General features: G+C 42.3%; 2 protein-coding genes across 3 annotated transcripts; both read left to right on the forward strand.

Annotated features, from left to right (window-relative positions):
• The first annotated feature begins 13,006 nt into the window (after positions 1 to 13,006).
• Positions 13,007 to 39,742, forward strand: LOC150040688 (uncharacterized). 2 transcript variants are annotated; one of them, XM_090327206.1, is made up of 9 exons: positions 13,007 to 13,088; positions 23,449 to 23,546; positions 26,777 to 26,912; positions 27,342 to 27,456; positions 27,798 to 27,896; positions 34,848 to 34,885; positions 37,043 to 37,181; positions 37,776 to 38,710; positions 39,149 to 39,742. In XM_090327206.1, exons 3-8 carry the CDS (start codon positions 26,844 to 26,846, stop codon positions 38,705 to 38,707), a joined length of 1,392 nt encoding a protein of 463 aa, XP_090183332.1. In that variant the 5' UTR covers positions 13,007 to 13,088; positions 23,449 to 23,546; positions 26,777 to 26,843; the 3' UTR covers positions 38,708 to 38,710; positions 39,149 to 39,742. The 2 variants fall into 2 exon arrangements, with proteins under 2 accessions (XP_090183332.1, XP_090183333.1); XM_090327207.1 differs by having other exon boundaries at positions 39,155 to 39,742.
• A 4,003-nt stretch (positions 39,743 to 43,745) lies between these two features.
• On the forward strand, positions 43,746 to 48,519 carry LOC150040689 (uncharacterized). Its single transcript, XM_090326609.1, has 5 exons — positions 43,746 to 43,786; positions 44,465 to 44,580; positions 46,841 to 46,971; positions 47,069 to 47,172; positions 48,159 to 48,519. Exons 1-5 carry the CDS (start codon positions 43,776 to 43,778, stop codon positions 48,421 to 48,423), a joined length of 627 nt encoding a protein of 208 aa, XP_090182735.1. The 5' UTR covers positions 43,746 to 43,775; the 3' UTR covers positions 48,424 to 48,519.
• Positions 48,520 to 71,857: the final 23,338 nt, after the last annotated feature.

A 71,857-nucleotide genomic window follows, 5' to 3' on the forward strand; every position in this document is an offset into this window, starting at 1 on the left:
ATCAAGGCACTTAGTTCAAGCACCAAGACTGGTACCCACACACACAAAAACAAGTTTGGAGATGGTTTGGAATGTAGGTATTAGAAGAATTATTGGCCAGCATGAATAAGGCTCTGGATTTTACCATCAGTGCCACAAAAATAATATAAAATCAAGATAGGGTCTTTTTGCCAGGTGTGGTGGCTCATACCTGTAATCCTAGCTACTCAGGTGGCTGAGATCTGAGGATCAAAGCCAGCCGGGCACAAAAGGACTCGAGGCTCTTCAATTAACCTCTAGAAAACAGAAAGTGGGGCTTGGCTCAAGGGTAGGGTGGTAATCTTGAGCTGAAGAGCTCAGGGACAATGCCCAGGCCAAGTACAAGCCCCATGACCCACAAAAAAGAGAGCATCTATTTCTTTTCTATTTTTAATTAACAAACATCAATAGCACAGGGAAGAAATTTTTTTTGCCAGTCATGGGGCTTGAACTTAGGGCCTAAGCACTGTCCTTGGACTTTTTTCGAAGCTAGAGCTCTACTACTTGAGCCATATCACTACTTCCACCTTTTTTCTATGTATGTGGTACAGAGGAATCGAACCTGAGTCTTCGTGCATGCTAGGCAAGCACTCTACCACTAGGCCAAACTCCCTGCCCCAGAAATGTTTAAGTTACCCAGTTTATAGTATTTCATTTATGGTAGCCTTAGCAAATACCCACATAAAGTATAAAAGCATAACTCAAAACACTGAATACTTTCATATTGACTATATCTTGAATAATATTTTGGATGTATTTTATTGAATTAAGTACAGAATTAAAATTGTTTGTGAATAGTTCAAGTAAAGTAAAGCACCATCCTTGAGAACAAAAGCCAAGCAATAGCCTGAGGCTCTGAGTTCAAGCCCCAGGACTGCCCCAAATAGTGAATTTAACTTCTATCATCTTGCTCTTCAAAAGTGACTAGCTGAGCTAGGTGCCAGGGGCTTTCTTCCAGTAATCCTAGCTATTCAGGAGGCTAAGATCTGAGAATCACTATTCAAAGACATCCTGGGCAGGAAAGTATATGAAATGTTTGTATCTAATTAGCCACCAAAAAAATCTCCAAGTGATGTTGTAGTTCAAGTGGTAGAGTGCAAGCACTCTTGAGCACACAAACTCAGTGTTCAAGCTTTAGAAGCAGTGCGCGCACACGCACACACACACATACACACACACACACGTGGCTACATGAACACGGTAGCTCACTTAGCAATCAAGAAGCTAAGATATCAAAATTGAGGTTCAGAGCCAGACTGGCTATACACATTTGTGAGTCTCTGATCTCGAAATAACTAGAAAAAAAAGACAGAAGTGTTAGGCTTTGACCAACTATGAGAAAAGAAAAGCTGCAAAATGCCCTGAGTTCAAGCCCAAGTACCAGCACAAAAGTGCAAAGTGGCTACTAGAAAATATTTACATATGTTTCAATTCAGTAGGGAATGGTGACCTACATCCTTAGCTTATAATAAGTGGCCACATGTTATCATTTGAAACTGGAAGGTCTCCTTCCTGTGGAAGAGAGGCCTGACAGAATCTTGTAGAGACAGGGCCTAATAGATGGAACTTAGAAAAGTCTGTGTGATTCTTTGCTTTAAATAATCCAAAAAAAGGACTGAAGTAGAGCTGTGGCTCAAGTGGTACACTGATAGCCTTGAGCAAATGAAGCTCAGGAATAACATTTAGGCCTGATTACAAAACCCAACATAAGCGCGCACACGCACACACACATACACCAAAACGTAAAAAATAGGCAAAAAAGAAGTTTATGAAAAACCCTAAAATGTAAAAATAGGCAAAACAGAAGTTTATTAAAATGTGGTTAAAGGAAAACCGCAGCAAGCTAGACTGTTATTACACCATGTACTGTTCCTGCTGAGCTGATATACAGTGGGGGAAGTTAGGACTGGGGATTTTGTTGATTGGCTATCTCTTTTCTGTCTGCTGATTGGTTGTTTTCTCCCTTCGCACATGGCTTGAATTAGGATTGATGGAACACCTTACCTGATTTTCTTTACTTTCACATTGCATCAAGGTCTGGATACTTTCCTGAACTCCAGTCTCCTTAGTGAGCGGAAGAGGTGAGTGGACTCCTCCAAGAGGTCCATCTCTTCAGGAATAAAAGGGCAATTTATATTTCTGCTCTATCAAGACTCTGAAGATGACTATCCTACCCAAACCAGGGGTCTCAGAGTGAACCTTGCTTCCTGTAGCTTTACACAAAGAAGGCAACCTCCTAAGATACTAGATTGGGGAAGCGCTGTGGAGATGAGAACATGCACCTTCTAGTGAAAGATCATGAGAAGACAGACGACCTGCTTCTTTGCTGGTAACCACATGTATAAGACAAGACAAAAGAGGAAGTCATATAGGAAAGCTGTTTTCTCAATTAAGGGAGGAGACACATCCACTCTCTTTCCCTCTGGCCAAGTGTCTCCTTAGCCAAAGAACTAATGAAAAAATTGGTCTGTATACTTATAAATCACATAACTGACAATGAATGGCAAGCCCGGCCTAAAGTGACAATCAAAAGCCATAGTGAGGACTGGGACATGGCTTTCTGCCAACACCATTCCATACATCATGGAAAAGGGACATCAACCCACAAAAAGAATTTGTGCCACAGTTCAGTACAACTATAGAGGTTTGGAGTTGGGGAATTCTATGGCTTTGGAGACCTGCTCATCTAACCTGATGTCTCAGAGCCTCCCGCCCAGGCATACTATCAACTGACTCAAATTGTTCATTTAGCCACAAGACAGAGTAGCAACAACTGTGGGGAAACACATAGGGAATCCACATGGGAGGGGAGAGGTTAGTTCAGAAATAGGCATAAGCTGGGTCCACAGGGCCCACTAATGTAACCCACGAATTCTCATTTCCCAAGATAGATGCCCTTCAACAACTCACTCTATATGAACCATGGTTCCATTTTGGTTCCAGTTTTAAGATGATATCCAGTTTTACAACAGAAAATCTGCTGGTCTTAGATATTCAGGAGGGGAAGAACCAGCAATTGCAGGGGTCTGTCAAGAAACATGGATCCTTACCATACAAAAAGAGATGCTGCCTAGAGTGGTAGTGCATGCTTATAATTTCATCTATTTAAGAGGCAGGAATGTGAACTTCCCAGTTCAAGTCCAGCCTGAGTAAAGGTTTTGTGAAACCTTATCTAAAAAACAAAGTTACAATTAAAATGCAAATGAACTTGGCCATGGCTCAAGTAGTAAGTACAGTGCTGGCCTGGCAAGTTTGAAGCCATGATTTCAAACCTCAGTAGCATAGAAATTAATTAGAGAGGAATTAAAATTAATTTAAAAATTAATTAGAAATGGATAAATAACTAAAGAAAGAAATGTACGAACATCTCTCTAAGAAAAAGATAAACATGTAAAAACAAAACCACAAAATATTCCAATAGGTAAAAAATCTTTATTATATATGGTAAATTGTACTTGTTTGTATTTTGCCATGCAATAGTGTTGGGGATTAAACCCAGGACCTTGTGAATGCTAGGCGATAGCTTTCAAATCTGAAAATGGGGATTGGATGGATTGGTCCACAGGGAATCTGCCTTAACCTAGGGAAACAAGGTGGCTATAAGTTTCCAACATCACATCTGTGTGAAGTGTCACTGAACTGCGTTCAGCTGCTGCCACTCATTTTTTGCGGGTCATGGAGCTTGAACTTGTCCTAGGCATTGTCCCTGAGCTCTTCAGCCCAGGGCTACCACCCTACCCTTGAACCAAGCCCCACTTCCTGTTTTGTAGAGGTTAACTAGAAATACGAGTCTCAAGTCCTTTCTTTGCCCAGGCTGGATTTAAACCTTGATTCTCAGATCTCAGCCTCCTAAATAGCTAGGATTATAAGCGTGAAACACCGTGCCCGGCCGCCACTCTTCTTTTTTTGCCAGTTCTGGGCCTTGAACTCAGAGCCTGAGTACTGTCCTTGGATTTTCTCAAGGCTAGAGCTCTACTACTTGAGCTACAGCACCACTTCTGGCTTTTTTCTATGTATGTGGTACCAAGGAATTGAACCCGGGTCTTTGTGCATGCTAGGCAAGCACTCTACCAGTAGGCCAAACTCCTGGCAAAGCTGCTGCCACTCTTCCTGTGTGAAGTCCACTGTCACATCTTCAAATGCTTCTGTTCCTGTAATAACAAGTTTCTTTACAATCTCTTCGTATTCCCCTGTAATATATGCATCACTCTCACTAATGGCACAATCCTGCTATTAGTGTGAACGATGTAATGGAATAATTTAGAGATGATAAAATTGGGAAATGTATTATACCATCAAAGTGTCATTTTCAGTAATGTGGGGGTAAAAGAACATTCAAAACTGAAGATCTGCCAAGTATGGGTTACTCACACCTGTAATCCTAGCTATTCAGGAGGCAGAGATCATAAGATCACTCTTCAAAGCCATTCTGGGCAGGAAAATCTGTGAGAATCATGATTAACCACCAAAAGCAGACATGAAGCTCTGGCTCAAGTGGTAGCACCCAAGCCACGCTGAAAAACCAAAGAAAAGAAAGCTCAGGCACATCAGCACCTAGGCCCTGAGTTGCAGTCTGAGGACTGGCATACACAAACACAAAACTGAAGCACTATAAGGAAAAATGTGATACTGGAATTCTTACATTGTACAAAAGAAGTTTAGGATAAAAGAAAAAATTAGACACAGGGAAAGATAGCATAAAGCTCAGGGACACCAACCTGGCACTGAGTTCAAACCCCAGGACCACCAAAAAAATTGTTTTAAAAAAGGATAGAGGGCTGGGAGTTTGGCCTGGTGGTAGAGTGCTTGCCTAGCATGCACGAAGACCCGGGTTTGATTCCTAGGTACCACATATATAGGAAAAGCCAAAAGTGGTACTGTGGCTCAAGTGGTAGAGCTCTAGCCTTAAGAAAGCTGAAGGACAGTACTCTGGCCCTGAGTTCAAGGCCCAGGACTGGCAAAAAAGGTATATATGAGCATCATTAAAGATTTATATCTTGCCAGATGCTGGTGGCTCACACCAGTAGTCCTAGTTACTGAGGATCACAGTTAAAAGCCAGCCCAGGCACAAATGCCCATGATATTCTTATTTTGAAGCCCATGATATTCTTATCTCCAATTAACCACCAGAAAACTGGTAGTAGTGCTGTGGCTCAAACTGGTAAAGCACTAGCCTTGGGCTGAAGAGTCTGTGCCCATGCCCTGAGTTCAAGCCCCACGACTGACAAAAAAAAAGGACTCATGTCTTTATTCCTAGCTACTCTAGAGACTGATATCTGAGGATCATGGTTTGAAGTTAACCCAAGCAGAAAAGTCCATTAGACTCTTATCTCTAATTAACCAGCAAATAGCTAGAAGTACAATTGTGACTCAAGTGGTAAAATCCCCGTCTTGAGCATAAATATCTCCTGGACAAGCCTGGCACCTTGGCTTATGTCTATAATCCTAGCTACTCAGAAGGCTGAGATCTGAGGATCGAAGTTCAAAGCCAGCCTGGGCACTAAAGTCCTAAAGTGGGTGAGACTCTTACCTCTAATCAACCACCAGAAAACCAGAAGTGTTGCTGTGGTTCCAGGGGTAGGATGGTAGCCTTGAGCTGAAGAGCTCAGGGACAGATCCCAGACCCAGAGTTCAAGCCCCATGACCGCCAAAAAGAAAAACAAAAAACCCCAACAACTCCGGGACAGCCCCCAGGCCTTGAGTTCAAGACCCAGGACTGACACTAAAGCCAAGAATTTAGTGAGATACCATCTATACCACAGGTTATTTGACATGAACCTGTAATACCAGCTATGCAGGAGGCTAATAAGATCAACAGGATCATGTTTGAAGACAAGCCAGGGGGAAAGTTACCAAACGTTACTTTCAACACATAAAGTGGTATATAGTGGCACATGCCTTCCCCCCAGCTCCATGGGAAGTGAAAATAGAAGGACTGTAATCCAGTCCAGCCTGGGGCAGCATAGGACTCTGTGTGATAGAAACATGAAGGGATGGACGCAAGGCTCTAGTGGTACAGTTTTTGCCTAGGAAGCATGAGGCCCTGAGTACCACCAAAAAGAAAAGAAATAACACATACTCATATGACAAAAAGGGATACATTGGTAGATCAGACTATTTTATATACTCTATGGCAACATATATCATAAACTCAGAATATGTATCTGACTGGGGCTGACAACATATAGATCAAGATTTCTTGTATATAGATCAAATATAGATATAAATATGAATCACATATGAATAAATATAGATCAAAATTTGATAAGCACTGGGAGCTAATGAAGAGGTGAAAGAACAGTGGTTGGGTGGGAAAGCTCAGTGGTAGAGTACTTATGTGGCATGAGCAAGGCCCTAAGTTCCCTAGTTCACAGGAAGAGAGAGAGAAAGAGACAGAGAGAGAGAGAGAGATAGAGACAGAGACAGACACAGAGAGACAGAGAGAGACAGACAGAGAGACAGAGACAGAGAGAGACAAAGAGAGACAGAGACAGAGAGTCAGAGAGACAGAGAGACAGAGACAGAGAGAGACAGAAACAGACAGACAGAGACAGAGAGAGACAGAGAGAGACAGACAGAGTCGGAGAAGAGAGGAAAGAAAGAATATATAAGGACTTCAAAATTTGAAGGAGGGACAATTAATGTGGTAATACACATCAAAATGTAAATTATATACATCTGTCTAACAATTTAAATCCTAGAAATTATTCCATACAATCACCCATATAAGTGAAATACAATTGTTTATTATAGAAAAAGAGGGAAACAGTATCCCAGTAGATTGAATGAATCCATAATATCATAGTCTCCACAACAGAAGGTTAATTTGGAACTATTAGAAAATCACAAAAAATGAGGGAACTGGAGGCATGGTTCAAGTGGTAGAGAACCAACCTTGAGTATAAAAGTCAAGTGAGAATTTTAGGCCCTGAGTTTAATCCCCAGTACTAGCATACACACACACACACACACACACACACACACACACACACACACACACACGCACACACACACATAGGCACAGACACGCCCACATACACATGGTGGCTCATGCCTGCCTCTAAATGTAACTACTCAGGAGACTGAGATCTGAGGATTAAAGTTGGAAGCCAGCCCAGGCAGAAACGCCAAAAGGTGAGTTGTGGCTCAAGTGATGGAACGCCAGCCTTGAATGGAACAAGCCCCAGTACCAGAGTAACAACCATGGGGGAAAAAAGCAACAAGGAGGCTCTCCATGGATTGAGAAGTAACAATAGTGTTCACTGAAGCTATCCTTGGGCCTAGATGTACTCAGTGATAGAGAGCTTGCCTCCTATGTGCAGAGCCCTGGATTGCATCCCCAGCACAACAAAACTGGCATTCATTCATTCATTCATTAAGTAGTTACTGAAAACCTGCTGAACACAGGCACTATTCTAGGATCTGAATATACAACTAGAAAGATAACTGACAAAAATATCTTCCCTCGGGGCCGGGAGTTTGGCCTAGTGGTTAAAGTGCTTGCCTAGCATGCATGAAGACCCGGGTTCAATTCCTTGGTACCACATACATAGAAAAAAGCCGGAAGTGGTGCTGAGGCTCAAGTGGTAGAGCTCTAGCCTTGAGAAAGTCCAAGGACAGTGCTCAAGCCCTGAGCCGAAGCCCAGGACTGGCAAAAAAAAATATCTTCCCTCAAGAAGCTTCTATTATAGTGAGGGGAAATGGACAAAGTTGAAAGAAATGACCCACTGGCAAGAAGAAATTAAGATGCACACTTTAAAATTTCTATCAACACTGGACACTGGTGGCTCATACTTGTAATCTTAGCTACTATGGAGGTTAAGATCTGAGAATTATGATTCAAAGCCAGACTGGTCAGGAAAGTCTATGAGACTCTTCAGTTAACCACCAGAAAACCAGAACTGCAGTTGTGGCTTAAAGTGGCAGAGTGCTAGCCTTGAGAAAGCAAAGAAACAAACTCAGGAACACACCTAGGGCCTGATTTCAAGCCCCACGATTGACAAAATAAAATTTAAAAACATCTTTCATTTGTCTATGGAAATCTAGAAAGCAATTAAGCAAAATACAAAGAAGGAAAATGAACTTATAGCAGGCAGTAGTGGCTCAGCCCTCTAATCCTAGCTTCTCCGGAGGTTAGGAGAAGGAACACAATTCAAGGGCAGCTTGGGCACAAAAGTTTGAAAGACTCTGGGCATGTAGCTGGTCTGTGATCTACCTTCTTTATACTTCACTTTATTGGTGGGGGTACAGGTATGCATCCCATATTCAGCTTTCTTTTGTGGAGATGGAGTCTCCTGGAATTTTCTGCCTGAATTAGCCTAGTACCTCAAACCATTCCAATCTTAGCCATATAAGTAGCTTAGGATGACAAGCTTGTACCATTGTGCCTGTCTGTGGGTTGAAAAGCTGGTCTTCAGCTTGAACTTTTCTGCCTTAGCTGGCCTCAAATACGGATCCTGTTCTTAGATTCCCAATTAACTAGGATTACTGACTGAGCTACTAGTACATGGCTTATATAAGTCCATTTTTATAAACATTTCCATTTGACAGAGATTTTACTTAAGTATTGCTATATAGATAAATAAAACAGCATTATGGAAATAAAGTCAATGATATGAAAACAAAGCTGCAAAACAAAGAAGAGTCAGTCACAAGTATATGCTCCTAATTGTTTAGTAAACAGCCATGAATATCATGCATTCATTACGTTATTTTCTGGTTTGGATGGTTGTAGGTTCTGTTGATGCTGTTGTTTGTTTGCTGGTAGTAGAGCTTGAACTGCTGTTACTTGACTTTTTCACTCATGACTCGTGCTCCACCACTTGAGCCATGCCTCCACTTTCAGCTTTTTACTGGCAATTTGGAGATGAGAGTCTTTTGGATTTGTCTGCCCAGACTGGCTTCCAACTGTGATCCTCACATTTCAGCATCCTAAGTAGCTAAGATTAGAGGTGTGAGCCACCTAGCACCTAGAAGTTACTTCTTTGCTTTTGTTTTTGAGACAGAATGGTACTCATACACAAAATTGGCCCTCAAATCCTGCCTAATCTTCCAGTCTCAGTCTACTGAAGACAGAGATTACAGATATGTAACACTATACCAGGCTTAGGTCACACATACTTATTTATTTATGCCATGACTGCCTGGGGTAGGCAGGCATTTTTGACCTCCCTGAACATATCTTTGACAAAATATACGTACTTAAAGAGACTTGGACACATATCTCACCTAACACTCAACCTGGTATCTGTGCCCTTCTGCATACCTATAGTTCCTTTAGAGTGGCATGGCCCACCCCCTGTCTGTCACTCACTGTACATTTGGTCTCCTATTGGTTCCTTGGACATCCACCCTTACCTGTCACTCACAGTGTGAAATTTCTACCTACCTCATTTAAACTGGAGTTGTAGCCCAAGAGATAAAGCAACAACCTTGAGTGAAAAAACTAAAGAACAGTATTCAGGCCCTGAATTCAAGCCCCAGTATCATCAAACATACAGAAAGAGAAGCAAGAAAAAGAAAGAGAAGGATTAAAGGAATGAAAAATAAAAGAAGGAAGAAAGAGAGGGGTGGGCTGGGTGTGTGGCCTAGTGGTAGAGTGCTTGGCTAGCATGCACAAAGCCCTGGGTTTGATTCCTTGGTACCACATACACAGAAAAACCTGGAAGTGGTGCTGTTGCTCAAGTGGTAGAGCACTAGCCTTGAACAAAGCTCAGGGACAGTGACCAGGACCTGAGTTCAAGTCCCAGGTATGGGAGAAAGAGAGAGAGAGAGAGAGAGAGAGAGAGAGAGACAGAGAGAGAGAGAGAGAGAGAGAGAGAGAGAGAGAGAGAGAGAGAGAGAGAGAGAGAGAGACAGAGAGAGAGACAGAGAGACAGAGTGAGACAGAGACAGAGAGGCAGAGAGACAGACAGAGACAGAGAGACAGAGAGACAGAGAGAGGAGAGAGAGAACAAGAAATAAGGAAGGAGAAAGCGAGAGGCAAACAAAATGAACAGATGGAGCCTTTTGCAGCCCCATCAAGATTTTTGGAAACACAGTCAAGGCTTGTGGGCTGAGGAGGGTAGAGCACTTGCCTGGCATGTCTAAAGCCCTAGGTGCTATTTTTCCCCAGCACAAGGAGGTGGGGGATGCTGGATGAGAAGTAATCCTGGAACACGATTAGAAAGTTCACAAAGGATCTGTTCTCTGCAAAACAGGAGGCTCTGATGTTGCTAAATTCCTGTTTGAAGGTCATACCGGTAGAAATGAGAGACATTCATACATTCATAGCCCAGTAGCACTGATGTGGAAGAGTGGCCTGGTTCCAAGGTCATTCTAGAGTCTTTGAATGGACTGTTAACTTAGACTGAAATCTGAATAACAGACAACAGTAATGAAATGATGGTGCAGTTAGCAATGTCCCACAGTTTACAACTTTTATCAGTGGGGCAAAAATGGTAAGAGAGCTAATTAAGGCCTGACTTCAAGGTGAAAACAAATGGGCATTCATGATTTTAAAAAAATCTCAAGCCAGTAATCTAAGCTATTTAAGAGCCAGAGATGGGGAACAGAAGTTCCAGGCCAGCCTTACCATAAAAATTTCCCACCAATGGTTGAGCATGCCTCTTATCCCAGTTATGGGGGAAGAACAATGGTTGGATGCAGTGAACCAATCCTGTCCTCTCCAGCAATGCCAGACCCAAAGAAACATAGACTCCATAGTTTCCCTCATTTGTAATAATTGGTATATGTCTAGGATAGTCCTAGCAAAGAATCACAATAGCTCAATAGCTACATACATATGACCATATAAGATGATGCTAAGCAAAATGAATTCCAAGATATGAAAACAGAGATTTTTCTTAACTGTTGTTTTTAATGTACTGTGTGTAGTTTTCTTTTTTCTTTCATTCCCCCCTTTCGTCTATCCCCTGCTGTCACTGTATTTTATTTTGTATCCTGTATCTTGTACATATGTTTATCTGAATTGGAGAAGGGAATGGGCATAACAAAATGGTGAGACAAAGGACAAAGGGCAAACTAAGGTGACAGTGATACTCACAAGGCATAGATAATATGTTAGACAATATGTTGGAAATGAACTTTACAACTTGGGGGGAAGGGGAGCGGGGAGGAGGCAAAGTGGGAGAAAAAGTAAGGAGTGGGTAACAATGCTCTACAAGAAATATACTTACAACCTTAAGCCAGGCACTGTGGCTCAAGTCTGTAATCCTAGCTACTCAGGAGGCTGAGATCTGAGGATCAAGGTTCAAAGCCAGCCTGGGCAGAAAAGTACCTGAGATTCTTATCTCCAGCTGATCTCTAGAAAACAGGAAGTTAGGCTTGGCTCAAAGGTAGGGCAGTAGCCTTGAGCTGAATAGCTCAGGGACAGTGTCCAGGCCTAGTTCAAGAAATATACTTACTATTTAATGTATGTAATTGTCACCCCTCTGTACATCACCTTGACAATAAAAGTAATTTTTTGCCAGTCCTGGGATTGAGCTCAGGGTCTGAGCACTGCCCTTGGATTTTCTCAAGGTTAGAGGTCTACCATTTGAGCCTGAGCACCACTTCCGGATTTTCTTTCTATGTATGTGGTACCGAGGAATCGAACCTGGGACTTTGTGCATGCTAGGCAAGTGCTTTACTACTAGGCCAAACTCCAAACCCCTAAAAGTAAATTTTTAAACAGAAGCACAAGTAGGAGGGGAGGATTGCTGCATAGGTTGGCCTGGGCATAAAGTCAGACTGTATCTTGAAAATAACCAATGCAAAAAAGGGTCTAGAGTATGTCTACAATGGGATTAGGAAGTAGGAAGCAAGATCTTGTGTTCTAGGCCTAGTAATGGAAACCCTACCCAACCCAATCCAACAAACAATCACAAAAAGGTTGCATAGAGCCAGTGGCCCATGCCTATAATCCTAGCTATTCTGGGGGCTGAGGTCTGAAGATTGTGACTCAAAGCCAGCCTGGGCACAAAAGTCTGTGAAACTCTTATCTTCACTTAACTACCAGAAAATCGGAAGTGGTTCTGTGGCTCAACATAATAGGGTGCTAGCCTTGAGCTGAATTTTGGGGCTGATGCACACAGGAGGAAGAGTACAAATGGCAACAAAATGAGAACAAACATGATATTCTGCAAGCATAATCAAGAGAGACAGGATAACATAGACAGGATAAATCAAGGAAAATGAAGCATGGGAAACAGTGGTAAGGAATTCAGAGACAAACAGTGTATTTCTGAGTGATACAACTAAAAGTACATAAGCACTATTTTTGCTTTAAGGCTTATACTTGCCTTTCTTTCTTGGTAAGAAAGAAATAAAAATTCAAGAGAGCATCTATCTCCCTGTGACCCTTCCTGCTTGTCCAAACAATTAATGTGCTCTAGAATCTGTGCAAAGAAAAAAGTCTGGGAAAATGACTCCTCATAACACAAAGCCAACCCAGGGAGGAAAGTCAGTGATACTTTTATTTCTACTGGATCACTGAAAAGTTAACAGTGGAATGGTAGTTCAAGTGGTAGAATGCTAGCCTTGAGCAACAAAAGCTCAGGAACAGCACTCAAGCCCTGAGTTCAAGTTCTAAAGCCTACACACACACACACACACACACACACACACACACACACACACACACACACTGTGTGTAACCAGTATAACATAACAGAAAGAGTGATTAAATAAACTAGGTATAGGAACAAAAGGGAACACTAATCTTAGGGTGAATTTGAGCCAAACCCCAACCTACTTTTCCTCTCATAAATCCCTGTGATGTTAGAACACTCACTGTACTTGCTATCAGATGTGCCTGCCCCCTTCTCTGTGTGTACTGTCTCTCTATCTTTTCTTCCCTTTACTGATAAACTTCCTTGGTCTCTACTTTGGTGAGTCCTCAAATCTTTTTTTTTTTTTTGCAGCAACGTCAAGCAGTCAGAATCCAAGGCCTCCTCCCCTTTGGACAACTCCTCCCTGGAACATCACTGCCCACTGATCAAGTAACAATTCTTCGGTGACTTTGCTGTGGCCAGAATTGGCTGTTCTAATAGTAGTTGTTTGGGGATTCATCTGGAATCAACATCATCCAGGTACAAATTTTATTTTCCTTTGTCTCTTTGTTCCTTTTCTCTGTGCTAATGTCAGTTCTTGGTCTCAGTTTTTTTTTCCCTTTGCGTGTTGAAGCTACATGGGAACTTCCTATCTTCCTTCTGAGAAAGAAACCAAACCCCTGCACTCCAAGGGCCTGTGATAAAGTAAATAGGCACTAGGATTTCCTGACCATCTCTTCAAGCCTTACTGCTTTCCTAGCTAAGGTTTTGGTTTTGATCACTGCTACTTATATATGCAAGTAAACCCCTGTCATCACACACAAAACCAGTTTCACCCTGACTGCTGCCTCAAAGTGCCAGTCCTGGGGCTTGAGCTCAGAGTCCAGGCACTGTCCCTGAGCTGTTATAATCCCATTTTCAGCTACACTGGTGCTTAATTCGAGGTAGGAATCCCACAAACTTTCTTCCCTGGGCTGGTCTTGTACCTTAAATCTTCAGACCTTAGCCTCCTGAGTAGCTAGCGCCCCTAGCGCCTGGCCAAAACGTTTTTCTTAAAGAGATAGATGAGTACCTAGGAAACCTCCAAGGTGCTTGGAGCGATGTCCAAATCTGAGCAGATTTGCCAAGACTTAGTGACTAAAAGACATATTTCAATATAAAACTTCAATGGAAAAAAGGAGTATTCTAAACTTTTGTCTTGTCCCTATACACAGGAGATGGGAAGAAAGGTGTCCTGTTCTTATTGGTTTCAGGCAAGGGTGTGATGCTGGCTGACTCTCAGGTCTTCATAGGCCATCCAGGCACACTCAGAGTCAGAGATAGAGAGTTCTACTTTATTTACTGGGAGGAAGACTGGCAGCTTCCTTCTCTATGATTCCATTCACTCCATTTATGGGTTATGTAGCTTTTTTTGTCCAACTCTCTCTGGTCTAGTCCCCTCCCTAACCAGCATCTAACACATTTTCATTCAGCTGCATTATCTTTCTTTTCTATGATTCATGTACTTCCCTTGTACCCTTTGTTTTAAATTTTGTTTTAGAAGTAAAATTATAACTTGCTGGAATTATTAGAAAATATTTTTGCATTGGAACTATCTAAGCTGGAAAAATGACATACACACAGACTTTTTGAATATGAAATTATTCAGTTAACATAAAGTTTTCCATTTTTGATGTATCTACATTTCTTTCTTTCATCTACGTTTCTTTCTTTCTAGCTTGTTGTAAGAGAGTTCCGTTGTTCAAGGTCATTTTAAAGTTTTGTTATCTTACATAGCCTTCATTGAATGCAACATTCTGTAAATCTTAGAGTCTAAAAGCAAAGAAGACAATGAAAAAGTCTTTTTTAAAAGAGCAGCAGTTCACGAAAACCAGAAGATCTCATAGGGTAGAAAGCCCTCCCCAGCTGCGTTCTGGAGGAAAAATGAACAGAATTGGTTGTCAGTAAAGACTATACAGAGTAGCCATTACTATATATAATATATATATATACACCCTCAAAGATTAAAAATTAAGAATAACTGGGAGAAAGAAACACAATCATCCCTTAAGGTTAACTTCTAAGGCTTCTGCATTCATTCAATCTTCTCCAGTGTAATTTTAAAAGGCTAAATGTGACATTTTAACCAAGACTAATTTCTTACTACTGTTAAAGACACACTTGTCCACCAGTGTGTGGGACCAGTGTGTGGCTCACACCAATAATCCTAACTGCTCAGGAGGCTGAGATCTGAGGATCACAGTTTGAAGCCACCCTGGACATGAAAGTCTGTAGGATTCTTATCTCCAATTAACCACCAGAAAACCGGAAGTGGCACTGTGGCTCAAGTGGTAGAGTGCTAGCCTTGAGCTGAAGAGCTCAGAGACAGCGCCCAGGCCCAGAGTTCAAGCCCCATGACCAACACCTGGGTGATGGGAATACCACTTCAATAGGACACAGAAATTGTTGGAAGTGCCAATGGTGTCTATCCTAGACAGACTAGCATGACTAAGGCATGGACTATCCTGTTTAAGTGGTCAGGTGGGTCTCTGTGCCATTCTTTTTTTTTTTTTTGTCGGTTGAGCCACAGCACTACTTCCAGTTTTGTGGTGGTTATTTGGAGATCAGAGTCTCTCAGAATTTCATGTCCAGGCTGGCTTTAAACTGTGATCCTCATATCTCAGATCTCCTTAGTAACTAGGATTATAGGCCATGAGCCATTGGCACACAGCAAAAGGTGTCATTTTTAAACTCAAACAGACCGAATGGCTGCATAATTAAGGAATACAAAGAAATTCTAAAGTTTGGTTATTTAAACAAATGCTCTTAATCCATTTCACTCTGTCTCAAGTATAATTAGGATCCAACTTTATTTCACAATATATTTGAGAGTATTAACAGTTCTTTTTTTAGTGTTATACAGGACTACTAAAAATTAGTTTACTTGGAATGAAAGTAATTGTGTACAAATTAATTTAAGTAGAAATTTAAAGTGAAAGAGGAAGAAGGATGAAAAGGGACATTATATATATATATATATATATATATATATATATATATATATATTAAAAAGAAAATTAGGGCCAGGAGTTTGGCCTAGTGATAGAGTGCTTGCCTAGCATGCACGAAGACCTGGGTTCTATTCCTTGGTACCATATACATAGAAAAAAGCCAGAAGTGGTGCTGTCACTCAAGTGGTAGAGCTCTAGCCTTGAGAAAGTCCAAGGACAGTGCTCAGGACCTGATTACAAGCCCCAGGACTGGAAAAAAAAATAAAAAGAAAATTAAGACTGATACTGGTGGCTCACTCCTGTAATCCTAGCTACTCAAGAGGCTGAAATCTGAGGATTGCCATGAAGCTAGCTGGGGCAGGAAAGTCCATGAAACTCTTATCTCCAATAAACTACTCAGAAAAGTAAAAGCTGGAAGTGGAACTGTGGCTCAAGGTGCAGCGTGTTATCTCTGAGCACATACTGACTCTGGGACAGTGCCCAGACCCTGAGTTCAAGCTCCAGGACCAGAAAGAAGTAAAGATAAAGAAAAGAAAATTAATACGAGGCACTGGTGGGTCATATCTATTATTTAACTAATCAGAAGGCTAAGAGACAAGAATCAAGGTTCAAAACTAGCCAGGAAAATCATGAGATTCTTGTTTCCAATTAACCACCAGAAAACTAGAAGTAGAGATGTGAATCACTAATTCTGAGTGATAAAAGCTTGGTGACAGTTCCCAGACTTTGAGTTTGAGCTCTATGACAAAAAATAATGAAGAAAGAAAGAAAAGAAAGTTAACCCAGACACCAGTTTTCATACTTGTAATCCTAGCTATTCAGAGACTGAGATCAGAGGGTTGCAGTTCAAAGGCAGCCCAGGCAGGAAAGCCCATGAGACGCTTATCAACAATCAACGTCCAAAAACCCAGAAGCAGAGCTGTGGCTCAAGTGGTACAGTGCTAATCTTCAACAAAATAGCTCAAGGACAGAACTCAGGCTCTTGACTTCAAGCCTCATTGTGGCACACAGAAAAGGTAAAATAAAAAGTCTCAATAAATAAGCTGGGCACTGGTGGCTTATGCCTGTATTCCTAGCTACTCAGGAGGATCTGAGGATCACAGTACAAAGCCAGATGCAACAGTCCATGAGACTCATCTCTAATTAAATACCAGAAAACCTAAAGCCCCATGACAGAGAAAAATATCAATAGATAACATATGATACAATCAACCTTTTATGAAAATGAAAGCAAGCCAAACCCCAAATTAGTAGATGGAAAGAAATTATAATGGTACTGGTAGATATTAATGAAACTGAGGCAAAGGAAAATACAAATAACAAAATGATGGAAACATAAAAGTTACAAAAAGAATAAATACAATAATATCTTTCAACAGGTAAGATGGACAAACCTATAGCCTAACAAAAAACAAGAGAAAAGAATCAGATGAAAAGGGGAATGTTATGACAGATACTAATGAAATTCAGATGTTCATCACAGACTATTTTGGAAACTTATATTCCAATAAACTAGAAATATAGAAGAAATGGAGGAGTTTCCAGACGCATCACATATAACAGAATTGAACACAAAAGCTACAAAACACATAAATATAACAAGAAATGGGATAGAAACAATTATGAAAAGTCTCCCAAAAATGCAAGCCCATAACTGGAAGCTTCACTGTTGAATTCTACCCCATCTTAAAGAACAACTAACACCAATACTCCTCAACTTGTTTTATAAAATTGAAAGGGAAGGAACACCAACAATCTCATCTATGACACAAGCACTATCTTGACCCCAAACAAATAAAGATACAAAGAAAGAAAAAAGAAATAGAAAAGCAAGCAAGCTGGGCACTGGTGGTTAATAGCTATAACCCTACTTAGAAAGATGTGATATGAGTACAAAACCTAAAGGGAAGGGACCAGGCCATGAGTTCAAGCACCAGGACCAGAAAAATATCTGCCATCAGGTACCAGTGGCTCATGCCTGTAATCCTAGCTACTTAGGTGGCTGAGATCTGAGGATCCAAGTTCAAAGCCAGCTGGAGTAGGAAAGTCCTGGAAGCAGTAACCTAAAATTAATCATCAAAGCAAAACAAAACAAAAAAGACCAGAAATTGAGCCGTGGCTCAAATGGTAGAAAGCTAGCTTTGAGAAAAAGAAAATGTTAGGGATAGCACCAAATGCCTGATTTCAAGCCCCAAGACTGCCACACACACACACACACACACGGAGAGAGAAATTAAAATTAAAAGCCAAACTATGTAAGGATGATCAACACAGATGCGAAATGTTTCAACAAAATACTGTAAACCATATATTTTGCATCTTAGATGTAGATAAAAATCCTTCATCATATTGAACATATCCAAACAAATGAAATGTACCTGAAAATAATAAAGGCTATAAGAGCTGGTTCATATTTATAGGCTTAGCTAATCAAGAGGCTGTGATCTAGGAGGCCAGCCTGGCATAAAAGCCCAAAACAGCCATCTCTAGAACAACCAGAAAAAAAAGCATTGCTGGAGGCACAGCTCAAGTGGCAGAGTGGCAACCATAAGCAATAAAGCCAAGAAACCTTTGGACCTTGAGTTCAAACTCCAGTACGGACCAAAAAAGAAAAAAAAAATCAGTGCTACAGAAATGACAACACCTCCTTGGTTATCTCATATTGGTATAGTATCTCACTTTGTTATTTGATATATTGATTTTATTTGTATTTGGATATTTGAAATTTGATAGGGAAGGGGGGAAAACCAAGATGGGTGGGGGGTGTGGGGGGGGAGGGAAATGGGTACCAAGACATGTGAAAGGGTATCAATGTATGTGAATTAATGCACCTTCTATCTGGCAAATATCATGTAACCCTTTTACTAATTACAATAAAAAAAAGAAAAAAAAAGAAATGACAACACCTGACTTCAAGTTATACCTCAGAACCATAGCATCAAAAGCAGCATGGTATTGGCACAAAACAGGTACCTAGACCAGTTAAATAGATACGAGGACCCACAAATAACCCCACAGCTATTGTAGTCTGAAAAGATAGTCTAATAAATGATACTATGGAAAATCAATGTCTATATGTGAAAGATTGAAACTAGACCCCTATCTCTCACCATGAACAAAAGTCAACACAAAATGGATCAAAAACCTTAATGTAAGACCTAAAACTACTAGGAAAATACAGAGAAAACACTTCAAGATAAAGGAAGAGGCAAGGACTTTCAAACAGGACTCCAGTAGTTCAAAAAAAGGTGCAAAAATTTCCATACAGGATTATATTACGTTGACAAGCTTCTTGGGCTCTGGATGAAGCTTAGTGGTAGAATACCTCCCTAGTTCAAGGACCTGGTTTTAAGTTGGGTACTGGTGGCTCACACCTTTAATTCTAGATACTCAGGAGGCTGAGATCTGAGGTTGTGGTTCAAAGCAATCCTGGGCCCAAAAGTCCATGAGACTTATCACCAATAACCACTAGAAAATTGGAAGTTGTGCTTGGGTCAAAGTGGTAGAGGACTAGCCTTGAGCTGAAGAGCTCAGGGACAGCTACCAGGCCCACAGTTCAAACCTCACTACCGACAAAAAAAAACCCAAACAAATCCCAACACGGCAAAATAAATAAATAAATACATTTGCAATCAAAGGAAACAATAATCAGAATAAAAAGATAACCTAAAGAATGGATGAAAATCCAGATTTAAAATCCAGAGTATATTAAAAAAAACTCAAAAGTGATACACAGAGAGTGAGACTGTTTGGAACATATTGTCATATGGGGAAATAGAACAATGACATCTCCTTCATAACTAATATAAGTTATAAAAATAAAATTAAATAAAAACCAAACTTTAAACACCTAAAGGAAAAAATAACCTGGAACAGGAGTTTGGCCTAGTTGTAGAGTGCGTGCCTAGTATGCACGAAGCTCTGGGTTCAGTTCCTTGGTACCACATACACAGAAACAGCCAGAGGTGGTGCTGTGGCTCAAGTGGCAGAGCGCTAACCTTGAGAAAGCTCAAGAACAGTGCCCAGGTCCTGAATTCAAGCCCCAGGGCTAGCAAAAAAAAAAAAAACAAAAAACAAAAAAAAAAAAAACAAAAAAAAAGAAAGAAAAAAAATGGGAAAAGTAATTGGATAGTTTCAGAAGTACAAAGGGTCAATACACCTTTAACTTCAAAAGAAATGCAAATCAAAGCATTCTTGATATTCTATCTCCCCCCCAATCAAATGGCTATTATCAAGAAAATAAACAAGAACTAATGTTGTCAAAGATATGGTAAGAGGAGTACCCTTGCACATTATTGGTGCAAATGTAAACTTGTGCAACCACTATAAAAATCTGTGGTTCACCCTTATAATTTTAGCTACATAAGAGGCCAAGATATGAAGATCAGGGTTATAAGTCAGCCTCAGCAGGGAAGCCCATGAGATTTTTATCTCCAATAAACTACCAAAAAAACAACAGTGAAGCTTTGACTCTAGAGTGCTACATTTGAGCAATAAATACTCAGGGACAGCACCCAGGCCCTGAACTCTAGCACCTGGATCAGAAAAAAAAAGTAAAAACAGAACTATCATAAGTGTTGCCTTTATTACCTTGCAGCATCTATTAGAAAACTTTAAATTAGCATACAATATAGGTACTTATACATTTGTATTTATCATAGCACAATTCAGCCAAGTTATAGAATAGCCTAGGTGCCCATCAACTGATAGTGACATTAAAAAATAGGATATATGCACAGTAAAGTATTAGCCATAAAGAATAAAATTAAGCTGTTTGTGGAAAATTGAATGGATCATGTTAAGAGAAATAATAAAACATCAGACTGACAAACACTACATTATATCTATCTCTCTATCTAAACTAAAAGTAAAGAAATCTAAAACAGGGGTCAGTGGCTCACACCTGTAATCCTAGATATTCAGGAGGCTGAGATCTGAGGATGGAGGTTTCAAGCAAGCCTGGTCAGGAAAGACTTGGAATCAATTCCCTATCCCCCTTTCTCTATTGGTCTTGGGACTTGAACTCAGGACTTGGGTGCTGTCCCCAAGCTGTTTTGCACAAGGCTACTACTTTGAGTCGCAGCACCACTTTCAGTTTTCTGGTGGATAACTGGAGGTAAGAGTCTCATGGACTTTTCTGCCCAGGCTGGCTATTTACCACAATCCTTAGATCTCAGCCTCCTGAAATCTAGGATAATGGGCATGAACCACCACTTCCCAGTGGAACTGTGGTTCAAGTGGTAGAGCACAAGCCTTGAGCAAAATCATTTAGGGCCTGAATTCAAGCCTCAGGCCCAGCACCAAAAAAAAAAAAAAGACATGAACATAAAAGACATCAAAGGAAACACTACTAGTGTAAGGGAGAACAGTGAAAGATGTGAAGAGAAAAGAGAGGAGGTGAGGATTGAAGTATATTGTGTATACATACAAAAAGGTCATAATAAAACACACTTTTAAAAACTGGAGGTTGGTGGCCTGTGGCTCATGCCTGAAATCCTAGCTACGCAGGAGGCTGAGATCTAAAGATCGCAGTTGAAAGCCAGCCTGGGCACTAAAGTCCATGAGAGTCGTGTCTCCAAGTGGTAGCTCAAATGGTATCGTGCTAGCCTTGAGCTGAAGAGCTCAGGGACAGTGCCCAGGCCGAGTTCAGGCCCCATGAAAGACAAAAAAAAAACTGGAAAAAAAGAAAAGACGAGGAAGATAAGGAATTAATATTAATAGAGGCAGTGATTATGATCAAAGTATATTAAATGTGTAAGTGAAAATAGTAAAGATATATCTCACATTGTCTAATCATTAATTCCTAATTTAAAATCTAGCGAACTACGAGAAATTTTGTATTGCGAAAGCAAACAGAGGGGAAAACAACAGAGGGGGGAAAAAAAGCACTATTTCAAAAACCTAGAATCCAGCGGTCTTACTTACCTTGCTGACGTTCCCGAACGAACTCGGAGGAATCCGGTGCCTCACTGTGGGACAGGCCCGTGCCTCATTGTGGATTAGGACAGGCTGCTCTGAGTTCCCAGACTGGTGACCCAGGACAGCATGGGGGAGCACGTGTTCCAGCTCCAGGCATTTAGAAGGATCAGCCATAGTGAGATTGGCAGGGCACGCACTTATCCTCCTCTCCAACAAGTGGCTGTGTGGCCAATAGCCAGGCAGTTGTGCATGAGCACTGCAGGAACTACTTTACTAGCATAACATGAGTAGAGATCACTGCGAGAGAGAGAGAGAGAGAGATAGAGAGAGAGAGAGAGAGAGAGAGAGAGAGATAGAGAGAGAGAGAGAGAGACAGAGACAGAGACAGAGACAGAGACAGAGACAGAGAGAGACACAGAGAGAGAGAGAGACAGAGAGAGAGACAGAGAGAGACAGAGAGAGACAGAGAGACAGAAACAGACACAGACAGAGACAGAGACAAAGAGAGACAGAGGAAAAAATAAAGAGTCAACAGAAAGGGAGGAAAGAAGCCGCAGTGAGAGGGAGTGGGGTGTAAGAGCGGAGCAGTTGGTGCTCTGTCTCCAGACTCTATACAATGATCTTCACAGGGAATAGGATGGATGCCTGCTAGGATACCCCCACGGTGTGACAGTGACCAATGTCAGGGCTGTGCTTGTGGGTACAATAGGGCTTAGATGGTGGCTAGAGATGTATTAGTTGATAGCTTTAGTCCGGAGATTTCAATTTTTCTATGCGAAATTTTAGGTATTGAGTGAAGGACAGATGAAAATACACTTCTGGGGCTGGGAATGTCGTAGGGTAGAGTACTTGCCCAGCATGTATGAGGCCCTGAATTTCATCTTTGATATTGAAAAAAGGGAAGAAAAGAAGAAAATGGGGATAAAGAAAAAGAAATTACAAATCCTTGATTGAAGGCAAGCTTATTGGTAAAATAGAAAAAGCCACATGGCTGGTTTTGTAGCTTACTTTCTTAGCATGCCCAAGGCCCCGGTTTCAGTATTCAGAACTGCAAAACAAACAAACAAAACGTAATGAAAATAAAAATAAAAATTGGGCAAAAAAAGTTGAATAGAAGGTATGGTGCTCTATCACTTGGACCATACCTCCAACCCTGTCTTTTGCTGTTATTTTAGAGCTGCAGTCCTTTTCTACCTGTATTGGCCTCAAACCACTATTTTCTGGGTCCCAACTCCCTGAGTAGCTAGGTTTGCAAGCGCAAGCCACCAGTACCCAGTTTAAACGAAAATAATTTATTTGTATCAACTTTTTAGAGGTTCATAGGTTATTAAAGAGGCCCCAGGAAAGATCACTTCCTCTTACTTTGTGGGGGAGGGGGGCCGGTTTTGGGGCATGAACTGAGGGTCTGTGCGCCATCTCTGAGCCTTTTTGTGCTCAAGACGAGCCCTCTACCACTTGAGCCACAGTGCCACTTCTGGCCTTTTCTTTGTAGTTTATTGGAAATGAGAGTCTCATGGACTTTCCGGATGGGGTTGATTTCAAACTGTGAACCTCAGATTTCAGCATCCGGAGTAGCTGGGATTACCGGCATGAGCCACCGTGGCCGAACAGGATTGAGGTTTGAATCCAGAAGTGGAACGGTGGCTCGAGTAGTAGAGCACTAGTGTTGAACAAAAAAAGCTCAGTGTTAGCGCTCAGGCCATGAGTTCAAGCCATGGAACCGGCACCAAAAAACCCCCACGAAAAACCAAAAACCCAAACCCGAAAAAACACTAATAAATGCCCGCTAGTGGGTAGAAAAAGATGGAGGCTGAATGCAAAGGGAAAATCGGAACATGCGTACTAGCAACCATCATAAAAATATTCGCGCCTAGACTTTTCAACTCCCTCCCACGCGCCTTGAGAACGACCTATCTCGAGTTGCGAGACATAAATCTACACGCCTCTCACTAGTCCCACCCACTTTTATGAGCTCTGATTGGCAATTGCAGGTACACTATTGCCTTGATTGGCTGGTCATCGCTGGGAGTGGAGTTTCAACACTCGTTCTCTCCACAGATCACACATTCGCGATATCGGCAACACTGAGGTAAGTTCGCGCTCAGGGACGGGGGACAGGGCGGTCGAACGAATGCGGAGTGCTGGGGGGGTGAATATCAGCTAGTGGGGTGGTGGCGGCACATAGCCCCCGTAGAACACATTATCTGCGTGTGTGTGCTTTTTTTCTTTTTTTCTTTTCGTTTACTGTACCTTCCAAAATGCTTAAGAGTTTTAGAACTGAAATTTGGTTTAAGGTTTTTCAGGTTAATCCTCGTACAGGCAAAAAAACCCCCAAAAACCTCAAACCAAAACAACGACAACGACAAAAAAACTTATACCTTCTATGTAATACTGCTTTTAAAAAAATAAACTCAGCACTGACCCCCCCCCCCCGCCCGGCACATACACTCAAAGGGGGGAAGGGGTAAGTTAAAAAGTACACGTTCACGGGTGCTATGTGTGGGCTGGGCCAATTGGAAGACTCTTGAGAGCGGGCATTCCCACTCTCCCCAGAACGTGTAGCAAAACAATGTAACAAAATGTGGTCTCAAAAAGCGAGGGGGTGGGAAGTGAAAGTACGCAGGCGCTAATACAGCTACTTGAATTGCAGCTTCTCAATATACCCGATAAACATAAATTTTCACAATTTTAGTGCCAATTACGTTTTTTTTTAATTTTTAAAAAGTTAAAAATAGCTAGGCACTGATGGCTCACGCTTGTAATCTTGGTTGCTCAGAAGGCTGAGATCTAAGAATAGCGGTTTGCAAAGTTAGCCTAGGCAGGAAATTCCGTGAGACTCTTTATCTCCAATGAACCAACCAAAAAAGCAAAGCCAGACATTGCGCCGTGACTCAAATGGTAGAGCGCTAGCCTTGAGCACAAAGAGGCCCACGGCCAGCTCTCAAGCCCCGAGTTCAAGCTCCGGACTGCACCTCCCCCCCTTCCCGTGGAGCTCGCCCCCCCCCACCGCCGCAAAAATCATTAAAAATAGCCTGATGCAAGCAAATCTTGCCTGTAACCCTAGCTATTCAGGAGTCTGAGTCTGAACATCACTATTTGAAGCCAGCCCCGGTCAGGAAAGTGTGTAAGGCTTTTGTCCCCCCCCCTCCCCCCCCCGCTAAAAGAGCTGGCACTGAAGCTGTGGCTCAAAGTGGTAGAACTGTAGCCTTAAGAAAAACAGCCCAGGGACAGATCCAGTCCGAGTTCAAAACTCAGGACCCACACACAAAGAAAAGGTTAAAAAGTTAAAAGGGGAAAAATCATAAAATGAAAAACTTTTTTATTTGTCTGGTAGGAATTGATTCTTTTTTTTTTCTTTAGAAAGGTAACTTTTTTTGCTGGGAATGTGGCTTAGTGGTAGAATGCTTGCCTAACATGCATGAGGCCCTGAATTCAATTCCTCAATACCGCACAAACAAAAACAATAATGAAAGAATGGTAACTTTTCTTGTACTGGGTCTGGGACTTGTACTCAGAGCCTGGAAGCTGCCCTTGAGCTTTTTTTGCGCAAAGCTAGAGCTCTACCACTCCACAGCTCCTTCTCTGGCTTTTTTGGATGGCTAATTGGAGATAAGAGTCTCAGACTTTTCTGTCTGGGCTGCTTTCAAACTACAATCTTCAAATTTTAGTCTCCTGAGTAGCTAGGGTGACAGGCCTGAAACTTCAACCTCCAGGTAGAAAAATAAATTTTAACCTCCAAAAAATATAGTGTTCACTTCCTCGGTACCACAACTATAATTTTCTTGTTTGTTCTTTTGAAGTAGGATTTCCTTTATGTATTCTGATTCTCCTGCCTCAGCCATATTTTTTCAAAATTATTAGCAAGTAATTGTACAAATTTTAAAAAGTACTTTATGAATCCAATACATCTGAATAAATGTCATCCCCTTCAACATTCCCCTCCTTGGATCTACCCATTCCCTTATATTTCTGAATTTTAGAGTACATACATTGAATTCTTGATGGCATTCTGTCCCTCTTTCTTCCTTCATTTATCTACCCCTGTCCCATGGCCTGCCTCCTTTGCATGTACACATTCCCTGGTGCTCAGCTTCTTTTAAAAGATAGCTATGAATTATCACACTGTCCTCCCAACAAGCATTTTTTTTCCTTTTTTATTTTTAATTGATATATTGTACTTATGCATATTTATGGGGCAGGGTGTGAAAAATCAGCATGTATATGCAGTGTGTATTGATTGAATTGGGATAGTAAATATTTTCTATTCTCAAACATTTATCATGTTTTCGGGAGGCTCTGAACTTATTTATTTATTTATTCATTTATTGCCAGTCCTAGGGCTTAAACTCAGGGCCTGAGCACTATTCTTGGGCTTCCTCAAGGCTAGAACCATACCACTTGAGCCACAGCACCACTTTCATCTTTTCTATGTATGTGGTACCGAGGAATCAAACCAGGGTCATGGTGCATTCTAAGCAAGCACTCTACCACTAGGCCAAACTCCTGGCACCAGTATGTATGTATGTATGTATGTATGTATGTATGTATATATATGTATGTATGTATATATGTATGTATGTATGTATATATATGTATGTATGTATGTATGTATTTGTGGTACTAGAGGTTAGGCCCAGAGCCTCACATTCTTCTAATTCTTTGTTGTTGTTGTTGTTTTTGCCAGTCCTGGGGCTTGAAGTCAGGGTCTGTGCACTGTCCAGGGAATGGAACCCAGGGCTTGTACATGCTAGGTGAGCACATTAACATTAGGCCACGTTCCTGGTCCCTGTTTTAATTTTTTTGCCAGTACTGAGGGTTGAAATCAGTACCTGAACACTGTCCCTGGGCTTTCCTCGAGGCTAGTGCTTTACCACTTGAGCCTCAGCACCACTTCCAGCTTTTCTATGTATGTGGTACCAAGGAGTTGAACCCAGGTCTTCATGCATGCTAGGCAAGCACCCTACCACTAGGCCACACTCCTGGCCCTACTTCTTTAGTTTCACGATAAACTCCAAAGAAACTACTAACAACAGTAGCTAACCTACTCAGAGACTCAAGGCTACTTGACTTCTACCCACAGAAAACCTGCTATTCCTAACCACCAGCGCAGACACTCCTTACTTACCCTTGCTCTCACCACACACACACACACACACACACACACACACACACACACACACACGCGCGCGCGCGCGCGCGCACGCACACACACACTTTCTCAGAGACAGATACCAGGGTAGAGAAAAGTACAACCAAATTCCAGGTGACTGGTTGAGTGTTGCTTCTCCTCCATGATTTACCCCCTTCCTCCCTTATCAGGACCTTCAGCCTTGCGGCTGTTGTGGATCACGGTGTGCTCCTTTGAGATCACAATATTTCCAGTGCCATGAACAGTGACAGGCCCTTTTCAAAGATTCCCAAGGAAGATACTCAGAAACCACGGGAGAAACACCAGGTGAGGTGATCTGAGGCGTTGCAGAGGAGTGGTCAGGAGACAGGGCATAACAACTAGGTTTCTCAGAAGATGCGAAGGGAGGCACCAGGGAACAAGGAATGGGTTTCAGAAGTAGTTACAGAGCCTTAGGACATTTCCAAACTGTCCACCCAGATTCCCTGGTGGAACGTCTGTGACCTTGTGCTAAACTCAGTGACTTCCAGTCAATTTTGATGAGGCCTGACATGTTCCAGCTGAAACAAAGAGTTTCAGAACAGTCTAGAAGGTGGGAGGAGGGCAAGCTAGTGGTACAGCCCTGTAAGCCCTCTTGGCCATCATATTACCCCCAAAAGGACCATTCCCATTTCCCTTATGTAGCAGAAAAAGTAACTGGGATGAGTGATGTGTATGTTTAGCCAAGTAGACAATTAACTTTACATTCTTTTCTAGGCCTTTGAGGACATTTCCAAATATTTCTCCAAGGAGGAGTGGGAAAAGCTGAGCTATTCAGAGAAAATCTCCTACGTATACATGAAAAGAAACTATACCACCATGTCTAGCCTAGGTAAGTAGTTCTGGGTATAGACAAGCTTGGAAATACATTAGCAAACTCTTAGACATTTTCCATGCCGTGACTTTTTCAACTGTAGCATGTTCTGACTCACCCCCAAATATACACTCTTTACCTTTGTGCAAAGAGAAATACACCCTGATCTTCTATATTATGTGCAAAGCTAAGGGAAAGAACTGACCACCATAGGGTTCAGAACTGTGGTCTGCACATTTTTCTCCTGCTGGCCTTTGTTCTTATGAGACTCCTTGTCCATGAAGCATTCCGAAAGCACCAATTCTTCATTGTTCCTCTCAGATTGCCTGTGTCAAAGGAACATGCTTACTTCTTTCTAGGTTTCAGTGCCACCCTTCCACCTTTCATGGAACCTAGAAACAAGGCAGAAGAATCACTGGATACTGATTCTGATGAAGGCTGCAGCCATGATAACATGGGTGAGTGGATAGAAAGACTGTAATGGGTCTAATTGAGTCCAAATGCTTATTTGGCTCCAACTGCCTGGTCAAGGGTCTCAAGCACCTCCTCTCTCCCTTATATCCCAGACTAATTGAAAAAGAGTTAATACATGCAAAATGAGAATGTGCAGTGTGGTGGAAAAGCAAATACATAAGCTGGGTACTGGTGGCTAACATCTGTATTCCTAGTTACTCATGGAGCTGTGACAACCTTGAGGGGGAAAAGTTAAGGGACAGTGCCTAGGCCTTGAATTTAAGCTCCAGTACAGAAACAAAACAAATAAGTAAATGCATAAAAAGCTGAGTGAGAATAAAACCCATCAAATTCAGGAGAGGGACTAAAGTATAAAGGAATGGAAGGCAGGGATGGGCAAAGGCTGTACAAATGGCTTTGGCTTGGTCTTGTGATATTTTTTTCGTTAAAATGTTTTTGATGATACTAAAATTAGAATTTAGGGCTTTCATGCGTTCTAGGCAGGCACTCTACCAGTTATGTCACACCCTAGCCCCGTTTACATTTAAGTATACATGCGTGTGTGTGTGTGTGTGTGTGTGTGTGTTTGTGTGTGCACGCGTGTTGCCAGTCTTGGGGCTTGAACTCTGGGCCTGAGAACTGTACCTAAGCTCCTTTTAGCTCAAAGATAGCACTCTGTCACTTGAGCCACAGTGCCACTTCCAGATTTTTCTATGATTAAGTAGAGTCTCGTGCACTTTCCTGCCTTGACTAACTTTGAATTTGGATTCTCAGATCTTAGCTTCCTAAGTAGGTAGGATTATAGACATGAACCACCAATGCCCAGCTTTTTCAGTTAATTAATTAATTTATTTGCCAGTCCCAGAGCTTAAACTGGGGCCCTGAGGACTGTCCTTGAACTTTCTCAAGAGTATTGCTCTACCACTTGAGACATAGCACCACTTCTGGCTTTTTCTGTGTAAGTGATACAAAGGAATCAGACTCAGGTCTTCATTCATGCTAGCCAGGCACCCTACCACTAGACCACACTCCCTGCCCTTTTAGTTTATTTTTAAGATAGGGTCTCATACTTGTTTTTTTTTTCATTCCAGTACTGGGGCTTGAACTCAGGGTCTGGGAGCTGTCCTTTAGCTTTCCTTTTTCTTTTTCTTTTTTTCAAAGGTGGCATTCTGCCAATTGAGCCACAAGTCTGCTTCTGGATTTTTGTTGTTGTTGTTGTTGTTGTTAGATATGTGTCTCACAGTTTCTTTCCCAGGTAGGCACTGAATTTTGAAACCTCAGATCTCAGCTTCTTGAAGAGATAGGGTTACAGCTTCAGTTTCATACTTTTTGCTTGCACTGCTTAGACTAACCTTCTCCTACTTCTACCTCTCAAAATTGCTGGAGTTACAGGCACACACTACTATGTCCAGCTTTTTTTTTAAAACAAAACTGAGATGATAGGGTTTCATTATTATTATTATTATTATTATTATTATTATTATTATTATTATTTATTGCTCAGGCTGACCCTGAATCACAACTCTCCCAGCTCTACAGGCCTAGGGCACTATGTCTAGCTCTGTTTTTTTAAAAATATTTTGACTGATAAAATCCTATATGAAGCATTTGTAGGATAATATTCAGATCCCATTGAACTCAGTATAATTCCCCATAATTTTCTGTACATTTTAAATGTTGTGGGTGTTTGGGGTGAGGTTGATTTTTAGGGGGGAGGTTGCTAGTAGTACTGATGTTTAGACTAAGTTTGAAACTTGTTAGGTAGGTGCTCTTACTATTCAGACATACCTCTGGCTCTGTTTTTGTTTTTGTCATTTCTTTATTTTCATTTTTTTCTTTGTCGGCCGTAGGGCTTGAACTCTGGGCCTGGGCATTGTCGCTGAGCTCTGCAGCTCAAGGCTAGCACTCTACCACTTGAGCCACTGCTCCACTTCCAGTTTTTTGGTAGTTAATTGGAGAAAAAAATCTCAGAGACTTTCTTGCCTATGCTGGCTTTGAACTACAGTCCTCAGATCTCAGTTTCCCAAGTAGCTATGATTATAGGCATGCACCACCAGTGCCTGGCTGTCATTTACTTGTTAGATGGGATCTTCCTTCATTTCCAGATGTGTGGCCTGGGTTCAATCTGTCTATTTTAGACTTCCCATCTAAGATAACAGGTGTGTACCACTGAACCCAGCTCTTGGTTGAAAAGGAGAGAAGGCATCCTTAAAACTTTTCTATCTGGTCTAACTTGAATCTCAGTCCTCTCAGTCTCACTCTCCCAAGTAGTTAGGATTACAGGCATGAACCACCAGTGCCTAACTAAATATTTCTTTTTCTCTGTGCCAGTCTTGGGGCTTGAACTCATGGCCTAGGCTCTATCCCAGAGCTTCTTTTTGCTCAAGGCTAGCGATCTACCATTTGAGCCATAGCTCCACTTCTGGCTCTTTTGGTGGTCTATTGACGATAAGAGTCTCATGGATTTTCCTGCCTAGGCTGGCTTCAAATGTTGGTCCTCAGATCGCAACCTCCTGAGTAGCTAGGATTACAGCTGTGAGCCGCTTATAATCTGGCTAAATATTTCTTTTTTCTTTTTGAAGGATGTATTGCTTTCGTTTGTTAACACAAAAGCAATTAACACATTAAGTCAAGGAACAATCAGGAAAATCTTTTTAAAGGATAAATCCACCAAAAACTCAGTGGATAAGAAGGTAATTAGTAGAGTTCATGATCAACAAAAAAGGGGGTTAGCACCTGAAAAAATGACGATAGATATTCCCCCATAATTTACCAAAGTCAAATATTTATCTCATCAGTTAATCCTGATTCTAAACCCAGTGCCCGTAGCTCACACTTATAATCCTAGCTACTCTGAAGGTTGAAATCTAAGACTATCAATTTTTTAAAGACTTTTTAAATTAAAGAATTTATTAACATTGATTTTTACATCATATATCAAATGACATGTTTAACAAACAGGTATTCAAGAAGGGAATCTCTATATACAGTCACTGGCACTTAATTTTTAGAAAATAATCAAAATTAGGCTAAGGGTTTGTATATCATAGATACATATTAATTTATGAAATAAAACATTATGTCTATAGAGTCATAGGTTTTTATGTCTATGTAGTTATGTATATATTTCCAATACCATGTCCATAGCATTGGGTATGCAAATATTGAGTCCTCGCTCTTGTACTGTTTGGATCTAATATACACATATTAAGGATACCATGCGCCTTTTGTTCCTTTGGTCTTGACTTATCTCACTCAACATGATTCGCTCTAGATTCATCCACTTCCCTACAAATGCCATTCTTTTGTCTGTTGGCTATGTAGAATTACATTGTGTGTGTGTGTGTGTGTGTGTGTGTGTGTATGTATATATATATATATACATATATCACATTTTTTGTATACATTCATCTGCAATAGGGCATCTGGATTGTTTCCATCACCTGGCTATTGTGAATAGTGTGGAGATAAACATAGCTGAGCAGGTGTCCTTATCATATCTTGGGTAATGATATTCAGGGTAGATGCCCAGAAGTTGTATGGTGGGATCGTAGGGAAGGTCAATTTTCAGTTCTTCAAGAAACCTCCACACTGCTTTCCAGAGTGGCTGAACTAGTTTACAATCCCACCAGCAGTGTAGTAGGGTTCCTTTTTCTCCACAGCCCCACCAGCAACTGTCATTGTCTGAGTTCAAAATCTTGGCCATTCTTGTTGGGGTAAGGTGGTATGTAAGGGTTGTTTTTATTTGCATTTCCTTTATGACCATGGATGATGAACATTTTCTCATATGCTTTTCTGCCATTTTAATCTCTTCATATAGCTTCTCTTTGGAGTGAAATATTCTTGTTTCTCCCTCAAATGTAAATGCTAGTTTTGCTGGATATATCAGTCTGGGTTGGCAATTGTTGGTCTTCAGGATATGAATGATGTTTTTCCAAGCTTTTCTTGTGTTTAGGGTTTGTGTGGAGAGGTCTCTAGTTATTCTAATTTTTTCCCATTGTAGTATAGCTCTTTCTTTGTTTTTGCAGCATTTAAGATCAATTCCTTGGTATTTGGGCCTAGTGTCTTTACTATGATGTGTCTAGACGAGTTCCTTCCAGGATCTTGCCTATTTGGAGTCCTGAAACCTTCAATAATGAGAGTATTTCCCCTTTTGAGGTTGCGGAAGTTCTCTGCTATGATTTTGGTGAATAAGGGTTGCATTCCTTTGTACTGGAACTCGGCCCCCTCATCGATCCCTATAATACAAAGAGAAGATTTCTTGGCTGCATCTGCCAGGTCCTGGAGTTCTCTCTGGTGGATTCTGACTGATCTTTCCAGGCTGACGATTCTCTGTTCCAGCTTTTGTGCTTTATCTTCCATTCCTATTGTCCATTTCAGTCAATCTGCTGCTTAATGCCTCCAGTTTTGCTTAAATTGTGAACACTGAGCTGATCATGTCTATTGAGAGGGTATTAAACTTTTCTCCCACTTTTCTTTAGAATTTGAAGAGCTCCTTGGTAATTTCCTGCTTTTGTTTTTGGAATTCTGCTTTAATTTCTTTAGTCATATCCAAAATCATCTCCTTGAATAGAGTTATATTTCATGTCTCTTCAAGTGTCATTTCTTGTGATGGTGACATCTCTCTCGTCCCTTCACTCTTGTTTCCTTTTGGGCTTTGTGTGGGGCTTTGATTATTTATATATGTTGTAATTCATCTTTGTGCTTTCCGAGGCATTGGGGACTGTTGTAGGTTTGCTCTCTGGTTGGTAGGTGGTGGTCTTTACTTGACTTGGGACTGGTGGTTCTGAGAACCTGTGTATACCTGTGATTCTCAACCAAATTGGTTCCGTTGCTGACTAGGTCAGAGTTTGCAGCTTTTGCAGGTATTCGGCCTGTTCCCAGAGGCTGCGTGCTGCTGCATGGCTAGCTCTCAGTCCAACCAGTAGCCCCACAGTGGGCTGTAGGATGGAGTTGCGCACTTCGGTCTCAGCTAGCCTGGCGAATGGGTAGTTTCCCTGCCCTGTTCCGGGGGCGGGTTCCAGCTGAGGGCCCGGGATTTGGGGGGTTTTGAGTGCTTTCTGCTAGACTAGTCTGACTGGGTTCTGCCCCATTCCCGGGGGGGGGGCAGCCGAGGACTTGTGCTCCGAGGGCGGAGCCGTGCCTTTCTGACTCTCAGAGGGTGAGCTCGGCCCCTGCTGGTCTGTCCTTCAGTTCCCTACTGTGTTTCCGCTGCTTTGGCAGAGTCTGTCTGTGACTCCGTGTGGGGCCCCTTGGTGCTGTCTTGCTGGAGACTCCCAGCAGGAGGGCACCCAGCTCAGGGTTCAGGTTTGGGTGAGACAGATGCTGGCTCCCAGACTCCCGCGCACCGCCACACGCTGTTGGAAGGCAGGGTCTCAGCGCCCCTCAATCTCCAGTTTCAGTGGCCTGGGAGAGGAGGCTGTTGGGCGGGTGGGAGCAGGGACACCTCTGCCCCCTTGGGTGGGGTGCTGGGTCTTAGTGCCGCCTGCCTGTCAGTCTCCAGCCAGTGGCCTGGGGGAGGGGTCTGTTGGGGGAAGGGACAGGAGTCTGAATTCCTTGCCCCTCTGAACTTGCCAGGCTTTCTTGGGCGGGGTGGAGGGGTATGGGTTAAGTTCTGTAGCTCACCACCAGCTCTGCTTTCCCGATGGGTTTGGGGGAACCCGCTGGGCTACTTACTCCTCTGTGTTTGGCTGTGCGCTGCTCCGTGGTGTTGGATGGTCGTTTGCCTCTCCTCTGGTCTCTGCTGCTGGCTGTGCTGTCCGCCCCCGGTCTGTGCTCGTTCCTGCATCTGGGTTCTGCTGCTTGCTGGTGTAGCTGGGAGGTTGGGGCTTCCTGGGCCCGGCGCCCTCTGCTGTGGCTTTCGCAGCTTGGAGCCGGTGACAAGGGGTGTGGAAGGGGTCCTGGCGTTTTGGATTCTTTGAGAACGTTGGATATAAGCTTTATCTGGATTTCTTTTCCGGTTTGAGTATTTCTCCGTTGCTTCTTGAATTTATTGTTGTGGATTTCTTAAGGTAGATGGCTTGTGGGATTCCCTGATTCTCTCTTTTTGTGGGAGAGAACTAGGACGGGTCCCTATTGTCTCAGTGCCATCTTCCGGCCTCTCCTAAGACTATCAATTTTAAGCCAGGTAGACACGAAAGTCCACAAGACTTCATCTCCAATTAACCAGCATAAAGCCAGGAAGGAGGTATCACTAAAGGAGGAGAGCGATAGCCAACACCCCTCCCTTCTTGCAATGCTGGGAGTGAAGGGCACACCTATGACATCAGCTATTTAGCGAGTGGAGATAGGAGGAGGGCTGTTCACCCAGCTATCTGAAAAACATGTCAAAAGCCAAAAGGACACGGGGAGTAGTCCAAGTGGTAGAGTGCTCGTTTGGCAAGCAGGAGGAATTCAGTTCTCAGTTAAAATAATTTTAAACAAGAAGCCAACCTCATACAATGAACATATTGCAATCCTTTGATCCAATATCAGGAATTTTTTTTAGATTATGAGTTTTTTTTAACCAGTCATGGGGCTTGAACTCAGGGCCTGAGCACTGTCCTTGGGCTTTCTTAAGGCTAGTGCTCTACCACTTGAGCCACAGCACCACTTCTGGCTTTTTTTCTATGTATTTGGTGAGGAATTGAACCTGGGTTTTCATGCATATTAGGCAAGCATTCTAACACTAGGCCAAACTCCCAGCCCCCAACATGGGGAATTTTTTTTTTTTTGCCAGTCCTGGGCTTGAGCTCAGGGCCTGAGCACTGTCCTTGGACTTTCTCAAGGCTAGAGCTCTACCACTTGAGCCTCAGCACCACTTCTGGCTTTTTTCTATGTATGTGGTACCGAGGAATCGAACCCGGGTCTTCATGCATGCTAGGCAAGCACTTTAACCACTAGGCCAAACTCCCAGCCCGACATGGGGAATTTTTGTCAGCAAGGAAAATATTTGTAATTTTTTTACTCTCTTTCAGAGAAATGTTCTGACAAGCAACTAACAAAACGTCCAAAGGTGAGTTTCCCCCAAATCTAGAGGACCAAAGCAACTATGTCCCTTCATGGATGCTAATACTGCTAAGAGTAGAAGAGTTACCAAGAAACGTCCTAGTTTCAGTGTCTCCCTTTTCTTGTCTCTTTTCCTTTTTTATTATTACCTTTCACATATTAATTAAATGCTCAAGCACTTAATTTACATCCCAATCTATTGTCACCTCTTTATCTCAATGTGAATATATTATAACTTAATACTGTTATACTTAAAATCATGATAGCTGGTGGGGAGTTTGAGAAAGCCCAATGACAGTGCTCAGGCCCTGAGCTCAAGACCCAGGACTGGCAAAAAAAATCATGATAGCTAATACTTTTGTTATTGTTGGTCATGGGATCATATGTGAAGCCTGGAAACTATCCCTGAGCTCTTTTTTGCTCAAGGCTAGCACTCTACCACTTTGAGGCACAGCGCCACGTTTGATTTCTGGTGGTTAATTTGAGATAAAAGTCTCAGACTTTCCTCCTGAGCTGACTTTGAACTATGATTCTCAGATCATAACCTCCTAAATAGCTAGCATTACAGATGTGAGCCACCTGGTGCCTGGCTGTTAATACCTTTTGTTCAAACTAATGCCATATATTACCTTAAGCAATTCACATGGATTAATTTATTTACTAATTAAGAAATGCTAGCTGGCTGGATGGCTTACACCTGTAATTCTAGATATGCAGGTAGTTGAGATCTGAGGATTTCGGTTTGAAGCCAGCCTGTGCAGAAAAGTTCCCTTGAGATTTATCTCCAATTAGCCAGTTAAAAACCCTAAGTGTTGCTGTGGCTCAACGTGATAGAGTGCTAGCCTTGAGCAAAAGAGCCCAGGGACAACGCCCAGGCCCTGGGTTCAGGCCTCACAACTGACCTAAAAAAGAAAGAAAGGAAAGAGTAGCTGGTTGGATGTGGAAGAGCACATCTGTTATCCCAGTGCTCTGGAGGCTAAGGAAGGAGGATGGCAAGTTTGAGACCAGTGAGATCTAGATAGAGATATTCTGTCCTGAAAACAAATAATAGATCCAGGCACCCTTGGCTCATGCCTGTAATCAGAAGGCTAAGATCTGAAGACTGAAGTTTAAATACAGCCTAGGCAGTCAAATCTAAGAGATATTTCAATTAACCAGCAAAAAGCCAGATGTGATGGTATTGTTCAAGTGGTAGAGCACCAGCCTTGAGCAAATAAAGCTAAAGAAGAGTGTAAGGCCCTGAGTTCAAGCTCCAGTACTGGTGTGTGCACACGGAGGCATGCACAAACACACGTGCGTGCGCATGCATACACACACACACACACACACACACACACACACACACACACACCAAATATAAACAAGCTCAGAAAATATGTTCCTTTAACTTGTTTTTTTGTTTGTTTTTTGATCTAGTACTGGGGCTTGAACTCAGGACCTCATGTTCTCACTTGATATTTCTGCTCAAGGCTAGTAATCTACCACTTGAATGAGCCACACTTCTGTGTCTAGCATTCTGTTGTTAATTGTATATAAGAGCCTCACAGACTTTTCAGCCTGTGCTGGCTTTGAACCTTGATCCTCCTATCTTAGCCTCCTAAGTACCTAGTATTATAGGTATGAGCCACCAAAGCCCTCCATCAAGTGTTCTCTCTGCCATGAATGAGGAAGCTGAATGAAAGGAGGCTTAGGATAGTTGACTAATGAGACATAGTGATTGAACTGAATTGCAACGGTACCGCTTTGCCTAACTCCACATTATGTTCCCACCAGGGTAAGGTGGTATGCCATATCTGTTACCACTTCCTTTGCTGCCTAGATCAATGAATATGACTAATTTCTGTCTCTTCCCTCACCTTCCCAGCATGACCTCCTTTGTCCCCTCTTTACTTTTATGTTTAGTTGTCTCCTGGCTGTCCATGAGCTTATCTGGGACTCCCCCAGTATCTAATAGAATCCTTTTATATCACAGCCCATGCATTGTTTTATTTCCCCAATCTTCTTGATAGCATATTCTCAATTTCAAAAGTCATTTTTATTCCCGGATTGCAAGAATGTGAGTCCGGACAGAGGACAGAGTATCCAGGTACTTTATTAGCTTTAAAGCTCTAGAGAAAATGTCAGTGTTGATGATCCTATTACTATGTGATTTTCACATTAAAAGATGGACAAGAAGTCAACAAAGCAAACCAGTGGTGGAAAAGATCGACCCAGAACAGTAAACTCCAAACAGGTGGCTGTGACAAACATGTGTCCCCCAGCAAAAGAAAGTGCCTCTGGCAAGTGCAGTGAGAAGACTTCAGGTGAGAGGAACAGGTTCAGAAACAACCTCTCTGGTTTCCCTGGCTCTGTTCAGAGGTGTGGTCTGGGGATGGGGGGGCATGAATCCTGAACAGGCCCAAGTCCAAGCTGAGCTGAGGATTTTATCTAACACCAACTAAGACTTCAAGTCTATGTTGTCTGAGATCCAGATTTTCAGTCCATAAAATGTAAGAATCATAATCTGTAAGCTTTTTGAAACACTATACAAAATCTAGAAAACTCCACAAAATGAAAGTTTCTCAAGTAATTTTACCCCATATGACAACATAGGAATGTATCATACCCAGATTGATGCCTGACAAACACAAATACATGGAAAGCGAGTGATATAAGGTACCTTGGAATGTTCTAGAAAGGGAAGAAGGTTGGAATCTAAACCTGAGAGTGACAAAAACTAAAACTTGTACTGGCATTAGGACAACATTTGTGTTGGGGTGGGGTGTAACTGACTGAGGTAGAAGATATACAAATCAGAGCTTATAGGGGCCCATGAGCACTTTGGAAGACATGTTTATTTTTCTGAAAACAGTTGCAATACCCTCCAAGCCTCACTTGTCAATTCTTCCTCATATCAGGATCATGGAGGAAGAAGAGAAATATTTGGACCCACAGGCTTCGGGAAAGGAAGAATCTTGTGGTATATGAAGAGATTAGTGATCCTGAAGAGGAAGATGACGATGAAGATATTGATGAAAAATTAAAGGTTAAAGTAGAAGTATATGGCAAAGGAAAAGAAGAAGAGGAAGAAGAAGAGGAGGAGGAGGAAGAAGAAGAAGAAGAAGAAGAAGAAGAAGAAGAAGAAGAAGAAGAAGAAGAAGAGGAGGAGGAGGAGGAGGAGGAGGAGGACGAAGAGGAGGAAGAGGAGGAGGAGGAGGAAGAGGAGGAGGAGGAGGAAGAGGAGGACGAGGAGGAAGATGAGGAGGAAGAGGAGGAGGAAGAAGAGGAGGAAGAGGAGGAGGAAGAAGATGATGGAGAAGAAGGAGAAGAATCAGAGGTAGATATAGGAGAGGAAGGGCAGGAAGAAGATAAAGAAAAAGAACTAGAAAAAGAAGACAATGTCAAAATGGAAGACGATTTCAAGAAGGAAGAAAAAGAAGAGTACAAAAGAGAAGAAAAGGAAGAATCCAATGAGGAAGAAAAAGAAAAATTAAATGGGAAAGAAAAGGCAGAATCCAATGTGAACGAAAAATACCATGGAGGAGAGGCAGAAAAATACAATGAAGGCTTCAGTGGAGAAGAAGACAATGAGGAAGAAGACTACAATGAGGAAGATGAAGAATATAACAGAGAAGATGAGTCCGATGAAGACTACTTCATTGAAGAATATGAAGACAATGATAACTTTAATGTTGCTGATGATTATGAAGATGAATACATTGGAGAAGATTTATACTACTTTGAAGAAGAAGATGATGATGATGATGATGATGATGACGATGATGATTATGGCAGTGGTGGTGATGACATAGAAATACAAGAATACATCTTAGAAGATGATGAATACTGATCTGTAAGTTTTACCCTTTGATCAATCCCTTAACTCCTTGTGAATTCATTTTAGGATGGTATAAGGTTCCCATCTGGTCATTCAAATCCTTTAGTCTATTAATATATTGGAGTACAGTATTGAGGCTAATTGAGATTTTTCCATGGTTTTTCTGCTTCCTGCTCAATGTTATCTGTGGATCATCTATATCCAAGGTGCTTTGGGCTCCTGAATGTCAAGCCAACTCTTGGTGTGCAGGATAAAACCTCTGTTGGCCAAGGAATTATGGAGTTTAGCTGAGTGACTAGCCTAGCAGAGGATTTTCTTGGAGGAGCTGAGGTTCAGAGGGCCAGCAGAATAAGAGCCCACAGTACTTTGCAGGAAGGGTGTGAGTTGGGGTTAGTACATAGTTGGAACTCACTGCTGTTTCTTTTCCTTCTCTTTTCCTTGCTTCCTGGTAAGTGACAGGGCGTATGATGAAACAAACCCCAGTGATGTTTTACAATCACAGGCCCAGCTGTGAACCCTTGGACATCAGCAAATAAAAGGAAGATTTCACCGTTTTAAAAGTTAAACATGATTGTTCTTATTGTGTGCCCAACATTATGTTATCTGCATTATTACTGTGTAACAAATTCTATTGGCAGTTTCCTTATTCTGTGCCAAAACCTCCATTACCATTGTGCTTAGTCTGTTAGCGTGGCTCTTAACTATGTACCATAGTATATGCTGCATTATTTTTGTTTGACATAGACTCTGTTAAAGCAAGAGATATTTGATGAATATTTCTGTGTATTTATGCACTTACCAAAGAACATTTTATTGGTTGTTCTCTGCATATGATGGCACTACCCATTGTTTGCCCCAGATGTGACTACTGAGGGTAGATCTAGATTTGTATCTGAATTTACACACATGCGGCACCACTCTGAGCATCTATGACCTGCCCTCTCCACTACAAATGTATTTGGAAGAGTCTCTATTTCCTGTTTGGTACATGTTCTATACTGCCATCCTTCATTTACTTTAGCAATTAATAAACATTTGCAAATGTTCCCATTGTTCACTCCTTTCTTTCTTGGGCACACAACCCTGTGCAGGTATGTGCGTGGAGGTTTTAAGACAAGGACTTTAAAATGCTACATCAAAGGAGTCATTCCTTATACAAACAATCTAATGAACTAATATTGTGTGATGATCTCTGTCCAAGGTGCTGAAGAGACACAGCAAGGTACCATAGACAAATAATCACCTACATAGAAGTGATATTCTAGCAGAGTATGTTTCAAGTATTTTGAAACAAACCATGTGTGTTGGAGAACATTAAAACAAACCAGTGATTGGGCACCAGTGGCTCATGCCTGTAAATCTAGCCACTCAGGAGGCTGAGATCTGAAGATCAAGGTTTGAAGCCAGCCCAGGCAGGAAATTCATTCAGATTCTTTTCTCCAGTTAACTACCCAAAACAAAAAGCTTGAATTGGAGCTATGGATCAAGTGATAGAATGCCAGACTCAAGTGAAAAAACTAAGAGGCAGCACTCAGGTCCTAACCGCAAGTTCTAAAGCTGGCGCAAGCATGCACGCACACACACATGCATACACACACACACACACACACACACACACACACACACAACCACCAAGGGTGGGCTGAGGAGCAGCTCAGTGGTGAAGTGCATGCTTGAGGTCCTGGGTTCAATTCCTAGCACTAAAAGAGAAGCTACTAATGGACATGAAGCATTGGTCCAGGATCTACATCACGCTGCGCTGACTTTGCACATCTACCTCACACTCAGCCTTGGAAGGTGGCCACTGTCACCTCAACATTTTTCTATAGAAAATTGATGGGTTCCAGACGTGGTGGGCATCTTTCCAGAGCTTTTGTACAGTTGGCATAAGAAGGAGGCCTAGATTTAGAACTCACTGCAAACTGAGCACCAGTGACTCATGTCTGTAAACTTAGCCACAGATAAGGCTGGTATCAAAGGATCATGGTTTAAAGCTAGCCTAGGCAGGAAAATCCATGAGATTCTTATCTCCAATTAATCCCTGAATATCTGGAAGTGGAGGTGTGGCTCAAGTGGTAGAATGCCAGCCTTATGTGAAAAAGCTAAGGGACAATGTCTGGCTCAGGCCTTAAGTTCAAGCCCCAGTACTGGATAAATAAATAAATAAAACCTCATTGTGTCTCTAAGGACATTAAAAATGGTTGTGCACGGTGGAAAAGAAAGAGTTTAATATGGCCCTGTTTCTACTCCAAATTGCAGGTATAGATGTAACATCATCTTCCCAAGATATGGAGGTGGAAGGAGGAAGTGCAGAGAGGTATAGGCAAGGGTCTTGATGGCAATCGGACATGAGAGGATAGAGATAGGCAGAACTGAAGTTGGCAGAAATGTGAGAGTGGGATCCACAGACAACTGTAGACTTGTCAAAGCCACTACAGGGAGGGGGCACTAGAAAGGAGGTGGTAAGGGCAACTGTAAGCATGCCTTGACTGGCTGTCCCTTCAGGAAGAGATAGGTGTCACTTGAGTGGAAATGTGGATAGGGTTATACTGTGGCCCATAAGTATTAACTTCTATTTTACCTCAATAGAATTTCATATCATACAAGTGTAATGTTCTTCAACAAGCAATGGAGTAACACTCAATTCAAACAGAATGATGACTTTTTTTTTACTTTCTTCCTGGAAAGATGGGGCCAATATATGAATTGCCAGCCCTCAAGATAGGTATAGAGAAGGATGGCTTAAAGAGCCTGAGTTTTAGCCAAGAGCTGGTGGCTCATACTTGAAATCCTATGTACTTTGGAGGCTGAAATGTGGAGGAATGAGGTTCAAAACTAGCCCAGGCACCTTCAAAATAATCAGCAAAAAGCAGAACTAAACCACATGTGGGTGACTGATGGCTATAATCCTAGGCACTCAGAAGGCTGAGATCTGAAGATTGCTGTTTGAAGGCAGCCTGGGCAGGAAAGTCCATACTCTTACCTTCAATTTACCAATAAAAGTAAAATGGAACTATCTCAAGTGATAGAGAATCAGCCTGGAACAAAAAAAGTAATAGAGCATCAGCTCCCAGTATCTGAGTTCAAGTCTTATTTCTTTAGAACTTAGAATAGCAAGCATAAGCCACTTGTGCTCAGCCTGTTAGTAGAGACTTGGGCTGGCCAGATGGTGACTCCTGCAGATGGTGAATACCTAGAATATATGTGACTCTTCAGACTCTAGGAGGCCTGTAGAATCATGTGCTGTTTTGGTAAATCAGCTGATTCTGGCGGTTCTAAACAACCAGTATGAGCTGATGTAGGTGATGGTGGTGGTAAATGCACTGACCTACTATCTGGGACTCTGGGTTTGACTCTGTGACTGTTGTACTGGCTGTTTCTCTCTGGCTGGCTATGTGATGTGTGACAGCTAGGTATGTCTGTTATACTTGTTCTTTCAAAGTTCCCAATCCAGCTGATTCTGGCTTTGATTTTGTGTTCAACAGGCTTTTGGACTCTGTATAGCTCTAAATGTTTGCTTCATGACTCCAGTGGTATGTGTGTATGTTGATGTGTGGGCATGTATGTGAGTTCAATGTCACCTCTCTCTGTTTGACTTGGTGACTGACATTTCTCAAATTGTATGTGTGTGATCCCTAATTATAATGGCACATGTCCTCTATTGCAGTACAATCATATAAGTTTGGTTGTTGATCTGTGTAATTGTTTCCAGTTCTATCCTACTGTGGAATCTGTCAAATTGCGTGTGTTCATTGGGACTCCAGGTGTGCTGCTGTGTCATTTGCCAAATGCATGCAACTCACTATCCCTCTATAGTCCTGCCTATTCACATTTGTTTACTGTGCCAGGGCCTTTCTCATGCTAGGCAAGCACTCTACCACTGAGCCACATGCCCAATTCCTCCTTTTTTTTAGCTCCTCCTTTTTTTGTGATGAGATTTTGCTATGTAGCTGAGGTTTCCATCGTACTCACAATTCTCTTTCCTTAGCCTCACGTTTCAGCCTCCCAGTGGCTGGAGGTACTGGTACTAGAAGTGTGAACTCCACTCCCATCTCCTCTGTTTGGACACAAAGATCTGCCTGTTTGTTGGCTGTCCTTGACTTTAGTTCTTAAACTTTGGATATTGTGAAAGTGCATGTCTGTTTTTCTCAGTCTTACTTCAGAGAGGTTGGTTTGTGGTCTGACAGTTGTAATTGAAATTTTGCTTTTTACCATATAATGAGTGACTGTTGTCCTCAATGTACTATGTTATCTCTCATCTCTTTTGCTGTCCCTTGGTTATCTCATATTGTTACAATATTTCACCGTGTTATCTGATATATTCTATATATGCTTAATTCGTTATCTGAAATTGGATAGGGAAGGGGGGAAATCAAAATGAGCCAGGGGGTAGGGGAAGGGAAATGGGGACCATGACATGAGAAAGGGTATCAATGTTTGTGAAGTATTGCACCTTCTATCTGGTGAATATAATATAACCCTTGTATTAATTACAATAAAAAACATATGGAAAAAAAGAAAATTTGCTTTTATTATCTATGTGTGTCCTGATAAATGATTGGTTTGATTATGAATTATCTGGATGTGACTAGAGGTATCAAATTCTTTATGTGTGCTGTTACTGGGGCTTGAACTCCGGGCATGGGTACTGATTACAGGCTTGAACAATGTACAAGGACAATGATATTTCTGCATTACTTCAAGCAGAGCCACACAGTGGACCTCCAGGGTTGACATATATCTAATAGGGTGGGTGACAGAGGGGCTGAGGGAAGGAGGAAGAGGTTTTCTGGTTCCCCACACTTTCACCTCATGGACTTTTTTTGTTCTTGCACAAATGTATTACACAGAGCCCATTATGGCTTTGGTCTCATGTGGCACCTGAGGTCCTGTTCATCTACATGAAACTCTGCTAGTGAGTGGGCAGCCAACGTCCTGTGTGATAGGCCAACTGGAGGGGGAGGGGTGCTTGTTGTATATGACCGTTCCCATAGAAGCTTTGGAACTTTAGCTTCAGGATAGATTGTGACAAGGGAGTGGTTTTGGATAGTCAGAAGTGCTAAAGGTACTAAGTGCAGCCATGATTGCTGGGTGAGTTTGCCTGCTATTTAACCTCCAATAGCTATGAGTTTGGCAGAGATCAGGGGGTCAGCTGGAGGGGTGTTAGCATGGTCAGGGATGAGGAGCAATATGTTAACAAGGGAGGAAAACAGAGATTAAAGCAATGGGTGAATATATAGGTGACCATCAGTGATCAGGTGGAAAGAAGAGGCATGGGTGGGCAGAATATGTAAGAAATGGGCAGAATGGGTGATTGAAGGGTAGAGAAGGGAGGGTGGATAGTGGCATAGAACTCCAGTGTCTACCAGCAGAATGCCAGTCTGGGAGAAGTGGACTCTGGAGGTTGGAACTTGGATTGAGGGCCCTTGCCAAGTCCATGGCTCTTAGCATGAGAGTTCCATAGCATGTAGTACTTAGTTCCTCCTAGCATAGACTGGAATGCCAATTTGTTTATCGGGGACATGTTACTTATGCAGAAATTTGAATACCTCATCTTCTCCAATGAGTATGGATAGGATCAGGGATGGGGCTGGGGACAAGGACCTCTGAGTTCCTTCCTTCCCAGACTTTGGACCCATCAAGTTCCAGGGGAGGACACATGCATCTCACTTGTGTATACTTCTGACACTATAAGTGTGGGGTTTGTGGATGTCAGTCTTCATATTTCTGTCACATCCTGCATTTTATGTCTCTCCTCTTATGTCCCAGGCAAAATGGAGGAGGAAACGCTGCTCCTCTACAACCAGCAGGATGTGCTCAGCCTCTGTGTGCGCCTGGCTGTGCTGCTCGCAGTGACTCTGATTGTGCCAATCGTTCTGTTCCCAGTGTGTGGGGAAAAAGAGGCCCAGGGAAGAGGGTGCTGGGGTGGATCAATAGAGGGTCTGGGTATGGCTGTTTGGGCGAAGGCTTGAATTCTGGGAAACTGGATGGAAGGAGGAAGCAGGAATGAACACAGGAAGTCAGACTTCTCTGATGGACAGAGAAGGCAAAAATCAGTGGTCTGTCAGAAGGGGGCATGGATGGCAAGACAGAAAGATACAGGAGGGAACAGAGCTAGTCAGCTGGAGGAAAGAAGCAGAGATGGACCAATGTTTCTAACCCTAGAACTTTCGAAGTTGAGGCATGGGGAACTCTAATTTGATGCCATGCCTGTCTCCACAGAGCCTATTTCAAAATTTGAAAGGCTGATGATGATAGAGGTTGGAGGAGGGGTGTTTATAATTGGAGATATATATGCATGTGTGTGTGTATGTGTGTGTATGTGTGTGTGTGTGTGTGTGTGTGAAAATAGAATAACAGAATCTGCTAAAATTGGTTTAAGAGGGGAAGAGGAAAAGAAAGTGACAAAGAATATTATAAAAGTATCTCTTTTTTTTGTTGGTCGTGGGGCTTGAACTCTGGGTCTGGATGCTATCCCTGAGCATTTCAGCTCAAGGCTACCGCCCTACCCCTTGAGCCACAGAGCCACTTCCAATACAATTATCTTATACACAGAGACCCCTTTGAATATGTAATAGAAAAATAGTGAAAACATGTTTCCATAGGAGATACAAAAATAAATTCTTTCATGCAATTTCATAGAAATGTACAAAAGCAACATTTAAACAGATTAATTTTCTTAAATGAGATTAAATTCTCATTATTATTGTTTTAGTATTTTGTGGAAAATGTCTCAATACAATTAAGTACAGTTTTCTTTTCTGTGTGTGTGTGTGTGTGTGTGTGTGTGTGTGTGTGTGTGTGTGTGTATGTTATGCCTGTGTGCCAATCCTGCAGCTCTAACTCAAGGCCTGGGCAATGTCCTCGAGCTTTTGTGCTCAAAGCTAGCACTCCATCACTTGAGCCACAGCTCCATTTCTGGCTTTTTGGTGGTTAATTGGAGATAAGGGTCTCATGGACTTTCTTGCCTGGGCTGGCTTCAAACTGTGATCCTCAGATCTCAGGCTCCTGTGTAGCTAGAATTATAGGCATAAGCTACCAGCCCCTGGCTCTCTTCTTTACTACAATTGCAATTTGTGTTTTAGATAATTTTTAGATAATCTTTTGTATCCTGCTGTGAACCAGTGGCTCAAGCATGTAATCTTAATACTCATGATGCTGAGATCTGAGGATCACAATTTGAACCCACTCCAGGCGGGAAAGTCCGTGAGATGCTTATCTCCAATAAATGCACACAAAAATGCTGAAAGTGGAGCTGTGGTTCAACTGGTAGAACACTAGCTTTGAATAAAAAGGCTAAGGGACCGTATACAGGACCTTAATTCAAGCCCCACCACTGGCACACACAAAAATACCTTTGCTTTCCTAATAAAAAAATTAAACCTCTAAGGACTGGAAATAGTTAGTTTAGTGTAAAACATTTGCCTAGCTTGTTCACAGCTCAGAATTTGGTCTCCAGTGATAAAAGAAAAATATAAAAGAAGTAGGCAAGACAGAAAAAGGATGGAAGTCGAAGTAAGGAGGCATAGGAAGGACATGGCTCAGATAGGGAAGTGGGAATGATTTTGACAGGAGGAAGGTAGGGCTAGTCAGATGGAGAAAGTGAGAAGAACAAGTGCTGGTCTGATGGGGAGGCAGTGGTAGATAGTGAGAGGAAGAAAGGATTTCATACATTGGTGGAAGGGTAGACAAAAGGAATAGAATTTGTCAGAGGGTGGAGGCAGAATGCTCATTTAGATGATGGAAGCACCAATAGATAGACAAGGTGGAGCCACAGTCTTCAGAGAAGAAAGCAAGGATTTCAGACAGGGTGGAGTTAATGACCTAACCTCAGAGTGAGGTGCTAGTAGCACAAGCCTGTATTACTTGATACTCAGGAAGAGGAAATCTGAGGATCACAATTGAAAGCCAACCCTGACAGGAAAATGTGAGACTTTTAAATCCAAGTAACCACCAGAAAGTTGGAAATGTAAATTTCGCTCAAGTAGTAGAGCACGAGCCTTGAGACATAAAACCAAAAGACAGCACCCGGTCCCTGAGTTTAAGCCCCAGTTTTGGTACAAAGAGACTAAAAGCAGACCTGGTCACCTTCAAGAAGGGTAGCACAGAAGTCCTCACCCCTTACCTGTCTTTCCCTCAACACAGATGCGTCGAATCCCGTAGCACCTGCTCGTCCCAAGCTACGCCTTCTATTAGCTGTATCTCTGATCCTGCTGGGTTTAGTTATTGTTTATGCCATCTTGTACCATCCATCCATGTTATCTTTGGGGTTATCGGTCAGTATCTCCCACCCCAGACCACAGCCTGACCTCACTGAGACAGCCTTGTACCTAAACCTAGCTCGACTCTTATCCTATCCGTTCTTGTCTCTAGGCTCCACATGAGCCCTCAGCCTCATCTGCATCTGTTCCAGAATCTTCTAAGGTTGTATTTTACTTTCTGTGGCAGGGCCCTTTTTTTCCTGGCCCCAAATCCAGGTGAGGATTCCATGGACAAATGCTGGGGAATGAGGCAACGTTTAAAAGGAATGTTTGTCCAGATGCATTGGCATTTCTGGAATATTCTCAGGATGGGGTCAAGTGAAGGAAGAAAGGTGAAGCCAGGAATGAGGGTCGATGAGTTTTTAAGAATGAATGTGATTGTCTTAAGAAGAGATTGAGCAGAGAGATCACCGGCAGAGTGACAGGGACTCTAGAAAAGACAGGTGGACTTGGCATGGGTCTCAGCGGCAGCATGCTTTTCTAGCATGCATGACCACTTAAGTCTCATCCCTAACACAGTAGTTGGGGACAACTCTACATAAAAGGATTCTTCAAACAGATGAAGGACTATTGAGAAGACAAGGTAGAGCACCAAGAAAAAGGAGGAGTGAGGAAAATGCTCACTTTAAGGAGGAGATAGAGAGTCAGGTGTGGTGTTCACACCTATAATCTCCAACAATATGGAAGGTTTAGATAGAAGGATGTTAGACTTAAGCTGAGCTAGGTTAAACTTGTAAAATACTATCTGAAACATCACTAAAGTGTAAGAGAGAGAAGGGCCTGGCTCAGATGGTAGAGAACCTTCCTACCAAACATGTGGCCTTGAGCTCAAGCCCCACTACAATTAAATTTAATTTTTAGAAAAGTAGCAGAAGCCAGGTGTGGTGGCTCACACCTGTACTCCTAGCTACTCAGAGGGTTAGATGTGAGGATCTCAGTTCAAAGCCAGCCTGGGCACTAAAGAATGTGAAACTCCTATCTCCAATTAACCATTAGAAAACCGGAAGTGGCATTGTGGCTCAGGGGTAGGGCAGTAGCCTTGAGCTGAAAAGCTCAGGGATAGCACCCAGACCCAGAGTTCAGAAGAAGAGAGTCAGGAATGAGTGGGACCCTCTTGGAGGGGGTGAGGAGTTGATAGCTTCTCATGGGTATACTTTGTGAGGAGTGCCTGACAGGCTCATCTTTCTCCCTCTTACCTACAGGCCCTGTGTCTTGGTGCCATCAGAATCCACTTCATTGCCAGCAGTCAGGGCTTTATGTATGTCAACTGCACTAGAGGCGAAAGACACATATTTGAACAATGACGTGGACTGCTTTAACCCTCTCTATGCTCATCAACATGAGCATATATGTAGAGGTGGAGGTGGCTTCTCTCCAATATCAAAGGGTATCTATGGTGAGGGACAGCAGAGGCTACAGAGTGGTGGCCCTACTTCCAATACTAACCCCAAACCTCAAGAGAAGTAGAGGGGGAGGCTAGGTCTTTAGAGGTTCTCACCCATCCCAGGCCTTCCTCTTCCTGGCCCAAGTAGTTTACTCTTGGGTAAAGAGAAAAAAAATAAAGATGCCATTTGATCCCTCTGGTCTACTTGTTCTGATCTTTGTTGAAATCCTCTTAGAGGAATCTACCTGGGATAATCAGGCATAAATGAAAGCCCCAGTAGAGCTGCATTCACTCACTTTTCTCCTCCCTCAGGTTCAACTATTGGGAACCTTCAAAGTGGCAGGCTGGAGACTGAGAAGCAAATGTTCTAGATGCTGGGATGAATAGATCACTAAATGAAGCAGATAAGTTGGGTACCAGAGCTTACATCTGTAATTCTAGCTATTCAAAAGGCTGAGTTCTGAGGATCACAGTTCAAAGTAAGCCTGGACATAAGAATTCAGAATGTTATCTTTAATTACTCACCAAAAATCCATTAGTCACCAAAAATCCAGAAATTGAGGTGTGGCTCAAGTTTAGGAACATCCTTTAAGCTCTCAGTGTAAGTCCCAGTATTAGGAAAGAGAAAGAAGGAAGGAAGGAAGGAAGGAAGGAAAGAAGGAAGGAAGAAGAGAGAGAGAGAGAGAGAGAGAGAGAGAGAGAGAGAGAGAGAGAGAGAGAGAGAGAGAGAGGAGGGAGGGAGGGAGAGAGGAAGGAGGGAAGGGAAGGGGGAAGGAGGGAAGGAAGGAAGGAAGGATAGATGGAAGAAGAGAAGGAAGGAAGGATGGAAGAGAGATAGGGGGAAGGAGGAAGGCAGGGAGAAAGAAAGGGAGAGAAAGAGAAAGGGGGAAAGATAGAAAGAGGAAGAAAGAAAGAGGGAGAAAAGGGAGGGAAAAATAAAGAAAAAGAGAAAAAAGAAAGGGAGAAAGAGAAAAGGAGAGGGGGGAAAGAAAAAGAGGAAAAAGAAAAAGAAAGGGAGAGAAAGAAAGAGGGAAAGATAGAAAGAGGGAGAAAGAAAAGAATGAGAAAGAAGGAATGAAGAAAGAAAAAGGGAAGAGAGGGAGGAAGAAAGGAAGGAAGGAGGAGAGATAAACAAGGAGGGAAGAAGGAAGAAAAAGAAAAGGGAGGGAAGGAAAGGAGAGGGAAAGGGAGAGAGTAACAAAGAGAATGAAAAAAGAAAGGAAGGAAGGAAGGAAGGGAGGGAGGGAGAGAGGGAGGGAAGAAGGAAGGGAGGGAGAGGAGTAAGGGAGAGAAGAAAGCAAGAAAGAAAATGAAAGAAGGAAAAAAGAAAGAAGGAATGGGAGGGAGGGAAGAAGGAAGGAAAGAAAGAAAGAGAGAGAGAGAGAAAGAAAGAAAGAAAGAAAGAAAGAAAGAAAGAAAAAGAAAGAAAGAACAGGAGGGAAGAGAAAGGTAAAGGGAGGGAAGAAGCCAGGTATGGTGGCTCACACCTGTAATCCTAGCTACTCAGGAGGCTGAGATCTGAGGATTGTAGTTCAAAGCCAGCCCAGGCACTGAAGTCTGTAAGACACTTATCTCCAATTAACTGCCAGAAAACTGGAAGTGGCGCTGTGGCTCAAGGGGCAGGGGGGTAGCCTTGAGCTGAAGAGCTCAGGGATAGGGCCCAGGCCCAGAGTTCAAGTCCCACGATCGACAAAAAAAGGTGGGGGGAGGAAGGAGCAGGAAATGGTCCCTCCACGTACTAAACTCAGCCTATTTGTGACCCTTGACCTAAGAGTATTATTCATAAACACTCAAAAAGAAAAATATTTTTTGTAATATTGAAATTATAGAGAAATGAAATGTCCATAAATAATGTTTTGTGGAATTCAGTCAAGTTTGTTCAGTAATATATTCTTCATGAAACTAGATCTGATGAGTTGCTATCAAATGCATATGATCAGCAAAGTCTGAACTATTTACTCTCTGGCGCTTTGCAGGAAAAGCTGACTGGCCTCTGATTTAGCAGAGAGAGGGGAATTGCCATTACAGATAGAGATGAACACTGAAGCAAATGAGTGAGTGTGAATGTATGGGGGGAAAGAATTTGTCAGGGAGGACCTGAATAAGGAGGGGACAAGCAGCATGGTCCTATGACACCGAGAAGAATCATACCTCATGGTTATCTAGGTAAAGAATGTGCCAGCCCCAGCGAGCAAAAAAATGCTAAGATCTTGAAGTAGGTATGAGCCTGGCAGTTCCAAGCAAGAGTAAGAGTAAAGAGTAAAGGGAAGTTAGAGTAAGAAACCTGAGTTAGAAACCATGGATTTTTGCCACCCTAATAGATGGAAAACTTAACAGTCTATAATTGAGATATTTATGAGACTTTTCTGGGTTGGGCATTTGGCCTAGTGGTAGAGTGCTTGCCTAGCATGCACAAAGATCCAGGTTCAATTTCTTGGTACCACATACATAGAAAAAAGCAGGGGCTGGGAGCTTGGCCTAGTTGTAGAGTGCTTGCCTAGCATGCATGAAGACCTGTGTTTGATTCTTCAGTACCACATATATAGAAAAAAGCTGGAAGTGGTGCTATGACTCAAGTGGTAGACCCCTAGCCTTGAGAAAGTCCAAGGACAAGGCTCAGGCCCTGAGCTCAAGCCCAGGACTGGCAAAAAAAGAAGTTTTGTTGAGCCAGGAGTCAGTGGCTTATGTCTGTAATCCTAACTACTCAGGGGGCTGAGCTCTGAGTATCATAGTTTAAAGCCAGCATGGGAAGAGAACTTTAAGACTCAAAGTTCCTGTGAGACTCTTACCTCCCATTAAAAACCAGAAAATAGAAAGTGGCACAGTGGCTCACGTGGTAGAGCACTAGGTTCAGGGACAGTGCCAAGGATGTGAATTCCAGGCCCACAATTGACACATAAAAGTTTCTTTGATACTGGGGTGTGTGTGTGTGTGTGTGTGTGTGTGTGTGTTTTCAAGATGGCCTAAGTCACTCCCTACACATCAAGCCCTTTCACATTCCTAGGATTATAGGTCTGACCCACAGTGCCAGGCTTATTTGTCAATATGGACATCTTGTTCACTTTTTGCTTGAACTGACCTTTAACATTGAAACTCCTAAACTCTTCCTTCTGAGGAGCTAGGATTGTAGGTATGAGCCACACACCTGCCCACTCCAGATAAATTTTGCCAGTGTTAGGGCTTGAACTCAGGGCCTGTATGATACTTTAGATTCTTTTCCTCAAGATTAGTGCTATACAACTTGAACTACAGATCCACAGCTCCACTTTTAGCATTTTTTGGCTTAATTGGTGATATGTTTCCCACAAACTTTACTACCTGGGCTGACTTCAAACAAGGGTCTTTAAATCACAGCACCTTCAGTAGCTAGGATTATACCCATAAAACACAAATGTCCAGTTCTTCCAACATAATTTTAATTTAGATACATAATCCCTTTCTCCTCATTTTTGCATTGTGTGTATGTGCATTGCTCTGTGCTCAATCAATTTTGCTATTCATATGTGTGTGTGTGCGTGTGTGTGCGCGCACGCACAAATTCACGCATGCTTGTGCATGCACACATGGGTGCTCCCATACTGGGACTTAAACGGAGGACCTAGATGCTGTTCATTAATACTTGTTCTCAAGTCTTGAGATTTTTCATTTGAACCACAGCTCCACATGTGGCTTTTTAGGTGGTTAATTGTAGATAAGATCCTTACAGACTTTTCACCTTAAGTGTGGGCTATCAGTGCCTGTCTCACTTTTCTTTCTTTCTTTCTTTCTTTCTTTCTTTCTTTCTTTCTTTCTTTCTTTCTTTCTTTCTCTTTCTTTCTTTCTCTCTCTCTTCTTTCTTTCTCTCTCTCTTCTTTCTTTCTCTCTCTCTTCTCTCTTTCTTTCTTTCTTTCTTTCTTTCTTAGACCTGGTCTTGAGCTCAGGGCCTGAGCACTGTCCTTGGACTTTTCTCAAGGCTAGAGCTCTACCACTTGAGCCTCAGCACCACTTCTGGCTTTTTTCTATGTATGTGGTACGGAGGAATTGAATCCAGGTCTTCATGCATGCCAGGCAAGCACTCAACCACTAGGCCAAACTCTGGGCCCCTGTCTCACTTTTTATTCCTTACTGCAACCTGGAAATGGAATTGTGGATCTAGCGGTAGAGCATTACTCTTGTGCAAAAAATCTCAGGGTGCCTGGTGCTGGTGTCTCAAAGCTGTAATTCTAGCTATTCAGGAGGCTAAAATCTGAAAATTGTGGTTCAAAGCCAGGCGGGGCAGGAAATGCCATGAGATTCTTATCTCCAATAAACTCAGAAAAAGCTAGAAGTGGCATTGTGGCTCAAGTGGTAGAGCACAACTTTGAGCACAGAGAGCACCCGAGCCCTGACTTCAAGCTCCAGGAATGGCAAAAAACAAAACCACCTTTAAAAGTCCTCAAGAATGAAGTTAATCCTAGCTCTCAAGAGACTGGGGCTCTGAGGAAAACAGTCCTAACCAATCGGATGAAAAAAATCCCCTGAGACTCTTATCTTCAATAAACCAACAAAAAGGCAAAAGTGGAGATGTGGCTCAAGTGATAGAGTGTCAATTGAGAGTGCGAGGCCCTGAGTTTAAGCACTAGTATTGGCACAGAACAAAAAATGAGGTGATGATTAGTGGTGCCAACCTGTAATCCCAACTACTCAGGATGCAGAGGCAGGAGGACTTTAAGATCAAGGTCCTTTCTGGGCCGGGAGTTTGGCCTAGTGGTTAAAGTGCTTGCCTAGCATGCATGAAGACCCAGGTTAGATTCCTCGGTACCACATACATAGAAAAAAGCCGGAAGTGGTGCTGAGGCTCAAGTGGTAGAGCTCTAGCCTTGAGAAAGTCCAAGGACAGTGCTCAGGCCCTGAGCTCAAGCCCAGGACTGGCAAAAAAACAAAAAAAAAAAGATCAAGGTCAATTGGGCAAAGTTAATATGACCCTGTTTCAAAAAAGAAAATGGAAAAAAGAAAATTGGGAATATGACTGACATGGCAGAGCAATTACATAGCAAGTTAAAGGTTCTGGATTCAGTCCCTAGTACTGAAATTCAAACAAAGAAAAACATATGAAGTATGTCCAGAGGTTAAAAAAATGAAGTAAACCAGCAACAACACAATATACGTTTTTCTCAGCAGCACATGGAACATTTTCCAAAATAGATCACATCTTAGGCCATAAAACAAACCTGGACAGATTCAGAAACACTGAAATTATTCCATGCACACTCCCAGACCACAAAGGCATCAAACTGGAACTGAACACACATCTCCACCAACGAAAACCCTGTAACTCATGGAGACTGAACAACACATTGTTGAATCACCAATGGGTCATCGAAGAGATCAGAACAGAAATCCAACAGTTTATGAAATTTAACAGTAAGGAGCACACAAAATACCAACTCCTTTGGGACACAGCAAAGGCAGTACTCAGAGGAAAATTTATAGCGCTGAGTGCCTACAACAACAAGTTGGAAAAATTGCAAACCAACAAGTTAATGTCTCACCTTAAGCTCCTGGAAAAAGAGCAACAAACCAAACCTAATCCCAGTAGAAGAAAGCAAATAATTAAAATCAAAGCAGAATTAAATGATTTGGAATCCAAAAAAACTATAGAAAGAATCAACAAAACAAGGAGTTGGTTCTTTGAAAGAATTAACAAAATTGACAAGCCCTTAGCAAATCTTACCAAAAAAAGAAGAGAGCATATCGAAATAAACAAAATCGCAGATGAAAATGGTAATATCACGACAGAAATTACCAAGATCCAGAATATCATGAGGGAATACTTCTCAAACCTTTATGCCAACAAATTTGAGAATCTAGATGAAATGGATGAATTCCTAGCCAATATTAACATACCCACACTGAACCAAGAAGAACTAAGCCAACTCAACAGGCCTATTTCAAGCTCTGAAATAGAAATGGCAATTAGAGAACTTCCACCTAAGAAAAGCCCAGGGCCAGATGGATTCACAGCTGAATTCTATAAGGTCTTCAAAGCAGAGCTCACACCAATACTTCTCAAGCTCTTCAACGAAATTGAAAATGAAGGTTCCTTACCAAACTCATTCTATGAAGCCAGTATAACCCTCATCCCCAAACCAGACAGAGATTCATCAAAGAAAGAGAACTATAGACCTATATCTTTGATGAACATCGATGCAAAACTTCTCAACAAAATACTGGCCAACCGTCTACAACAACTCATCAAAAAAATTATACACTATGATCAAACTGGATTCATCACAGGGAGGCAAAGCTGGTTCAACATACGCAAATCAATTAATATAATTCAAAACATCAACAGGAGCAAGGACAAAAATCACATGATTGTCTCAATAGACGCGGAAAAGGCATTTGACAAGATCCAACACCCCTTTATGTTAAAAGCTCTGGAGAAACTAGGAAGCCATGGAACATTCCTCGATATAATAAAGGCTGTGTATGAGAAACCTACTGCTAGTATTACACTTAATGGTGAAAATCTAAAGCCATTCCCTCTAAAATCAGGAACGGGACAAGGATGCCCACTCTCTCCACTCCTCTTTAACATAGTACTAGAATTCCTAGCCAGTGCAATAAGGCAAGAAGCAAGCATAAAGGGGATCCAAGTAGGGAAAGAGGAAATAAAACTATCCCTCTTTGCAGATGACATGATTCTGTATTTAAAGAATCCTATAGACTCTACTCCCAAGCTCCTTGAGCTGATTCAAAGCTTTGGAAGAGTAGCAGGCTATAAAATCAACCCTCAAAAATCAACTGCCTTCCTTTACGCCAACAGTGAGAGGAACGAGGCAATAATCAGGAAAGAAACTCCTTTCACAATAGCCTCAAAGAAAATAAAGTACCTAGGAATTAGCTTAACTAAGAATGTAAAGGACCTTTTTGACGAAAACTTTAAAACCCTAAAAAAGGAAATTAAAGCAGAACCAAGGAAATGGAAAAACCTCCCATGCTCCTGGATTGGAAGAATCAACATTGTGAAAATGACAATCTTGCCAAGAGCTATCTACAAATTCAGTGCAATACCCATCAACATCCCAATGTCATACTTTAAAGAAATAGAAGAGGCAATCCAAAATTTCATATGGAATAATAAAAGACCCCGTATAGCAAAAACACTTCTTAGCAGAAAGAACAGCGCTGGAGGAATTTCAATTCCAAACTTTAGACTCTATTACAGAGCTATAATTCTCAAAACAGCTTGGTACTGGCACAGGAACAGGCCTGAAGACCAATGGAATAGAACTGAGGACCCAGATATTAAACCACAGACCTATGGCCACCTAATCTTTGACAAGGGAGCCAAAAAAATAGAATGGAAGAAAGACAGCCTCTTCAACAAGTTGTGCTGGCAGAACTGGTTAAGCACCTGCAGAAAACTAAAGCTGGATCCTTCTTTGTCACCTTGCACTAGAATTAACTCCAAATGGATCAAAGACCTGTAGGTAAGAGCTGACACACTGAAAACTTTACAGGAAGGAATAGAAGATACACTAGGCCTCCTTGGCACAGGTCGAAACTTTCTTAATAAGGACCAAGAATCACAACAAATCAGAGAAAGGCTGGATAAGTGGGACTGCATTAAACTGCAGAGCTTTTGTATGGCAAAGGACATAGCTAGTAAACTAATCAGGAAGCCTACAGAGTGGGAGAAGATCTTCACCAACCAAACAATGGACAAAGGCCTCATATCTAAAATATATCAACAACTCAAAAAATTGAATCACTCCAAAACTAACCTCCAAAGTATCAACCATCCCATTAAAAATGGGCCAAAGACTTAAAGAGAGTCTTCTCTGAAGAAGAAACAAAAATGGCCTATAGACACATGAAGAAATGCTCAACATCTCTGGTCATAAAAGAAATGCAAATCAAAACAACTCTAAGATTCCACCTCACTCCAGCTAGAATGGCCAGGATCAGGAAAACGAATGACAACAGATGCTGGAGGGGATGTGGCCAGGAGGGATCACTACTACACTGTTGGTGGGAGTGCAAACTCGTTCAACCACTATGGAAAGCAGTGTGGCAGTGCCTCAAAAGGCTAAACATAGAACTCCCCTATGACCCAGCAATTCCACTACTTGGCATTTACCCAACCATCCAGAAACAAGGACATACTAAACCCACTAGCACAACAATGTTCATTGCAGCACTATTCACCATAGCAAAGATATGGAACCAACCTAGATGTCCCTCAGTTGATGAGTGGATCAACAAGTTGTGGTATTTGTACACAATGGAATTCTATGCTGCTGTCAGAAAGAATGACATCGCCCCATTTGTTAGGAAATGGAAAGACTTAGAAAAAATCATATTAAGTGAAGTAAGCCAGACTCAAAGGAACTTAGGCTCAATGGTTTCCCTCATTTGTCATAATCAGTAGAAACCTTGGGCTCTACTAGCAGAGATCTGCAATAGAGCAAAATCTTGATACATAAGGCCATATAATGTGAAGCTAATTGAAAGGACCTCCAGGATATTGAAACAAAAGCCATATAATGAATGATTGTTGTCCTTAATGTACTATGTTGTCTCTCATCTCCTTTGCTGTCCCTTGGTTATCTCATATTGGTATAGTATCTCACTTTGTTATCTGATATATTGGATTTATTTGTATTTGGATATTTGAAATTTGATAGGGAAGGGGGGAAAACCAAGACGGGTGGGGGGTGTGGGGGGGAGGGAAATGGGTACCAAGACATGTGAAAGGGTATCAATGTATGTGAATTAATGCACCTTCTATCTGGCAAATATCATGTAACCCTTTTACTAATTACAATAAAAAAATTTTAAAAAAATGAAGTAAAGTTAATCAACACATGACAAAAATGTATGATTAACTCATAACAATACAGTAATTCACAGGAGAAAATATTTAAATAAATAATGAGTGAGTTTGTTAGAATTAGATAACTTCTTATCTCAAAGGACATAGTATACTGAATAGAAGAACAGAAACATCTGCACACCTCTATACACACAAGAAGTTGAGATTATGAAAAACAAGCCTTTTCTTTGGTGTCACTACTGGGCTTGAAATCAGTGACTCGGGTTCTCATTTGGCCTTTCTGTTCAAGACTGACACTCTACCACTTGAGCCAGCCAGCTTTTTGAGGGTGAATTAGAGCTAATACATGCTTGGAATTTCTTGCATGAGCTGGTTTGGAACCTCAATTCTCACATGTCAGCTTCCTGACTAGAATGGCTAGCTCATGATGATGCCTCATGTCATTAGCGTCTGGCCTTGAGCTCAACTCTGACTTCAACAAGGCTAATTAGGGATTTGTATGCAAGGAACAGAGTACAGGGAGGTTCGTGCTGGAAAACTATTAAGAAAGGGAAAAGGGGGCCCGGGAGTTTGGCCTAGCGGTTAAAGTGCTTGCCTAGCATGCACAAAGACCCGGGTTCGATTCCTCGGTATCCCACATACACAACCAAGCCGGAAGTGGCAGAGACGAGACACAACCAAAAACCGGAAAAGTGGCAGAGACAAGACTGCGACGGCGACAGAGAGCAAAAGAAGCGAGCTGAGCTGAAGTGAACAGAGCCCAACCGAGTGGTGGCCAGAGCGAGCGGGGCCGGAGCGAGCAGGACTGGAGCGTGCGGGAGCGAGCCGAGCCAGAGCCAGCGAGGCCAGAGCGAGCGGGGCCAGAACGAGAAGGGGCCGGAGCGAGCAGAGCCAGGAGCAAGCGAGAGCTGGCCGGGCCGGAGCGAGCGGGGCCAGAGCAAGCCAGGAGCAGGGCCGGGCCGGAGCTAGCAGGGCCAGGAGCGTGCGGGAGCGACCCGGGCCGGAGCGAGCGGGGCCAGAGCAAGCCAGGAGCAGGGCCGGGCCAGAGCGAGCGGGGCCAAGAGCAAGCTGGAGCGAGCCGGGCGGAAGCAAGCGGGGCCGGAGCGAGCGGGGCCGGAGCGAGCAGGGCCTGAGCTAGAAAGGGGGGCCTAGCCGGGCTGGAGCGAGCAGGGCCGGAGCGAGCGGGGCCGGAGCGAGCGGGGCCGGAGCGAGCGGGGCTTGAGCTAGAAAGGGGGCCTAGCCGGGCCGGAGCGAGCAGGGCCGGAGCGAGCGGGGCTTGAGCTAGAAAGGGGGCCTAGCCGGGCCGGAGCGAGCAGGGCCAGAAAGAGAAAGGGGCCAAAAAAAAAAAAAGAAAGGGAAAAGGAAATTTTGTCAATGTGGGGAGCAGGAATAAATACTGGACAAAGGACAGAGCTCACCATTGCCTGTATTCAGAGAGAATATCCAGGAAATTTGAGTCAGGAGCTAATTAGTTTACACAGCATCCCATGAACTGTTTGTTCTCTCCAGGTGGGCTCTGATTCTTGACTCTCTAGATCTTAGTCTCCTGAGTAGCTCAAGTAACACCCATGAGCCAGTGGTTTCCAAATATATTTTTTTCATTCTATCTATCTGTCTGTCTGTCTGTCTATCTATCTATCTATCTATCTATCTATCTATCTATCTATCTATCTATGCTAGTACTGGGGCTTGAACTCAAGGCCTGGACATTGAACCTTAGGTTTACACTCAAGGTTATCACTGTACCACTTGAGCTACAGCTCCACCTTTCTGTTGGCTAATTAGAGATAATGGTCTCTTCAGATCTCAGATTTCTAAATGGGTAGGATTACAACCTTGTGCCAGGATATCTTCCTTAAGGACCTTTACAGGGGTCCTACCCAAGCTCCCTACTCCTTAGCACCTATCGCAGTTCTCTGCTTCCCACTGACCCTGATCCCAGGCTTCTTTCCCTCTGTGATCTGAATCCCCATCCTGGCTCCAAGACCTGCCTTCTCACTTCCAGACCTCACATGCACAATCCAGACTCCTCCCCCAAGTTCCACCCTAACTGCTGAGCCCTCACCTCTAGTCTCTATCACTCCTCAAAGTCCAGGCTCCCAGGCCCCACTTCTTCCCCCTACTCTGACTTCCTGAGCCCACAACCTCTTTCCTTCCTGCCCAGTTTCTAGGCATGCAGACCTATGAGCAGCTGGGACAGAGGACATTCTGGTCTGTGGGGAGATAGTGGTGGCCTTGTTCATGTGTCTGCACAATGCTAGATTCTGGCAGGTGAGAGTCAGAGGGGGAAAGAAGGTGGTGTGAGGTGTGATTTCTCTGGCTGCGCTGGCGAAACTGGAAGGAAGGGAGAGAGGAATCTTCACTTACATATACTCTTATCAACACAGCCGGGTCTTACCTGTTGGTTTAATATCTGAATTTCTGGTTATCAAATCTTTCCTACACATGGATCCCAATGATGAGTATACACTATCCCCTGCCTGATGTTCAGATCCTGTCCCTACTTATGAGGCCCAGATTCCTTTACCACCTATGTATGCCTGCCTGAGTCTCTCTTAATCTTTTTTGTGCCAATTCCAATGCATAAAATTATGGTCTGTTGCTATCCCTTAGCGTTTTTGGTCAAAGTTTGTACTCTACCACTTAAGCCACAGCCCCATTACCAGGTTTTTGATGGTTAATTGGAGGAAAAAATTCTCACAGCCTTTCCTTCCAGGGCTCTCTCTAACCATGATTCTCAGATTTCAGCTTCTTAAATAACTAGGACTACTAGGTGTGAGCACCGGTGTCAGGACTTTCTTATGTTCTATTTAGAGATGAGTAGGTCAGATAAGGAGTCCTATGGATGGTAATGTGTGTAATACAAATGTATATGTATATTATATATGCATATGTATATACTAGATACATACATTACATATACATATAATATACACATATATTCATATATAATACACATAAATTTATATGTGTATATTATATGTATAAATATGAATATATATTCATAATGCTTGCTGAATCTAGGAGGCCCATGGACAATGTTCTGGCTAATTCTGGCTGGCAGTGGGTTCTGAATGCCCAATATGAGATAATGTGGTTGTGTGTGTGTGTGTGTGAATGTACTGATCCAGTAGCTGTGGCTCTCAGTTTGAATCTGTGAGTGCTGGTACTGGCTGATTCTCTCTGGCTTGCTGTATGATGTGTGACAGCCGAGCCCTTAAAATGTATTTATGAGTCTTGATTACTCAAACTTTCCTCATCCAGCTGGTTCTGTAAGGTTTATTTTGAGTTCAAAAGTTTTTGGACTCTGTCTAGCTCTAAATGCTTGCTTGATGGTGTGTGTGTGTGTGTGTGTGTGTGTGTGTGTGTGTGTGTGTGTGTGAGTGTGTGTGTTCAACTCCATCAATCTTTTGATTGGTGACTGCTCTGATAAATCCTATGAGGTTGTAATGTGATCCCTGATTATTAATTTATATATATACATATATATAATATTGCAGTTATAACCATGTAGGTTTAGCTGTTTTTATGAATGTTTTTTTCCAGATCTATCCTACACTGGAATCTGCTGGGCTGTTTTTGTTCATTGGAGACCCCAGATGTGTTGCTGCATACATTTCCAAAATGCACAGAACTCACTATGTTTCTGTGGTTTGATTTATTTATATTTGTACACTGTGCCAGGGCCTCGGGCATGTTAAGCAATTGCTCTAACATTGAGTCACATGCCCAGCTCTTCCTTTTTTCATATATTTTTTATTGTAATTAATATAAGGGTTACATTATATTTGCCAGACAGCTCATCCTTTTTTGAGATGGGGTTTCACTATATAGTTAGGGCTGCCCTTGTACTCATAATCCTCCTTATTTAGCTTCACACTTCAGTCTGTAAAGAGCTAATGCTAGAGAATGTTGTTACTACAGGTGTGAATTCCACTCCTATCTCCTCTGTCTCCTTTGACACAGCTCTGTATGTTCAGAACAGACCTGACTCTATTTCCTGATTTTTATTTTATAATATGTGTGTGCGTACATGTCATTTTTATTCATTCTGACTCTGGGGTAGTAGATTTATGGTTAAATGATAGCTCATTTTTTTATTATCTCTGTTTATCCTGTTAAATGATTAAGCTGATTCTGATAATAGAGATTAAGAAGGCCTAATTCTATTTTTAGTGTCAGTTATAGGCCTCAAACTCAAGGCCTGGGAGCGGATTATAGGCATGTTCTACTGGCAGCCACAAATGTACCTTTAATGATCTGGGAATCCCATTTTGAAGTATACCAAGACAGAAAAGTCCTGAGATTCTTATCTCTGATTAACCAACAAAAAGCCACAAGTATATTTCTAGCTCAAGTAGTATATCATTAACCTTGGATGAAAAAGCTAAGGCCCTTGAATTCAAGCCTAATACCAGCACACACACACACACACACACACACACACACACCATAGCATGGCACAACACAACTATCATTTGAGTTCCAAGGAGACAGAAATGAAGGGAAAGACCCCTGGGCCTCACTAACAGCACTTTTGAGGCCCGGTTGTTCATACTTGACTCATACATAGTAGGGAGGCAGGAGAATAGGAGCACCCATTATACCCAGATCTTCTTGTTATGACCCTACTGCATAATTCAGGATGGAATCACATGGTGGACCTTGGGGGCTGACATGTATCTGATAGGGAGGGTGACAGAGGGGCTAAAAGAAGGATAAAGAGGTTCTCTAATCCTCCCATGCTCTAATCCCATCAACTGTTTCTTACACAGTGCCTATTTTGGATTTGGCCTTGTGTGCCACCTTGAGGTCCTGCCCATCTATGTGGAACTCTGTAGGTGAGTGGGCAGACAGGGGGCTTGTGTGATGGGTCAGATGGGAGGGGGAGAGGTGCTCATGTTTCTTATGGTCCCCATGGAAGCCTTGGAGCTGCACCTTGAAGCTAGATTGTGACAAGAGATAAGTTTCATGTGGTCAGGTGCCATGGAAGGGAAGCCATGATTACTGAATGAGTTTGCCTAATATTTGAATTCCTAGTAGCTGTGAGAATAACAGAGATCAGAGGGTCAGCAGGAGTGCATGGACAGGGCTAAGGAAAAAAAATTGTCAGATGGCTGGAGAAGGATACATTTACAGAGAAAGGAGGCAGAGTGAGAGCAGTGCAGGGGTGATGGGACACTGAGGGACAGCGTAGGTAGTCAGATGGAAGGAAGATATAGGGCTGGGCAGAATGGGTATGAGGGCAGAGTGGGTAAGAAGAGGGTAGAGAAGGGAGGCTTTGCTAGTCATGCATCACCCAGCTGAATGCCAGTCTGAGAGTAGGGAATCTAGAGATTAGAACTGGTTTTGAGAGCCTTCACCAGATCCAGAGGTCTCAGCATGACAGTTCCATGTAGACTTTAGTCCCTCCTAGTGCAGACTATAGGCTGTGGCCAATGTGTCCTCTGGGGCCCTGTACTTCATGTAGAGACTCATGGTCACCTATGGATACCTCATCTTCTCCAATGAGTATGACTAGAGGCAGGGCTGGGGACTGGGACAAGAGCATCTGAGTTCTTTCCCTTCCATACCTTGGACTCATCAATTTCCAAGAGAAGGGTGCACACTCATCTTCTGTGTAGATTTCTGACACTGAGAGGGTGGATTTGGGAGTGTCTGCCTTCACACTACTGTCACATCCTGAATGCCATTTGTCTTCTCCCTGTTCAGGTTGTAAGCTGAAGGTGATGGTCTGCATATACAAACAGCAAGACTTCTCAGCCTTTGCTTACACTATGCTGTGCTGCTTACCCTGACCCTAAGTATGCCATTAGTGTGGACTACTGTGCCGAAGACGGTAGGAGATTGAGGAGGCCTAAGGAACAGAGTGCCGGGGTGGATGACTAGAAGACCCAGGCATGGTTATTTTGATGGAGGCCAGAACTTGGGAGGAGGCAGGGGGTGTTAAATGGAAGGAGGAGGCAGGAAGAGACACACAAGAAGTCAGATAGATAAAGAAGGCAAAACTCAATGGTGTAACAGAAGGTGGGGCTAGGGAGGGTGATTACGATTGAAGCACCTTATATGTATACTAAGGGAATAATAGAACCTGTTAAATTTGGTTAAAAAGGAGAAAGGGGGAAAATAAAGCAACAGAGGAATCAATTAAGTACAGTGTACACAGGGAGAAATCTACAGTGTATACAGGGCTAGGAATGTGGCCAAGTGATAGAATCCTTGCCTAGCATGCATGAAGCCCTGATTTTAAGTCCTCAGTACCACATAAATAGAACAGACCAGAAGTGGTGCTATGTCTCAAATGGTAGAGTGCTAGCCTTGAGCAAAATAAAGCTCAGAGACAGTGCCAGGCCCTGAGTTCAAGTCCCAGGACTAACAAAGGAAAAAAAGAAAAATGACAGAAAAATATCCATAAAGGATGCATAGTAGTATTACAATTATATTAAGTTGTTTTATACAATTTCAGAGAAATAAACATAGAACAACATTTTAGCAAATTAACTTTCTTAACTGAGATTAAATTCTCATTAATATTTTAGTGTTCTCTGAAAAATACCTTAATACAAAAAGTACAGTTATTTTCATGTACATTACTATAATTACATATTTTTGTATAATTTTCATTACAATATCTTGGGTTGCCTTCTGGGCACTGGTAATCCTAGCTACTTGGGAGGCTAATATCTGAGGATCACCATTTGAAGCCTGTCGGACAGGAAATCCAAAAGATTTTTTAATTCCAATTATCCACTAAAGAGAAGCTGAAAGTGGAGTTGTAGTTCAAGTGGTAGAGGAATAAAGCTAAGGAACAGCACCCTGACCCCGAGTTTCAGATGTAGTACTGGCACAAAAATATCTTTTGTTTCCTAATCAAAAAGAAACAAATTAAAAACCAGCTTGGGACATGATCCTTGGTGACAAGTAAAGAAAAGAGCAGGAAAGACAGAATAGGATGGCTTAAGTAGGAAGACAAAGAAGGGTGAGTTTCATATGAGTTGGTGGGAATGATTTTGAGAGGAGGAAGGCAGAACTAGTCTGAAAGATAGATGTTGGCCCAGTGGGGAGACAGGAGTGAACAGAGAGAGAAAGAAGAGATTTCAGACATTGGTGGAAGGGCAGATGGAGGAAGAGAGATTGTCAGAGGGTGGAGGCAAAGCTCATTTATGTGATGGAAGCACAGATGGACAGACAAAGTGAAGCCACAGTCTCCAGAGAAGAAAGCAGTTGATTTCTAAGAGGGTAGAATTAAAGACCTGCTCTTGAAGCTACGTGTTGGTGACTCACACCTAAAATCCTCCCTAATACAGGGGCTGGGATCTGGGGGTCACCCTTTAAAGCCAGCTCAGGTAGAAAATTCCATGGGATATTTATCTTCAAGTAACTATAAAAACACTGAAAGTAGATCTGTAACACAAGTGGGAGAATACCAGCCATGAGCTTAAAACTGTAGCAACCGCACTCAGGTCCTGCATTTAAGCCATAGTACTGCACACTTGCATGCATAAAGTCCTCAGCACATTCAGGAAGGCAGCACATGTGTCCTCACCCATGACCTACTTTTTCTTCATCACAGATTCACATGCTGTTTATTATAAGCAACATTTTCAGCTTGGCATTTCTATGATTCTACTGATATTGATTATTGTTCTCGTCATCTTGAAACATCAGAGGTATCTTTGAGGTTATTGGTCAGTATCTCCCCACCCTAGTCACCAGCCTGAACTGGGCTAGCTTTGTACCCAAACTTAGGTTGACCTTTTGTTCTTTTTTGTTCTCCAGGCTCTAACCTAATCTTCAAACATCATCAGCATCAGCAACAGCATCCTCTACTATTGTCTAGTGCCTTCAGCGATAGTGCCCCTTTTTTCCTAGCCCAATAACCAAGTGAGTATCCTATGGGTAAGTGTTAGGGAAAAGAGGTAGTGTGCAGAGGGAATGCTTTGTCTCAGATATGGAACATTCTCAGGATGAGATTGTAGAGGTTAGAGGAAGGCTGAAGCCAGGAATAGGAGTGGACACTTTTGGAAACGTTAAAACAATTGCTTTGTAAGGGACAGAATATACAGAGTACCAGCCAGCTCTAGTAAGACAAGGGAACACTGGAAGAAGCTGGTAGACTGTGAGTAGATCTCAGTGGCAGCATGGTTTTCTAGCATGTGTGACTACTTTGGTCCCATCACAGGCAAGTGCGACAGGGCTTCATAGAGAGAGGATTCTTCAAACAGATGAAGGAAACATTATTAAAAGAAAAGGTAAGGGCCGGGAGTTTGGCCTAGTGGTTGAGTGCTTGCCTAGCATGCACGAAGACCCGGGTTCGATTCCTCGGTACCACATACATAGAAAAAAGCCAGAAGTGGTGCTGAGGCTCAAGTGGTAGAGCTCTAGCCTTGAGAAAGTCCAAGGACAGTGCTCAGGCCCTGAGCTCAAGGCCCGGACTGGCAAAAAAAAAAAAAAGAAAAGGTAGCATTACTTTGAAATGGTAGATTGCGGAATTATTTCTGGAAGGGGTGTGCAAACATGAGCTTGATAAGAAAGTGCTGGCTTTAAGAAAGGAAAGGTTTGACCACGTGCAGGGTTCACAACTCGAATCCCAATTATTTGGGAGGTGGCATTATATGGATTACAGTTCCAGGCTAGACCAGATATCTTTCTTCCCCCATCAAAATGTTATCAAGATTATATTTCAAGGAACAAGTTAGTGTAGTGATTCCTTCCTATAATGCCATCTTTATAGGGGGTAGATCTAGAAAGGATATTTATCCAAAGCTGGATTAGGCAAAAAGCTTGAGAACTTACAAAAAAAATCACTAAAAGGAAAAGGAATTGGGGCACGGCTTCTCTGGTGGAGACACTGCCTAGTAAACGTCAGCCCTGGGCACAAATTCTAGTACCAATAAATATATAGAGAGGCTGGGTGCTGGTGGCTCACACCTGTAATCAAAGCTACTCAGGAAGTTGGGATGGGATCACAATACAAAGCCAGCCCAGGCAGGTAAGTCTGTAAGACTAATCTCCATAAAATACAGAAAAATTCATAAATGGAGATGTGGTAGATTGCTTCCCTTGAGCAAAAGCACCTCAGGGATAGCACCCAGGCCCTGAGTTCAAGCCCCAGGACTACTACCAAAAAATGGGGAGGGGTGAAGGCTAGAGAGGGATCACGGAGAGGAGCCAGGAATGGATGGGATACTCTGGGAGGGAATGAAGGTTTCCGTAGTTGACTCATGATAGCCTAATGAGAAGTCTCTGACACCCCCATCTCTGTCCCTCTCACCTGCAGGCCCTGTATTTTGGCAGCCATGACATCTTCCTTAGGACTATCTCTCTGGACTTCCTGTTTACCAAGTGGACTAGAGACCAACTCTGTAGTCCTAAACAATGGCTTGGACTGTCTTAACCCACTGGATGACCATGGATATAAGCCTGTCAAGAGAGTCCAGCCACTTTCCTAAATTTCTTCTATGGAATGGTAGCTTTACTCTCCTAAATTTCTTCTATGGAATGGTAGCTTTACTCCCAATCCCAACTCCAACTCCAAATTCCCATCTGCTCCAAATCCAGTCCTTATTCCTTTACCTGACCCAATTAGCTGATCAGGATTTCCCAGAGGTAAAGGAAAAGAATAAAAACGTCTCGGTCTTCTCATCTTTGTTAAATACATCTTGGGGGAACTGGTCTGAGATAGGCATAGGTAAACTATGGTCTGAATTAGGGTTGTATTCACTCACTTCTTTCCTCCTTTGGTGAGTTAGTACAACAGTTGAGGACCTTCAAAGTGGCAAGTTGGAGACTGAGCAGTGAACATTCTAGATGATAGAGATAAATAAAGCATTAGATGAAGCAGACAAGCTACTAAGAAGTAATCTTAGCCTGTAATCCTAGATACCCAGGAAGCTCACATCTGAGGATGGCAACTCCAAGCCTGGACAGGAAAGCCATGAATACTTTCATCTTTACCCAGAAAAAATTGAAGTGGAGTTGTTGTTTAAGTGGCAGAGTTCTAGCCTTCCATCCAAGCCCCAGTAACAATAAACACACACAAAAAACTTAGAAAATAAAATAGAAACAAACAAAATTGAACAATATGCCGAAGACGATGGTGCCACTGCATGGCTACATTCATCCTATTGACTATTTTTGTGTCAACCTTACCTAAAACATTATTTCTGTTTCTGAATAGTTGAAAACAACTAAAGTAAGAACAGTATTTTTGTGATACTTGAAATTACAGAAAAGTCACATATCTGGCAATATTTTGTGGAACTCAGTCAAGCTTGTTCACATACTCCATGACTCTAGGGCTGAGAAGTTGCCTTGTAAACCATATGGTCTGCAAAGTCTGCGCTATTTGATTTTTGGCACTTTTCAGGAAAAAAAAATGACTTAGCAGAGTTGATGTTTTTTAAAGCTGATTTAACAGAGAAAGGGAAAATGCAATTACAGATATAGTTGGACACTGAAGCAAATGAATGAGTATAATGTGGGGGAGGGGTTAGGAGCTCATTATGGAGGATCTGAGGAGGGGAAAAGTAGCAAGATCCTAGGATGCCCAGAAGGAACAGGCCCCATGGTTTTCTAGGCAAACAGTGTGCCAGGAACAGCAAGTGAAAAAGTCCTGATGTAAGTATGAGCCTAGAAAATCCAAGCAAACCATTGAGCCTAAGTTCCTTTGAGTCTGGCTTACTTCACTTAATATGATTTTTTCTAAGTCTTTCCATTTCCTAACAAATGGGGTGATGTCATTCTTTCTGACAGCAGCATAGAATTCCATTGTGTACAAATACCACAACTTGTTGATCCACTCATCAACTGAGGGACATCTAGGTTGGTTCCATATCTTTGCTATGGTGAATAGTGCTGCAATGAAAGGGGGGAAAACCAAGACGGGTGTGGGGTGTGTGGGGGGGGAGGGAAACGGGTACCAAGACATGTGAAAGGGTATCAATGTATGTGAATTAATGCATCTTCTCTCTGGCAAATATCATGTAACCCTTTTACTAATTACAATAAAAAATAAACATTAAAAAAAAGAAAATCCAAGCAAAAATAAGGAGAAGCTAGGGTAAATATTCAATGGGCAATTTCATCCCAGTCAGCCAAAAAGCCTGAATGAAAAAACATGGATATTTACCACTCTATTAGGTAAAAAAAAAGTATTACTATAAAATTGAGAAATTGTTTTTTGCTAGTTATGGGGCTTGAACTCGGGACCTGAGCACTGTCCTTGAGCTTTTCTCAAGGCTAGCCCTCTGCCACTTCAGCTACAGCACCACTTTCAGCTTTTTCTAAGTATGTGGTACTGAGGAATCAAATCCAGGTCTTCATGTATGCTAGGCAAGCACTCTTACCACTAGGCAAAACTCCTGGCCCCTAAGATAGAGAAATTTTCTGAATGACTTTTCCAAGTGTGTCATTAGTCTTCCCAGACAATTTACTGTTTTTTTGAAGTTGGAATTGAATCCAGGTTTACCACATGATAGGTGAGTATTCCATCACAGAGCTGCAACTCCAGCCACCCAGAAAATGGTTTTTCCTTTTAAAAATGTAGCTGGGTGTGATGGCTCATGCCTGTAATCCTAACTACTCAGGAGGCTGAGATCTGAGGATCGTGGCTCAAAGCCAGCCCGGGCACTAAAGACTAAAGACCCTGAGACTCTTATCTCCAATTAACCTGTAGAAAACTGGAATTGGCACTGTGGCTCCAGGGATAAGGTGGTAGCCTTGAGCTGAGGAGCTCAGGAACAGTGCCCAGACCCAGAGTTCAAGCCCCATGACCGACAAAAAAAATTACAACTGTTTCTTTGATAGGGTCTCATTTTATACATGTACAATCACGTGTGTGTGTGTGTGTGTGTGTGTGTTGCTTTGTGCTCAAGTAATTTTGCTGTTTATTTTTGTATGAGGTGTGTCTGTACTGAGGCTTGAACTAGGCTCTAGGTGCTATCCATTAAGTTTCTTTCTCAAAACTTAAACTACAGGGCCTGGGCATTGAACCTGAGCAATATTGCTCAAGGCTAGTGCTCCACCAAGTAAACCACAGATCCACTTCAAGCTTTAGGTGATTAATAGGAATTAATAGGAGATAAGAGTTTTACAGACTTTTCTGCCCTGGCTGGCTCCGGACTAAGATCTTCCAATCTCAGCCTTCTGCATAGAGTTACAGGCACTTGACTGCTATCTATACCTATCCCACTTCTATCCGATAAAAGGCCTCCTGGACTTTGGATCCTGGGCTAGTTTCAAACCACAACCTCAGATTTCAGCCTCCTAAGTAGCTAGGAATACACTGTGAACACCAGTGTCTGGCTTACTTTTTGTTCTTTATTGCCACTAAATGTAAGCTCTACTGATGTAAACCATCAACATTCTTGGTGCTGGAGACAGCATCCATAGAATTGTGCATTCTAATCACACACAATCCTACTGAGCTAAAAACATCCCTTCTGATACATATTTCATGCACTTGTCTAATTTCACTTGTGAGCTGGACAGTGGCTCATGCCGGTAATCCCAGCTACTTGGGAAGTAGAAATCAGAATGACCCAGGTTTAAGGCAAGGTCAAGTGAATAAAAAGTTAATAAATCAAGCCTAGCCAAAAGAAGAGTTTAAGTGTTCTTATATCAATAAAAATAAAAGAAACTGGGCCTATTGTATCACCTGTGTAATCTTAGCTAATATGGAGAAAGAGATGGAAAGATCTCAGCAGCCAGCCTAGATACATGTGTGAGATCCTACTTGAGAATTAAACAAAAACAAAAATGGTCGAATGGGGTAGCTCAAGTAGTGGACATTTGCTGTCTTGACAATCTCAAGGCCCTGAATTCATGACCCACTACCACCTCCACCAACAACAAAGTAAAAAACCATAGTGAGATTGCAGCTCATAGAAAAGTGAAGTCCCATAAATGGTGGTGATAACTCAGTATCTACTTCCTTCTGTTCCCTGCCCCTTCCAGCCTGGGTACTTGCATCTGACTGCTGTCACTCCTAGTCTGGGGATTGGTGGCTAAGACAGAAGTGCTAGTAGCTTCCCTCGAAGTGGTAGACTATGAGAAGGGAGACATATTGGTCAAGCTCAGCATAGGAATACCAACTTTCAACCATTGCAATCACATGGGCTATCTGACCTTACACATTTTCCCAGGAGCAAATAGCTATTTAGAAAAACAATAGCAGGGCCGGGAGTTTTGCCTAGTGGTTAAAGTGCTTGCCTAGCATGCATGAAGACCCGGGTTCGATTCCTTGGTACCACATACATAGAAAAAAGCCGGAAGTGGTGCTGAGACTCAAGTGGTAGAGCTCTGGCCTTGAGAAAGTCCAGGGACATTGCTCAGGCCCTGAGCTCAAGCCCAGGACTGGCCAAAAAAAAAAAAAAAAGAAAAACAATAGCAGATAAGTGATTTAAAATTTTTAATTACACAGAGAAAAATTCATTGAAATGAATTAGATATTACAATGATGCAGGTGAGGACTAGATGCATGAGTCAAGTTCCAATGAGTGCCATATCTCGAGTACAAAACTCCAGTAATGCCAAAGAATGATGTAGTTGAAAAGGAAATACTGAGATGAAAAGGATTCTTAACTATTATAATCTGGGCACTGGGGACTTAGGACTGTATTCCTAGCTACTCAGAATGCTGAAATGAGATCATAGTTTGGAACCAGCCAGGGCAGGGAAGTCCTTGAGAAACGAATCTCTAATACATTATCAAAAGGCCAGAAATGGAGCTGTGGTTCAAGTAGTAGAGCACTAGCTTTGAACAGAAAAGCTCAAGGACAGTGCCTAAGCTCTGATTTCAAACCTCAAGAGCAGTACACACAAAAAGAGAGCTCTTATAAAAGTCCTCAAGAGTGTAGTTGGTCCTAGCTACTCAAGAGGCTTGGTTCTGAGGATCACAGTAGTAAACTAGATTGATCAGAGAATTCTGAGACTCGCTGAACTAGCCAAAAGGCAGAGTGTGGCTCGGGTGATAGGATTTCCAGTCTTGGGGCCGGGAATTTGGCCTAGTGGTAGATCGCTTGCGTAGCATGCATGAGGACCCGGGTTCGATTCCTCAGTACCACCTACATAGAAAAAGCCAGCAGTGGTGCTGTGGCTCAAGTGGTAGGGCACTAGCCTTGAGAAAGCCCAAGGACAGTGCTCAGGCCCAGGACTGGCAAAGAAATAAAAGGAAAAAAAAGATTCCCAGTCTTGTGATTGAGAGGCCCTCAGGTCAAGCACTAGTAATGACAGAAAACAAAAAATATATAGTGAAGCTAGGCTTAGTAGTGCACACCTGTAATCCCAGCTACTCAAGATTTGGCGGCAGGAAGATTGTGAGTGGGGACAAAAACATGAGAAGGGGTATCAATGTGAGAGAAGTAATGCACCTACTACCTGACAAACGTAACTGTAACCCCTCTATACATTATCCCAACAATGAAATAAAAGAAAAAAACTGCAGACATGAATGATATGGTAGAGCATTTGACTAGTAAGTTCAAGACTCTGGGTTCAATCCCCAGTACTGAAAAACAGACAAAGAAAAGCACATGAAGAATGTCCAGACGTAGAGAGAAATGAAGTAATGTTAATGCACGTGAAATAAAATCGCACCCATCAATTGTATAGTTATAAGAATAATGAGATAATTCAAAAGGCAAAAATACTTCAATATGTGTGTATTTCTCAAATTCAGACTTGATATTTAGAAGGACCATACATTGCTGAAGAGG

Source organism: Megascapheus bottae, chromosome X, assembly GCF_031878675.1.
Source record: "Megascapheus bottae isolate mThoBot1 chromosome X, mThoBot2.hap1, whole genome shotgun sequence".
NCBI lineage: Eukaryota > Metazoa > Chordata > Mammalia > Rodentia > Geomyidae > Megascapheus > Megascapheus bottae.

Excerpts from the sequence above, each read along its gene's own strand:
- LOC150040688 (XM_090327206.1), top strand. The coding sequence starts at position 26,844 with ATGAACAGTGACAGGCCCTTTTCAAAGATTCCCAAGGAAGATACTCAG. Across the intron at positions 27,457-27,797 it reads TACCACCATGTCTAGCCTAG|GTTTCAGTGCCACCCTTCCA; the intron begins GTAAGTAGTTCT and ends ACTTCTTTCTAG. Across the intron at positions 37,182-37,775 it reads GTGCAGTGAGAAGACTTCAG|GATCATGGAGGAAGAAGAGA; the intron begins GTGAGAGGAACA and ends TCCTCATATCAG.
- LOC150040689 (XM_090326609.1), top strand. Across the intron at positions 46,972-47,068 it reads TGTTATCTTTGGGGTTATCG|GCTCCACATGAGCCCTCAGC; the intron begins GTCAGTATCTCC and ends TCTTGTCTCTAG. Across the intron at positions 47,173-48,158 it reads TTTCCTGGCCCCAAATCCAG|GCCCTGTGTCTTGGTGCCAT; the intron begins GTGAGGATTCCA and ends TCTTACCTACAG.